Source organism: Chiloscyllium plagiosum, unplaced genomic scaffold (genome assembly GCF_037043375.1).
Source record: "Chiloscyllium plagiosum isolate Xiang-an unplaced genomic scaffold, Cpla_swu_hap1 HiC_scaffold_38, whole genome shotgun sequence".
In the NCBI taxonomy this organism is placed as follows: domain Eukaryota; kingdom Metazoa; phylum Chordata; class Chondrichthyes; order Orectolobiformes; family Hemiscylliidae; genus Chiloscyllium; species Chiloscyllium plagiosum.
In genome coordinates, this window is record NW_028270176.1 from 13,176,126 (window position 1) to 13,248,214 (window position 72,089).

Sequence of the window (72,089 nt, forward strand, 5' to 3'; positions counted from 1 at the left end):
CTGAGAGTTTAATATTCATGGATCAATGTGCTATATCTCCTCCTGCAGTTTATGATAAGGGATGGGATATCATTTTGATGTTCGTCTTTGTGAATGTCAACCTTGGTGTATTTGGTAAGGAAGTGCTTGCAATTGGAGATACTTCCCTCTCGGTGTCTTGTCACCGCTTTCGACTTTGTGAGCATCTGACTGTATGAAATGTCAAATATAGGTTTAAAAGGGAAGTTTTGGCACTGTGCTGAACTAAGGCCTTCAGAGAAGGAAAGTGATGTTTCGTTTGAATGAAGCTTCTACAAAGGCAGTATGTCCGTCGTATTGACCACAGATTTCTCTACTCGGATACAAAAGTTCAGCTCTTGCTTGAACACATAATGAGTCAGACCAAATGGTGAGAGATCACAACCGTCCAAGTATAAAGCCGCACTTCCCTAACAGTTCCGTGTTCGCTTCTACTCAACTTGCGCTCTGCCTATACACAAGAGGTATCGCTCCTCACACTGCAACTGCCGTCGAGGAAATGGAGAACACTGATCTCCCGAGGTAAGTTTTTAAACTGAACTCCTACCTTCCCTCGACCCTCTGGTGCTCGCTGTCGCTCCTCCCACTGCAACTGCTGCAGATAAAATGCGTTCCTTCTGTGTGACTTTCTTGTCATACTGCGTTTTGTTTTCACACGTGCCCATGTAGCGACGAACGTGCTACGGGCTGAAGATGACAAGCGTGCATCCACGAATAAATCTCTTGGTTTGTTTTCTTTTAGAGTCGCAGGAGAAAGAATCAGGTGAGTCCTCTATTGAATTATTGGAGAGGGAAGGTGGGACATGGAGGGTTGGGGGTGAGGGGAGTGGGGGAGCATGTTTAAAATTAGTCTTTCCCAGCGTCGTATGTTCCTTGGATGTGCCTGATATAACCGTGAATAGTTTCAAATTTATCTCTCGAAGGACCACATCCGTTATTGCAATGTTTGATGGAACAGTGGATGTAGATTGAATGTTATTCAATCCTGGGACTGCATTTCTTCTGAGAGTTTAATATTCAACGATCACAGTGCTGTATCTGCGCCTGCAGTTCCTGATACGTGGTAGGCTATTATTTTGATATTCGTCTTTTTGAATATCAACCTTGGTGTGTTTGGTAAGAAAACACTTGCAGTTGGAGAAACTTCCCTCTCGATGTCTCGTCTGTGTTTTGTCACCGCTGTAAGTGTTCGACTTTGAGCATCTGACTGTATGAAATGTCAAATGTATATTAAGAGGGAAGTTTTGGCACTGTGCTGAGCTAAGGCCTTCAGAGAAGGAAAATAATTTTCTTTTGAATGGATATTCTATTAAGGCAGTGTGTCCGTCGTAAAGACCCACAGAAATCTCTACTCGGATACGGAGGTTCAGCTCTTAGAGTCATAGGTCCTAGAGATGTACAGCATGGAAACAGACCCTTCGGTCCAACCTGTCCGTGCCGACCAGATATCCCAACCCAATCTAGTCCCACCTGCCAGCACCCGGCCCATATCCCTCCAAACCCTTCCTATTCATATACCTTGCTTGGGCACAAAATGATTCAGACCGAATGGTGAGAGATCACAACCGCCCAAATATAAAGCCTCACTTACCCGTGTACGCTCCTGCTCAGCGTGCTCTAGCCTTCCCGAGGTACCGCTCCTCCCACTGCAGCTGCTGCTGAGAAAATGAAGAACGCTAAACTCCCGAGGTAGGTTGTTAAACTCTTGTAATACCTTCCCGTCAGACCTCTGGTCATCGCTGTCTCTCCTCCCACTGCAACTGCCGCCGAGAAAATCTGTTCCTTCTCTGCGATTTTCCCGCCACATTGCATTTTTTCACACGTGTACACGTAGTGACGAACGTGCCACGGGCTGAAGATGACAAGCGAGCATCCATGAATAAGTCTCTTGATTTGTTTTCTTTTAGACTCGAAGGAGAAAGTTTCAGGTGAGCTAATGAAGAGGGAGGTGGGACACGGGCGCCATGTTTAAAATTAGTCTATCCAAGGGTCGTATGTTCCTTGGAACTGTTTGATATAACAGTGAAATATAGCTTCAAATTTATCTCTGAAAGGGCTACATCCACCATTGCAGTGTTTAATGGATGAGTGGAAGTAGTTTGAATGTTATTCTATCCAAGGGCTGCATGTGTTCTGAGGGTTTAATATTCATGGATCACAGTGCTATATCTGCCCCTGCAGTTTCTGATAAGGGATGGGATATCATTTTGATGTTCGTCTTTGTGAATGTCAACCTTGGTGTATTTGGTAAGGAAGTGCTTGCAATTGGAGATACTTCCCTCTCGGTGTCGTCTGTGTTTTGTCTTCGCTATGAGTGTTCGACTTTGTGAGCATCTGACTGTATGAAATGTCAAATGTATATTTAAGAGCGAAGTTTTGGCACTGTGCTGAACTAAGTCCTTCAGAGAAAAAAAAAATGACGTGTTTGAATGAATCTTCTAAAAACAGTGTGCCCGACGTATTGACCCACAGAATTCTCTACTCAGATACGAAAGTTCAGGTCTTGTTTGAACACATAATGATTCAGGTCGAATGGTGAGGCATCACAACCGCCCAAATATAACGCCTCACTTCCCCAGCAGTCCCGTGTTCGCTCCTGCTCAGGTTGCACTCTGCCTATACACGAGGTATCCCTCCTCCCAGTGGAACTGCCGTCGAGAAAATGAAAAATGCTGATCTCCCGGGGTAAATTTTTAAACTGTACTCCTACCTTCCCTCGATCCACTGGTGCTCGCTGTCGCTACTCCCATTCCAACTACTGCCGAGAAAATGCGTCCCTTCTCTGTGATTTTCCTGCCACACTGTGTTTTAATTTTCACACGTGCACATATAGTGACGTACCTGCCATGGACTGAAGATGACAAGCGTGGTTTATTTTCACTTAGACTCGAAGGAGAAAGAATCAGCTGAGTCCCCTGTTGAATGAATGAAAAGGGAAAATGGGACATGGGAGTTGGGGGACATGTTTAAAATTAATCTGCCCCAGCGTCGTCTGTTGCTTGGATGTGTCTGATATAACAGTGAAATATAGCTTCAAATTTATCTTTGGAAATCCGCCATTACAGTGTTTAATGGAACAACTTTGGTTGACTGAATGTTATTCTATCCCGGAACTGCATTTGTTCTGAGAGTTTAATATTCATGGTTCTCAGCGCGAAATCTGCCCCTGCAGTTTCTGATAAGGGATAGGATATCATTTTGACGTTCGTCTTCGTCAACGTCAACCTTGGTATACTGGTAAGAATATGTTTGGAATTTGAGAAGCGTTCCTCGCTATCTAGTCTGTTTTTTGTCACCTCTATGAGTGTTCGGCTTTGTGAGCATTTGAATGTATGAAATGTCAAATGTATATGAAGAGGGAAGTGTTGGCACTGCGCTGAACTAAGTCCTTCAGAGAAGGAAAATGATTTTTCATCTGTATGAATCTTCCGATAAGGCAGTGTGTCCGTCCTATTTCCTCACAGAATTCTCTACTCAGCTCAGCTCTCGCTTGAACACATCATGATTCAGATAAAATGAAACCACAGTGCTCAACAGGAGCAATTACTACAACTGAACTCTGATGGTCAATATTAAGCCGTACATTTATGCTTCACATCTGTTCTCTCTGCTTTCAAACAAGGCCATTCAGATTGGAGGGACGTGAAGAGAAATAAAGGTGAGAAATAAGATATTTGCCTGTCCCACAGTTTGAATGTATTGTTAACATCTCAGAGTAATATAACATACCAGTACTCATAAGTTAAAACAACACAATGTAAAGTAGATAACTGCTAATCAACTGAACGATCTGTTTTACAGAGGGAACTGAGTGACTCTGGAGCTGTTGATCATTTAAGAACATACTTCGTAGGGACAGGATTATGCCATTAAGCTGTTTGGATCTGCTGTGCCACTTAATGATTTTATGTTATATGTTTGACCTTGGGATCATTATTATGTAATGTCAACATCTTTCTTAAGATTTTTTTTATTTTTATACTGAGAAATATATTAGTCACTGAAGCATGCTAAATGATTGGCCCTTCTGGGATAGAGAATACCAACATTCGTCATCCTCTGAATGAAAAACTTCATCTCATTTCGTTCTTTTATGATCTGGTTCGTTATCAGAATCTGCATTCTTCTTCTCAATGCAACAGGCAGGGATAGAGCCCTGTAAGAATTGCACATGTTTTAGTTACTTCAACTCATATTCTTCTAAGTTCCAATGAGGTTTTGAAGAGAAAGCTGAAAATTCTCAAGACGGTTAAATCAATAGAGTGGAAAGAGTTTTACCGCTTGCAGTGGGAAATGAAAATATTCGTCTACCACATACTTAGTGTTGCATTTAAATGAGTTGACCTTTTACGTGTGCTATACATTATTTCGTAAGTCTGTACACCTCCATGAACCTCATTGCGGATATATTTCAGAATTGTGTTTCTTTTTGTTTTGCAGTGTCAGTTTTTCTCGATGGGGAAACATCGGATCCACGATTCACTCTATCTGAAGATCGGACCAGCCGCACGTGGGATGCAAACGCCCAACTTACACCAGAACAGAAGCAGCATAAATTAGACAGTTGGGCCATATGGGCGCGAGATGGACTCGAGTCAGGAAAACATTACTGGGAGGTATCAGCTGGCCCAGAGACGGCGTGGACTGTGGGAGTCTCTCAGCACACAATACCCATATCCAGATTTCACAGACCCTCGGTCAAGGTGGGGTTTTGGGTAATGATGTTGTGGAACATCAAGGGCACCCGTGTGCAAGTAAGGAAATTGGGCACAACCATGCTGTTGGCCCCATTGAACAAACTAGGAGTTTATGTGGACTTTATCGAAGGTCGAATCTCTTTCTACAACCCAGATGGTGGGGCTCATCTGCATACTTTCAACGCCGAGTTCACTGGTAAAGTTTACCCCGTCTTTCAGCTCTGGGCAAGCACCCGTCCTGATGGGACCATCTCTATTGTTTAGTTGGGAGACATGGAACCCAATGAATTTGGAAGACCTCATTAAACTCAAACTGTTCTAGTTGGTGTGAAAGCCATGTTCCTCCCTACACCTAATCACACCCGCCATTTTGTCGTCCTAGTCTTTGTCCTTTATCTCTGTCATGTCAAATTCCCTGCTGTAATGCTTCAATAACATTTGTCTCATGCACTCTCTGAACCAGAGAGATTTTTATGTTCCACGAATCTTACGGATGAAGAAGCATCTCCGCTTTTTCATACTGTACATCATCCTCTGTTACGTTACAAGAATTGATTCTCTCTATAGTCTTCTCAACAAGTTGAGCGGGCTTCTTTTCATGGGGAATGGTAGAGCAGTAATGTAGGCCACACCATGAGATGGCTGCTGCTGCCCTCAATAATTCTTGCATAAAAGTCTAGGTATTATCAATTTTATTCCTCCCACCCCACACACACACCACTCCCCCACCCCTCACTACCGTCCCTGTGGAAACCGTTTTTCTCATACTTCTTGCATTTATCTTTCTTTCTTGTTTGCAAATCTATATTCGTTCATCACCAAATAGACAATTTAGTTTATTAAAATAACTTACGCTAATGAAACCACCCAATTTATATCATAGCTGTTGTATCTCTCCTCACGCATCACTTGGATTCTTGGAAAGGAATTAAATAAAGAACTGATCTCTCAAATGGCCTTGAGTTCATACATAGAAAAGAAGTGACAATTATATTAGACAGAAGAGACATGAATGTTAAAGATTGGTTCGAGATTAAAACAAAAACAAGCCAAAGCTAAAGGCCGATTGCACTAGAGATTATTAGAGAAAATAAATTCTTCATTCCAGCTTATTTTAGTTAATGAATAGATTGCAGAAAGCATCTGGTCAACATCACATTGAAAACTTTGAAGAAAAATTACAACAGTCATGCTCATGTTGGCCCTAAACATGAGCTATTCTGTTAACCATTTCCAACTAAGCCCTTACATGTTAATGTTCAACTACTGTGCTAATGGGCAGTATTTGTTTTCCAAAAAATATGCTTTCTTGACAGAACTTGTTAGAATACATTGTGATATGTGTCAACTCTCAAATTACAGAAGATGCAATAAAATTCAACTTATCTCAATTTGGCAGTTTCTATTCAATGATATTGCCACAGATCTATGATATATTACAGAAAACCAATACAATAAAATATTTGTGTTTACAGAGATATTAAACGGTTCTTCCATTTGCAGGTGTCAGGTCAAAATAAGAGATTGGATTCAGTGTTGACTAATTATAATTGCACGATTAGTTTGGATAATTTAGGATTGCTCTCGTTAGAGGAATGAAGAATGAGATGCAGTTTGACGGAAATGTAATACATCATTTTAGGTTCAGATAAGTTACACAAAGAAAATGAGTCCAGATTGGCACAAAGACCAAGAGGCACATTTTGAAAATCTTCATTATATAATACAGGAGTTACGTGACCAAAAAACATATTACGCAGTAATTGCTGTCAACTTTATTTTTTTTCATTCATAATTACAGACATAATTCTAGTTTGCAATCATGAATCCTCTTTGATTCCACACTACAATAGAAACAATACACATCACACTCCACTCTGCCCAACGAAACTTTCAAGGCTGTGATGATATGGAAGGTAAATGAGGTTAGCGAGTTTTGAGAAGATTTGTAGCTCAGGTTGAGGTTCTGGATGTAGGTTGGTTCGCTGAGCTGAACGGTTCATTTTCAGACGTTTCATCACCATACTAGGTAATATCTTCAGTGACTGACTGGACGAAGCTTGGTCCGGCGGCTCACTGAAGATGTTACCTAGCATGGTGTCTGAAAATGAACCTTCCAACTCAGTGAGCAAATCTACATTCAGTAAATGAGGTTAAATGAATTGCTCTAGCCAGAAATAAGGTATGCTGAAGTGGCACAATGTGTTCTTTCTGTGCCTCATTGTCTCCAGAACTCAGCAACTGTCAGGTTCAAATGAAATTATCGAAATAATGTCAACATACAGGTTTTATTGTTAAATTCGAATTTACAACCTTAAATAAGCTTTAATGATACATTTCAATTTATAAATCTGTGGTTGGATGTGAATGGTTTGACAGAACGAGTTACACAGTTGAATGAAGAAAACACGGAATGATGATTACACTGGCAGATAAGCTGAGGGAGAGAGAACAGAAAGAACATTCAAAGGGTAAGAGTGATAATGAAATGCACAATGAGAAATAGAAATGGAGGAAAACGGGGGAATGGGTGGTGTGAAAGGAGCAGAGCATAAAGGGAGACAGACAGGGCAAGAGAAGGAAATATAAATAAAGAGCGTAACTCTTGCAGAAAACAGCAATGATGGATGAAGAAAGAGAAAAGAACCCACTACTGAAATAATAGGGAAGATTAGCTTCTCAAAGCTGTTTCATTGTCATGATAAAAATGAGACTCTTGGCTGAATAAGCGAGGCATATTGATCAAGGATTCAATGTGAGGTTGCATCTCACAGTATGGACCAAAACACAAAAAAGCAGCATGACGACAACCAAAAATTCAAAGTGCTGAATTGTATTTGATAGAACTCTGAGCGAGACCAGTAAAGATTTTAATGAGTGTCCAAGCTCTTTGCATGAAACACGTTGAAAACGTGCAAAAACACGTAAATAAATAACACGCAATATTTAGACATAAGAAAGTTCTGAGCAATGGTAAACGCTGTTGAAAATATGTTTTCAAAGGTTGACGGTGCATAAAAATCCTTGCTCTTACAATAATGATGATGTCGCTTTTATTCTAAAGATTGGTAACTAAGAAGATCAATCACGGCTACTTTTTTTTCAACAATCCCACTTCAACAACTTATTGACGACACAACATCAACGGCCGAAGAGCCTGTAGTGTGCTGTACTGTTCTACATTCTATGCTATATGCTGGTTAAGATTAATATAATATGCAACCACACAAACAGTAATACTTACACACATACATACAAACGGCTGAAGAAATTTGGTTCTCTGTTTTTATCGTATAAATGCCACTGCCACGAAAACAAGGGATTATGTTACAAGACTAATATGAATAATGTTTAAAATTTCTGAAAATTTTAATAGCACTCAATTATACAAAGATGTTACAACAACTACAGGAGCAATAGAGTAGTTGTCCAATGCCCTGAAGGAAACAAAAAAGCCTGTTACTGCTTGCAGTTGCTGTAAGCATATCTGTTGTCATGACAGGCTGCACTCGTCTGAATTAGAATGATAGCCATACAAAACGTTTCTTTCACAGAAAGCGGGGACCAATTCATGCATTGAATTGTTAAATAAATAATGGATCACCTGGCCTAATCCCAACCTGTAAGATTTGGTCCATATTACAGCAAGTTATATAAATTGAGTTGCGTATCCACACAGTTTCAATAAATGCATCATTTGCATTTCTAATATATTTTCAAGCAGTGAAGTCTAGATCCATTCACCGGGGGAAAATATATTTCCTCATCTGCACAATAAACTGCTCAGCAACTATTCTGTGCTGCGTAGTCGCTGTTCTCTGCTCAGTTATGTGGGACGTACATAATTTACATACTGTATGCAGGCTCCTCACATTGTCGGCAGCACAATCAAATCCGCCTTTTCTTTGGTCAGGAGAGAAATGTTCTTGTCTTTGAAATATTTCATCACAACTGCAGTTTGGCAGATAGTTTACATCCTTGAATTCTACGTGAAGTTCGGTACAAAGAGTGCATTACTGCTGCTATAATCCTGCAATCTTTCGCAGGTGGAGGAAAGGATAGCAAGGTGGATGCTGTGTCAACAAATTCAGTTATGTAACTAAACTCCTGTTGGATCAATTTAACATGAGGGTTCGTCTGGTTTTGCTGCAATCTTGCTTTTCAGTGCGCTCAGATACGTTCGAGCAACTTTAAGTGCAAGGTGGGGATCTTGAACAAAACGTGTCTTACTTCTGAAACACCCAGACATTTTAGCTCAAATGTTCATATTTCCCTTTTAAATAGAAAGCGTAATGATTCGTGGTATAGGTGAGTTTGTCAGGCGCAATTGATTCAATTGTTGAAAGGGCTTGGCATATTTCAGAGCTCAGGATCCTCGAAAAATCATGAACACCAAATTAGCATTCTGAACTCTCTTCCCTGGGAAGGGATGGCACTAGATTCAGCAAACATTTATAGTACAGAAGTTTGGCAGCATAGCCACAAATCCCAATGGGTGCATATCTGCATTAATAAGAGACAGTTATTGATGTATAGCTTCAGAAACAACTTTAACATGGTGTGTCGTGACGAGTTACCAACCTGTTAAGCTACATCAACTGCATTGGGATTAAACCTGTTTTTGGTTATATTGCGTGGCAAATTCCAAAATCTCGCCAACAAAACTAACTATAAGAACGAGGCAATTCTATTCTTCCGTGCAGAAACATGAAACTGATGACCAATTCCATTCACGAATGATCTTTATGCATGGAAGGCCAGACGTGAGTGTTTTACTGGTTGATACCTGGTACTACACAGTGTGGCCATTTGTTGCTTCACCATTCTTATAATATTTAACAAATTAAATAAGGGTGCGCAGAGGAGGAGAATGGTAACACAGCAAACGTCTAGGACACTTTCTGAGACAACAAGGTGAGGGTGAACCAATCTATGAAGCAGATTTGCCAACAGGCACATGACAAACTTGAGACTTGGTTGCACCAAAAAGAAATGGAGCACAGAAATGGTAATGAGAAGAAATTGATGCAAATGAAGATGGGGAAAGCAGACATTTGAAGATTCTTCAACTTTGCTAGAAAGGGGAAGGAATTGCCTGCGATACTGGTAGAAGTATATTGGATTAGTCATTATTTAAAACATTTCAAGACCATTAATGGCAGTTTCAGGAACTGATGATCTAAATTGAGGCTGAGACAGGCAATGGCCAGATGTAGAGAACATACTTTTGATGTTGGTGATGATTAGCCATACAAAAAAGTCCTCCAGGAAAGGACGAACCCAAATATGTCTCAACAGAGATTAAGACCTTGAGGAAGGGCAATGGTCTCTTCAGTTTGAGCTTTTTAATGGTACCTGAAATACTGTTGGCAAATTAAATGACTGTTTTTGGAGACCATCGTTGTCTGCAATACAGTTCTTCAACTGATGGATACGTTGAAAACTATCACTACGGAGAAAATGATTTTATCTGAGGGACAATCCAAAGCTAAGATTCATAAATACAGTTTAGCTAACTGAATCCAAGAACTACAATCAAGAAAGCATCATCTACTGATAAAATGTTTAGAACATCGAACCAAACACAGAGAATGCTACAAAAACCCAACAGGACTGGTAGCATACGCTAGGAGAAAAACAGAACTAATGATTCAAGTCATACACTTCTCTAAACCGGACGTGGAATGATAACTCTTTTTTGTCCATCAACGGATGTTGCCAGGAATGTTCAGCACTCGGTGCTTGTTTTAAATTTCCCGCGTCCTTGTATTTTGTCTTTGTTATAATACCAAACATGTCACAACTGAAAGTGAGTGAAGTTTTTTTATTGAATGTTGCCTTTCAAAGGGATTGGAAAAGAGTACATGATAACATGGAACAAAAATTGTTTTTGAGAATCTGCAGTAGATCAAATAAATGGGGCTGGCCATGTGCCCACAAGCACACCCAGAAACAAACTGTCAAATGATTTGAGTGGAAAGTGCAAAAATCAGTCTCCACTGGAAATCCAATGTAAACAATGCCTCACTGTTGCTTGCATTTTCGGATGAACATGCACTGTGGTTCGAATTCAGTTGAGAACAGTTTGCAAGTCAAGATAGTATTTAGGAACTACTGCAACTGGAACCATATTCCACATTGCCATCAATCGTTTTTAATGGAAATTCAATGAACAATTGAAACCACAGGATATTTTACAGCTCTCTTGAAATGTTCTCTGAACTTCACTGAGTCACTCCATAAATAAGGGCACTTGTAAAAGAATACAAACTCAGCAACATGCATCCAGTTATCTTGAAACATGCAAAGAATTGTTGTGATATTGACAATATGTTATTGTAATTCAAATATAAGAAATTGGTAAGATAGTTTGATCACAGATGATAAATGGGAGTAAAACAATGGACTTTCTTCTGTTCTCCATCTTAGGGCCACTATGATTCTCTTTCTTGTTCTGACGTCTTAATTCCTTACAGATGCGACTTGCCATGAAAATAGAATGTAGAACATCACAGCACATCGAGGCCCTTCAGCCGTCAATTGTTTTTAATGTTGCCGCCAACATGCAAAGGCCTCAAACTTACACTATTCCATTATCATCCATATGTTTATCCAATGCACATTTAAATGCCCATAAAGTTGGCGAATCTACTACTGTTGCATGCAGGGTGTGCCACACCTTTATTACTCTCTGAATAAAGAAATTACCTCTGACCTCTATCCTATATCTATCACCCCCTCAATTTAAAGTTATGTCCCCATGTGCTAGCCATCATCATCCAAGGAAAAAAGGCCCTCGCTGTCCACCCTATCTAACCCTCTGATCATTTTATATGTCTCAATTAAGTCACCTCTCGACCTTCTTCTCACTAAAAGAAAACAGCCTAATTTCTCTCAGCCTTTCCTCACAAGATCCTACCTCCATATCATGCAACATCCTGGTAAATCTGTGAAAATTCGGGAGGCCAGGAACTATTTAAAGCAAAAATTAACAACTTTATTTCTTAAATTATAGCAGAGAATAATTAACTAACAACTACTTACAATTCCTGTCTAACCTATCTTTTACCTTCCCTTTTATAATACTAGTCTGATATACTCCGATTACAACTTACAAAACAAAACTTCCTATTTCAAAACCAGCCAGCTTTCAGTTTTTTTTCTGTATCCCTGTCGTTGCTTCTTCTTCTTGGGGATTCTGTTTCACAGGTTACTGATAATGGTACCTTTTCAGAGAACTATTTCTCAGGCAGTCTTTACATGCTGGTAGCTTGGCAGTTCACCTCCCGTAGGTAAAACTTTCCCTGTTCTTATACCCCACAATTGTGTCATTGGTTTTTAAGATTTTCAATGCACCAAATTAAAACTGGATTGGAATTTGGTATTTTTCGGGGTATAATTTAAACTGATTGGTCTATTTGAATCTCTTTTGTCAGCTACCCTAGCTACCCTCGTAGCCGGAGCACATGTCACATTGTATATTTTTTAAAGAACACTTGGTGCTCTCAGGTTGTTTTTGTGAGCTTTTAACTGTCTTAAAGGCACAGTACACTCACCTCTTCATAACACATCCCCTTTCAGAAAAAAAATGAACCATCATAATTAAAAAGATGGCTTCAGTTTTTGTTCTTTTCTTCTATTTTTAAATACATTACCCTAACACACAGATAAATTTAAATTTATATATACATTAAATAAATACATATCTCATCTAAACTCCATCAGTTAAATCCACAATAATGTATCAGTGATTACATTCTTATGACCCGCAACATGTATGATTTTTAAATTAAAAGCCTGTAACATAAGACTCCAACAAAACAGTCTCATATTCTTGTCTTTAAAGCGTTCTAAAAATGTAAGCAGATTGTAATCCATGTACACAACCGTCTCCAACACGTTGTTTGTGACATACACATTAAAATGTTGTGAGTTTCCTTTTGAATGTGGAGTATTTCCTCTGGTAGATGTTGATCTTCTTTGAAAAGTAATCAACTGGCAGTTCAATCCCACCCTCACCTTTTTGGAGGAATACAGCTCCAACTTCAAAGTCAGTGGCATCAATGGCAACTTTAAAAGGTATTGAAACGTTTGGTATAACTAAATCTGGTTTGGTGGTTAATATTGATTTTCAATGATCGAATGCATCCTGGCATTGTTTCATCCACCAAAACGTTGTGATCTTCTTCAGCAAATCGGTTAATGGTGCCACTATGCTGCTGAAGTTTGGAACAAACTTCCAATAGAATGCACTGAGTCCTAAGAACCAAAGTGCCTCTTTCTTTGAGGTTGGCCATGGAATTTACTCAATGGCCTTTGCCTTTGCGTTCAATGGGGTCAACCTTCCATGACCAATGTTTTGTCGCAAGAACATCATCTCTGTTTTTGCAAATTCCGTTTTGTTTATCACCAGTTTTGCTTCTCGTAGTCATTCAAAGAGCTCTGCCAACTGTATCATGTGATCTTTCCAGGACTTACTAAAGATCATTACATCATCCAAATAGATTTCACAGTTTGTTAACCTAGCCGCAACTCTGTTCATGAGACTTTGGAATGTGGCAAGTTCATTCCAAAAGGTATCAATTTAAACTGATATAGCACAATTGGGATTACAAAAGCAGAAATGTTTTGGCCATTTCTGATAAAGGTACCTGTCAGTAACCATGCATTAAGTCCAACCAGGTGATAACTGGCTTGTTTGACTTTCTTGATATAGTCCTCCAATCTAGGAATTAGATATGAGTCCAATTTTGTAACAGCATTGACCTTTTGATTGTCCATAAAGAATTGTTGTGTCCTGTCCAGTTTGGTAATGAGGATGATCAGCAAACTCCACTTGCTCTGGCTTGGTTCGATGATGTCCTCGTCGAGCATGGCCTCCACCTCCATCTGGACCTGTCTGACTTTGAAAGGATTAAGTCGATAAGGGTACTGTTTTATTGGAACAGTATTCCCTACGTCTACTTCATGCACAATAGCATTAGTCCTCTCCATCTGATCTTTACATATGTCCTTATACTGCAGTAACAAATCTTTCAACTGCATTCTATGCTCCTGAGACAGATACCTTACAAACTTATCCCATTCCTCAAGGATTTCTTCATTTTTAAAATCTATTTTGAGGCACATCAAAATTCATATCATCTGGATTTGATTCCTTACTCTGTGGAGCAGTAACCTGTTTCTCCTGTTCTTTCTCTCTGGTATAATACGGTTTCAATATGTTCACATGACATACTTAATACCTTTCTTTTCTATCTCACATCTTTGTTAGATAGTTCACCTGACTCAACTTTTTCTCAATTTGATAGCGAGCACTAAACCTGGCTTTGAAGGGATCTCCTATCACTGTTAACAGTACTAATACATCGTCCATTAGGGAAAACATCTGATTCTCAGAGCTTTTATCTGCCACCTGTTTCATTCTACACTGGGCCCTCTTTTAGGTGCTATTTAGCAAACTCACCTACACTATTTAATCTCTCCTCAACTCTGATTTAAAATCTAAGTGTGAGATCTCTGACGTTAGTCTTACAAATTTTCTTTAAGTAATTTCAAAGGGTCTCTCACTTCATGGCATGGAACATAGAACATAGAACATTACACTGCAATACAGGTCCTTTGGCCCTCAATGTTGCGCCAACCTGTGAAAATAATCTGATGCGCATCTAATCTGCACCATTCCATTATTATCCATATGCACATCCAATGCCCATTTAAATGTAATGTCAACAACTCTCCTCCTATTGCAGGCAGTCCATTCCATGTCCCTATTATTCTCTGAGTGAAGAAACTACCCCAATATGTATCCTAAATCTATCAACCCTCAATTTAAAGCTATGTCCCCTCATGTTAGCCTTCATCATCCAAGGAAAAAGGCTCTCACTACCCACCCTACCCAACCCTCCAATTATATTATATGCCTCTATTAAGTCACCTCTCAATCTTCTTCTCTCCAACTAAAACAGCATCAGTTCCCTCAGCCTTTCATTGTTAGACCTTCATTTCATACCAGGCAACATCGTAGTAAATCTCGTCTGAACCCTTTCCAAAGTTTCCACATCCTTCCAATAATGTGGAGACCTGGACTGCATGCAATACTCCAAATGCAGCTGCACCAGTGTCTTGTATGGCTGAAGCATGACCCCTAGGCAGCAAAACACAATCCCCTACCAATAAATGCCAAAACACCGTATGCTTTCTTAATAACCCAATCAACCTGGGTGTCAACTGTCAGGGATTTATGCATCAGGACACCAAAATCTCACTGTTCATCTGCAATGCCAAGAATTTTATCATTAGCCCAGTACTCTCCATTTCTGTTACTTCTTCCAAAATGAATGACCTGAAAGTATTTTGCATTAAACTGCATTTGCCACTTCTCATCCCAGCTCCGCATCTTATCTGTGTCCCTCTGTAATCCACAACATGTTTTAGCACTATCCACAACTTTGCCTACTTTAGTGTCATCTACAGATTTACTAACCCATCCTTCTATGCCCACACACAGATCATTTATAAATAACAACAGCAATGGCCCCAAAACAAATCCTTGCGGAACATCACTAGTGACTGAGTTCCAGGATGAACATTTCCCATCAAGCACCACCTAGCCAATTTCTGATTCAAACTGCTAAATCACCTTCAATCCAAAAACTTAGTAATTTGTGCAATAGCCCACCGTGTGGAACCTTAACAAATGCTTTACTGAAGTCCATATGCACCACGTCAATCATGAAGGACATGGACAGGATAAATGGACAGTGTCTTTTCCCTGTGGAGGGGGAATCCAGAACTAGCGGGCATAGGTTTCAGGTGAGAGGGGAAAGATATAGAAGAGACCTATATCTTTCACACAGAGGCTGGTGCATGTATGGAATGGGCTGCCAGAGGAAGTGGTGGAGGCTGGTACAATAATAGCATTTAGAATTACCTGGATAGGTGTATGAATAAGAACTGTTGGGAGGGATATGGGCCAAGTGCTGGCAAATGGGATGAGATTAGGTTAGGATATCTGGTTGGCATGGATAAGTTGGACTGAAGGGTGTGTATTCATGTTATACATCTCTATGACACTTAATCTTGGATTGGATGCACCAGCATAAACATAACAATTCTAAGGGACAGTTTTATTGACCAGACCGAACGTTCTGAAAATATATTAAGAAGGTCAGCTAGACAGTAACAGTCATTTTTTATTTTAAAGGTAAATGCAAGGTGCTGAATTCCAGATGCAATTTTATTGATCAAACTACTCGATGTTAAGCAAAACACAATTTATTCATATATTAGTTAGAATGCAACAAAAAATGAATTGGCTCAGCTGTAACTCTATCAAAATGCTTAACAAAATAACTATTATGAATTGAATGATCCAAAAAAGTAATATCCCATTAGCATACCCTTGGCACAAGGCAAACTCAGAAAACAAATTCTTTCAAATGTAACTCCAGGAGCACAAGAGAAAAAAAAAGACTCAAAGAGAGTTCAGCAGAGAGAGGCACGCTACAGCAACAACTACTGAAAAACTAAGAAACTAAGAATCCTGGTTCTGTGAGAGTGTGAATACACCTATGCAATTTGTTTTTTAAATGCCAGGGCCTCATAACTTTTTACGAGTTTTCAGTAATCATCTGCGATTTCTGTCTTAAAACTGTTATTGAAAACAAAACAGGTCAAAATAACTTCTGAGTACCATAGTATTGTTGCAACAGTGATACGGAGGGGAGTGGGTAATGGGAAACTTTGAAAAAGGGGCCATAATGTGCTCAGAGACACAAGAGGATGACCCACTTTGCAAAAGTACAGGGAAATGAATGTTAGTTTAGTGGCAACAACTTTTTTGTGGCATTAGAAAAGATTTTAAAAATCCTTTCATGATGGGAGCTACTCCTCTACACATTGTCTTTTCATGTATTGCATCCATTCTTGGCTCTGAGCTAAATACTTTGGTTTCAAATCCAGAACTTGGTGTTCAGAATCAGAAAAATAAAAGTTGAGAATTAACTTATAAAGACTTCTGATACATTGTGATAATAGTCAGCACGGATGGAAGAACCTTTGTGTTAGTCACATGACGGAAGGATTAGGAAACTCTGTGAAAAAATAAAACCTCCACAGAGGCCGGTATCTCATCTCCAATCACCCTTTATTCACAAGTGGAAAATCTTTGAAATTGGTCGAGTTCCTTCTGAGCCAGTGCTCAGGGTGTCAGAATGATTAGATTACTTACAGTGTGGAAACAGGCCCTTCGGCCCAACAAGTCTACACCGACCCGCCGAAGCGCAACCCACCCAGACACTTTCCCCTACATTTAACCCTTCATTCAACACTATGGGCAATTTAGAATGGCCAATTCACATAACCTGCACGTTTTTGGATTGTGGGAGGAAACCGAAGCAGCCGGAGGAAACCCACGCAGACACGGGGAATATGTGCAAACTCCACACAGAGAGTCGCCTGAGGTGGGAATTGAACCCGGGTCTCTGGCGCTGGGAGGCAGCAGTGCTAACCACTGTGCCACCGTGCCGCCCACATGTATGACCCTCCTCTTTTATTTCTGTCAGCCAGGGCTCTCGGATTGGACCAGCTTAACAGCCCCAACCAATTATCTCATATCCTATGAGGTCCACCTGTCTGACCTCATTACATCCACTACATCCTTCCCCCGAGTCCAAAAACAAACACTGGACCTTTGTTTTGTAGGGCCTGTTTGACGTTTTAGCACCAGGTCAGATACCACCAGCCCTGCATCAAATATGGGTGACATATAATGGACAATAGCTCTCCAAATGTGCCTGTAGCACCTCAGGCAAAATATTCACTTCCTTCTTCTGGTGGCATAGACATCAATGCAGCCAGATCCACTGTGTCCATCTCAGACTCAGAGATATCTTCAGGTCAGAGAGAGCCCGTAAGTTCTGACAGCTTTTCTGATTTTCTGATCAGCAGGCATGTTTTGCTGCCTCACTGTTAGTGAGTTAACAGCTTTCAGAATTGCCATTCCTGCCTGAACTTTTAATGTTACTGGTTCTGGTCTTTTATCGACGATTTGTCTTACCCATGCAAAGTAATTTCCCTGATTCCTAAAGCAAATTTCATTCCATGTCAGAAGCTGTCTCTCTCGTTTGGCTGAGCCTGGCGTCCCCCACTAGCATTTTACCCTGCTCTCCACCCATCCTCCCCCCAACCCCCCAAAACTTGCTACCCTTCAATCCACTGGCAGATTCTCCATATATGTGGGGCATGTATGATTATTATAAGCTATTCTCATGTTAGCACTACTGCCTCACAGCACCAGGGTCCCAGGTTTGATTCCAGCCTCAGGCGACTGTCAGTGTGGAGTTTGCACATTCTCCCCATGTCTGCATAGGTTTAGGGTGAGAGGGGAAAGATATAGAAGGGACCTAAGCGGCAACATTTTCACACAGAGGGTAGTGCATGTATGGAATGAGCTGCCAGAGGAAGTGGTGGAGGCTGGTACAATAATAGCATTTAGAATTACCTGGATGAGTATGAATAAGAACTGTTTAGAGGGATTTGGGCCAAGTGCTGGCAAATGGATGAGGTTAGGTTAGGATATCTGGTTGGCATGGGCAAGTTGGACTGAAGGGTGTTCCGGTTTCCTCCCACACTCCAAAGATGTGCAGGTCAGGTGAATTGGCCATGATAAATTGCCCATAGTGTTAGGTGCATTAGTCAGAAGGAAATGGGTCTGGATGGGTTACTCTGCAGAGGGTCAGTGTGTACTGGTTGAGCCAAAGGGCCTGTTTCCACACTGTGGGGAATCTAATCTAATCTAAACCCATTCAGGAGTCCTTTTGGTCATCTGATTCTCCAAGATGCATCACACTCACCAAGCATGCACACATCAGTATGGCGTGTTATAGGAAAGTTGTTGCTGTACTCCTGCATTTTCTATCCATGACATTCTGGACAATGGATGTTAAAGATTTGTAAGATGTTGACAAAGGGTCATGTTGAATTGCTGCAGTGGATGTCGTGGATTGATCATTTGAATCAGAAATACTGAGCTTTGAGAAAAGTACGTTAGGAGGGGAAATGAGGAAACTGGTGAAATTCACATTGATACTGTGTAGTTGCAGGGTCCAAAAGTGGAAGATGAGGCATTATTCCTCTAGATGTCAGGTGGTTAGGGTTTGGCGATGGAGGAGGCCCAGGACCTGTGCGTCCTTGATGAAGTGGGAGGGGGAGTTAAAGTGTTTGACCACGGGACGGTGGGGTTGGTTGGTGCGGGTGTCCCAGAGCTAGATCAATGTGGATTTCACCAGTTTCCTCATTTCCCCTCCTCCCACTTTATCCCAATCCCAAGCGTCCATCTCATCACCGCACTCATTACCTGCCCATCTTCCTTCCCACCTATCTGCTCCACCCTCCTCTCTGATCTATCACCTTCCCCCTCAACCCCCCAACTTCATCTACCTATCTCCTTCTCAGTTACCTTCCCCCCAACCCAACTCCCCTCTCATTTATTTCTCAGCTCCCCTGGCCCACAACCTCATTCCTGATTAAGGGCTTATGCCCGAAACATCGATTCTCTTGCTCCTCGGATGCTGCCTGACTTGCTGTGCTATTCCAGCACCACATGTTCGACCGTGATCTCCAGCATCTGCAGTTCTCACTTTCTCCCTGTAGCAATTACTCTATATGCAATATTCACAGGGTGGTTACAACTAAACTTGAGTTAGTTAAAAAGAGCAGAAATGGTCACTGAGTGCAATACAGTTGGTATGGTGTATGCATGGACTTCCAGAAGATGTTCAGTGCAGTGCCAAACTTATGATACTTATCAGAAAATTTATAGTCCATTGAATAAAACAGAGATTAGCAACTTGGTTACAAATTTGCTGAGGGATAAGAAACAGATGGACCAATGATATTATTGGAACTCCAGAAAGCTTTGCAGTGGAGTTCCTAAGAAGTTGGTATTAAGCCCTTTTTGAACCTAATGTATACAAACGATATATAATTTAGCTGGCAAGCAGGGTACAATTTAAAAGATTGTGCATGATATGAAACTTTGAAGCATTGTAAACTGTAAGGACGGCAGTGTAGAATTTTAAAAGATCATAGACAATTTGGTGGAGTGGAAAGATAGTTGGCAGATGCAGTTCAATGCAGAGAACTTTGAGATTGTACAGTTGTTAGAAAAAAGAGTTATAGATTTCTGATAGAGACTTTTCATTTCTGTACTGGTCATAAAGCCCCTTTTTAATTCTAAGTCAATTTTCCAGCAGTTGGCCTGTAGCCTTCCATGTTCTGCCAAGTGCTCACCGAAATACATGATAAATGTTTTAATGTATTCCTGTCTCTATCAACCTTTTATACAGTGAATCCCACATACCAAATCGTCTCGTTAAAACAGAAGCGCATCTGATGCCACCCTTGAGCATGTGCAGGAGCAACTTAAATGCCGAAGCAATTTTTAATAATGTTATAAAACGTAAAAATGAAATTAATGAAACATAATATACCTGAACAGAAAAACGAAAGTACTTCTTAAAAATGTATCGGTTTTATATTGCTCATGTGAAGCAGCGTTAATGAAAGAAAAAATGGAGATGAGTCCATTCAGTGCAAATTTATCATTACACTATTCATGTCAGGAGATATGGAAGTGCCGTTGTGGGACTGGCGTGGACCAAGTTAAAAATTACAGTATCATGCAATTGAAACGATTTATTGAACAATTGACACTGTCATATTTTGCTTTACATTTTGTGTCCTATGATCCTGCTCCACAGTTACCAGATGAAGGAGAAGCTCTCCGAAAGCTACTTCCAAATAAACCTGTTGGAGCATAACCTGGTGTTGTGTGATTTTTAACTGTGTCAGGAGATACTTTAATTCTTTTTTACCTCAATCCCCTAAACATCCTACTCCTGAGCAGAGAACTGCAGTCTCTGGTTTCTGGGGCCTGATGTCTGATTGGATCGTCACTCCTGTCGGCCCCGCATGCAAATTCCAACTTTCGCTTCTGATTGGTCAGTGGCCCCATGGAGCACTTTTGACGGACGTTTCATGTCGAAATACGATTGGACCGGGTTTCAAAAGGGGCTGAAGGACCGCTTTTCGTATTGATCTGACGGAGACCCACGTGGTCCATTGACAGACGGCCTGTTTGCCAATTCGATTAGTTTGCAGTTTGACAGACGGGCCATCCTTGGATTCTATTGGTCAAGATCTCACGTGAGCCGCTTGAGGGACAGTCCGTTTCACACTGGGCAGTTTGACGGACGTGTTTATCCGACAGGTAATTGGTCAGTGTCCCACGTGGTTGAGGGGTTGGACATTTGGTGGTGCTGTCTCGGGGTCCGGTGGCTGGAACTGGGTAGAGTGGCCACGATGAGGGAAGGCCGGACCCCCCGTTTCAGTGACGGCGCCGTGGAGGTACTGCTGGAGCGGGTGAGGGCCCACAGGGAGATCCTGTTTCCCTGGGAGGGCAGGAGTGTGCCCCGGGAGTTGGTGCACCAGGCCTGGATGGACGTCGCTGTGTGTGTGAACGCCAGGAGCGAGGTGCCCAAGACCTGGCTGCAGTGCAGGAAGAAGTTCAACGGCCTGACCTGGACGGCCAAGGTAAACAGAAACCCCCGGGTTCTCCTACATGCCGGTGTTATCAAGTATCTCTGTGATTCCGGACAGTGCCAGTTTCCTCTGTGGTACCAAACTACTCTGATTCCCGGTTGTGACGCCTTGTTGTAGGTGTTCCCTGTGGTGTCCCGCTGTGCCAGCTCCTTCTGCACTACCAGTCTCCTGTACTGAACCAATATTCTCTCTGGTACCAGTCCTGTCTTGTGCCTTTTTCCTCTGCAGTACCAGTTCCCTGTGCTATATCCCTACTGTACCAGTTCCCTCTGTGGTACCAGTCCTGTGTGGTGCCACTCACCTGTGCATTGTGCCAGACCTCAGTGGTGCCCTGCTGTGCCAGTCCCTTTCCCGATGTATTGGGCTGTCTGCGTGGTCCCCTGTTGTGTCAGTTCACTCCATGTGCTGGTTCCCTATGCCGTGTCCTTACTTTACCTTAGAACCATAAAACCACAAAGTGATACAGCACAAAAGGGGCCATTTGGTCCCTGTTGTTCATGCCATCCTAGACACTCAAATGCCCATTTTAATCACAACTTGCACGCAGTCTGTAGCCCTGCAGCTTACAGTATGTATAGTGCAGATCCAGGTACGTTTAAAATGACTTAAGGGGCTCTGCCTCCACCACCTTACGGGGCAGTGAATTCCAGTCACTCACAACTCTTTGCATAAAAATGTTTGTCCTCGTGCCCCCTCAAATCATTCTGCCAGTTAGGTTCAATCTCTGATCCCTGGTTTTTGAATTCTGTGCCATGGGAAACTGGTTCCTGTAATCTATCTTTACCCCTCTCCATTTTGTATACCTCAGTTATGTAACCTTCTCTGTTGCAAAGAACACAACCCCAACCCCTCCAATTTCTCCTTAGTCACAGTTCTGACAACATTCTAGTGTATCTTCTCTGCACACACTGCAGAGAAATGTGACTAGAATTGTACATAAACTGCAGTTGTGGTCTCATATATCATAAGCATTTCATCGATATTCCCTAATTATGTATTCTATTACTCTGTTCGTGATGGAGATCATTCTGTCTGCCTTTTTTTGAAGCCTTACCTACCTGTAGAGCCACATTTAGAGACCTGTGCACTTGCACACCAAGATCTCTCACTTTGTCCTCATCTCTTTAAGATATTCCTGCTTTTTGTGCATTCTGTTTTAAAAGTTTAACGTGGTTAAGTGCATCACCTCACGCTTGTCCAAGTTGCTGCTTTCCTGCGGCAGGTTTTTCTCAAACCTGTCCACATCATTTTCGAGCTTCCAGCTATCCTCTACAAGTATCCACTATGCAACCAATTTTTGTGTCATCTGCAAATTTCCCAGTTGTGCCCCCACACTCAAGTCCAAGTTGTCATTGTATAAAACAAATAACCGGGGACCCAACACTAAGACTTGTGGTACAACATTTGAGGCACCTTTCCATTTGGAAAGGAGCCATTGACGATTGTTTGTTTCTTTGTTTACCATTTGTTTCCTGTCACTAAACCAACTTTGATCCAATTCAGCATAATGCCTTGTATCCCGTGAACTTTTACTTTTTTGTCCAGTTTTTTCCATTTAGGACCTTGTCAAATGCTGCACTGTATATAGAGAACATCCACTGCACCACCCTCATTGATTCTTGTGCTTTCTTAGAGTCATAGAGATATAGAGCATGGAAACAGCCCCTTCGGTCCAACTCGTCCATGCCGCACAGATGTCTGTACCTAATCTAGTCCCATTTGCCAGCATTTTAAACCATATCCCTCTAAGCCCTTCCTATTTAAAAACCCATCCAGATGCCTCTTATATGCTGTAATTGTACCAGTCTCCACCACTTCCTGTCACAGGTCATTCCATACATAAACCACCCGATGTGTAAAAAAGTTGCCTCTTAGGTCCGTTATATGTCTTTCCCCTCTCACCCTGAAACTATGCCCTCTAGTTCTTGATTCTCCCATCCCAGGGGAAATACCTTGTCTGTTTATTCTATCCATGCCCTCTTGATTTTATAAACCTCTATCAGGTCACGTCTCAGCCTCCGACGCTCCAGGGAAAACAGCGCCAGCCTATTCAGCCGCTCCCTATGCTGAAATCATCCAACTCTAGCAACATGCTTGTAAATATTTTCTGAATCCTTTCAGGTTTCACAACATCCTTCCGATAAGAAGGAGAGCAGAATTGCACGCTATGTTCCAAAAGCGGCCTAACCAACGTCCTGTACAACTGCAACATTACCTCCTAAAACCTATACTCAATGCTCTGACCAATAAAGGAAAGCATACGAAATGCCACCGCCTTCACTATTCTATCTGCCTGCAACTCTACCTCGATGAGCTCTGAGCCTGCACTCCAAGGTCTGTCTTCAGCAGCACTCCCCAGGACCTTATCATTAAGTATATAAGTCCTGCTATGATTTGCTTTTCCAAAATTCGGCACCTCAAATTTATCTAAATTAAGCTTCATCTGCCGCTCCTCGGCCCATTGGCCCATTTGATCAAGATCCCATTGTAATCTGAGGCAACCTTCTTCGCTGTCCACAACATCTCCAATTTTGGTGTCTTCTGCAAACTTAGTGACTATACTTTATATTCACATCCAAATCCTTTGTATAAATGACAAAAAGCAGTGGACCGAGTACTGATACTTTTGGTATACCTCTGGTCACAGGCCTCCAGTCTGAAAAACAACCCTCCACTACCTTTGAGCCAGTTTTGTATCCATATTCATAGTTCTCCCTGTATTCCTTGAGATCTTATCTTGCTAACCAGTCTCCCATGCAGAACCTTTTGAACGCCTTACTGAGATCCATATAGATTACATCTACTGCTTTGCCCTCATCAATCCTATTTGCTACTTCAAAAAACTCAATCAAGTTCATGAGACATGAACTCTCTCGCACAAAGCCATGCTGACTATCCTTAATCAGTCCTTGCCTTTCCAAATACATGTGAATCCCCCTAACCCTAACCCTATCCCTCCAGCAACTTGCCCACCACCAATATGAGGCTCGCCGGTCTATAGTTCCTTGGCTTTTCCTTACCAATCTTAAATAGTGGCTCCATGTTTGTCACCCTCCAGGCTTCCAGCACCTTATCTCTAACTATTGATGATACAAATATCTCAGCAAGAGGTCCAGCAGTCACTTCCCAATCTCCCACAGAGTTCTCGGGTACACCTGATCAGGTCCTGAGGATTTATACTTGGAGTGCAAGTTCATAGCTCCTTGAAAGTGGAGTTGCAAGTAGATAGGATAGTGAAGAAAGCGTTTGGTATGCTTTCCTTTATTGGTCAGAGTATTGAGTACAGGAGTTGGGAGGTCAAGTTGCAGCTTTACAGGACATTGGTTAGGCCACTGTTGGAATATTGCGTTCAGTTCTGGTCTCCTTCCTATCAGAAAGATGTTGTGAAACTTGAAAGGGTTCAGAAAAGATTTACAAGGATGTTGCCAGGGTTGGAGGATTTGAGCTATAGGGAGAGGTTGAACAGGCTAGGGCTGTTTTCCCTAGCGTGTCAGAGGCTGAGGAGTGACCTTATAAAATTATGAGGGGTATGGATAGGATAAATAGACAAAGTCTTTTCCCTGGGGTCGGGGAGTCCAGAACTAGAGGGCATAGGCTGAGGGTTAGAGGGGAAAGATATAAAAGAGACCTAAGGGACAGCGTTTTCACGCAGAGGGTGGTACGTGTATGGAATGAGCTGCCAGAGGAAGTGGTGGAGGCTGGTATAGTTGCAACATTTAAGAGGCATTTGGATGGGTATATGAATAGGAAGGGTTTGGAGGGATACGGGCCGGGTGCTGGCAGGTGGGACTAGATTTGGTTGGGATATCTGGTCGACATGGACAGGTTGAACTAAAGGGTCTGTTCCATGCTGTACATCTCTATGACTCTGTAATATGGACATTTTTCAAGATGTCACCATCTATTTATCCACATTTTATCCCTTCCATGTCTTTCTGCACAGCAAATACTGATGCAAAATACTTGTTTAGTATCTCCCCCATCTCCTGCGGCTTTATACATAGGCTGCTTTGCTGATCTTTGAGGGGCCCTATTCTCTCCCTTTTGTCTTCATGTGGTTTCGCATTAACCCTATTTGCCAAAGCTATCTCATCTTCCCTTTTTGCTCTCCTGATTTCTTCCTTAAGTATACTCCTACTGCCTTTATACTGTTCTAAGGATTCACTCAATCTCTTGTCTATTCCTATCATGTGCTTCCTTCTTTTTCTGAACTGAAACCTCAATTTCTCTAGTCATGCAGCATTCCTACATCTATCAGCCTTTCCTTTCACCCTAACAGGAATACGCTGTCTGTGTATTCTCATTATCTCACTTTTGAAGACTTCCCATTTTCCAGTTGTCCCTTTACCTGCGAACATCTGCCCCGAAACAGCTTTTAAAAAATCTTGCCTAATACCATCAAAATTATCCAGCCTTCAATTTAGAACGTCAGCTTTTTGATCCAGTCTATAATTTTCCATCAATATTTTAAAGCTAATGGTCACAAAAGCATTCTAGTCGCTGGCCCCAAAGTGCTCGCCCACTGACACCCCAGTCACCTGCCCTGCCTCATTTCCCAAGACTCAGTCACATTTTGCACCTTCTCTAGTTGGTACATCCACATTCTGAATCAGAAAATGTTCTTGCACACACAACAAATTCCTCAATCTAAACCCTTAATACTAAGGCAGTCACAGTCTATATTTGGAAAGTTAAAATCCCCTAATATAACCACCCTATTGTTCTTACAGATATCTAAAATCTCCTTATAAATTTCTTTCTCAATTTCCTGCTGACTTTTAGGGGGTCTATAATACAATCCCAATAAGGTGATCATCCCTTTCTTATTTCTCAGTTCCCCCCCAAATAACGTCCCTGTATGTATTCCCAGAATTATCCTCCCAAAGTACAACATTGTCCCTTATCAAAAACGTTATCATTTATATTTTTAAAATTTAGTTAGGAGACAGATCTTATGGTTATTTGGGAGTGCAAGCTTTCGGAGCGCTGCTCCTTTGTCAGGTAACGTTGAATGTTTTGAGGTGATTGAAGGTAGAGCAGTGGATATTGTCTACATGGATTTTTGTAAGGCTTTTGACAAGGTCCCTTATGGAATGCTCATCCAGAAGATTAAGATGCATGGGATACATGATGATGTGGCTGTTTTTATTCAGAATTGGTTTGCCCATAGAAGGCAGAGGGTTTTGGTGGTAGGGTGTTTTTCTGGCTGGAGGACTGTTACTTGTGGTATTCTGCTGGGATCCATTGCTAGGACCTCTGGTGTTGGTGATTTATATAAATGATTTGGATGAAACTGTAGATGGCTGGCTGAGTAAGTTTGCAGACAACACTAAGATTGGTAGAGTTGTGAATAATGCCAAACATTGTCAGGGGGTACAGCAGGAGATAGAGCAGTTGCAGATATGGGTGGGGAAATGGTAGATGGAGTTTACTTCAGCAAATTGTGAAGTGCTGCACTTTGTGCGATCAAATGTTAAGGAAATGTATACATTTAATAGCAGGACCTTAAACCGCATTGATGTACAGAGGGATCTGGGCTTCAAGTCTGTAGTTCCCTGAAAGTGATCACACGAGTAGACAGGGTCGTGAAGAAAGCATATGGCATGCTCACCTTTATTGGTTGGGGAATTGAATACAGGAGTCAGTATATCATATTGCAATTTTATAAGACTTTGATTAGGCCACACTTAGAGTATTGTGTTCAATTCTAGTTGCTACATTGCAGGAAAGATATGGAGGCCTTTGAGACAATGCTGAAAGTGTTAATGAGGATGCTGCCTGGATTTGAGGTTATGAGCTATAAGGAGAGGCTGGAAGAACTTGGCCTGTTTTCTCTGGAGTGGCAGAGACTGTGGGGAGACTTGATAGAAGTCTATAAATTTCTGAGATATGCAGATAGGATTGATGGTCAGAATCATTTTTTCCAGAATTGAAATGTCTCGTACTCGGAGGCATGCATTTAAGATGATAGCGAGAAAGTTCAAAGGAGATGTGAGAGGCAAGTTTTTCTCAGAGTGATAGAGGTCTGGAGTGTGCTGCGGTGGTGAGACAGATAATCTGCGTGTTAAAGCGACTTTTAGCTAAGCACGAGAATATGGAAAAAGTAGCGGGATCTGAACCAAGGGCAGGTAAAAGAGATTGTTTAATTTGGCATCATGTTCGACACATCTTGTGCTGTACTGTTCTATGTACTTGATCCCTATACTTTCTATTTTCCTCCAGGCTATCTGCAATATTGAGTTTTTTTGTGACTATCATAGCTTTCTTTTTGTGTTTAATCCTCCTCAGTAGTTTTGTAGACAAGCATGGATGTGTAGATTTGGTGATGTCATTCTTATATTTGAAGGTCACGTTTCTACTTGTAACCAAAGTATCTCACTTTTTGGAGCCCCCCACTAATTTACCACTGATTTATCCTTCAGCACTCCTGCTCAGTCCACCTCAGCCCAAATCTCAGCAGTTTTGTAAAAGTTGCTTCCTTTAGTTACAAATCTTTTTCAACTGATTTATTTCTGTCCTTTTCCATAATAATAATATTAAATCTAACTGAATTGTGGTTATTATCCCCAGTATAGAGCCATAGAGATGTACAGAACGGAAACAGACACTTTGGTCTAACTCGTCCATGCTGACCAGATACCCTCAGTGATTCTAGACCCATTTGTCAGCATTTGGCCCATATCCTTCCAAACGCTTCCTTTTTACATTCCCATCCAGATGCCTTTTAAATGTTGTAATTGTACCAGCCCCCACCACTTCCTCTGGCATTTCATTCCTTACACGCACTACTCTCTGCAGGAAAAGGTTGCCCCTTAGGTCACCAATAAATCTTTCCCCTCTCACCTTAAACCTATGTCCTCTAAGTTTGGACTTCCCTACCCTGTGAGAAAGACCGTGACTGTTCACCCTATCTATACCCCTCAGGTTACTCTTCAGCTTCTGATGCTTCAGAGAAAATAGCCCCAGGCTATTCAGCTTCTTGCTATAGCTCAAACCCTCTAACCCTGGCAATATCTTTGTAAATATTTGCTGAAGCTTTTTAAGTTGGACAACATCTTTCCGATAACAGGGAGACCAGAATTGAATGTAGTATTTCAATAGTGGCCTAACCAATGTCCTATACAGCCACAACATGACCTCCCAACGTCTTTACTCAATGCACTGACAAATAAAGGAACGCATTCCAAAAACCACCTTCACTATCCTACCTACCTGCGACTCCACTTTCAAAGAACTATGAACCTGCACTCCAAGATACCCTTGTTTGGCAACTCTCCCCAGGACCTTAACATTAAGTGTATAAGTCCTCCCCTGATTTAGCATTCCAAAATGTACCACCTCACATTTATCTGGATTAAGCTCCATATGCCGCTCCTTGGCCTATTGAGCCATCAGATTAATGTTCGACTGTACTGTGAGGTAATCTTCTTCGCTGTCCGTTGCACCACCAATTTTGGGGTCATCTGTAAATTTACTAACCATACCTCCAAATTTGCATCAAAATCATTGATATAAATTACAAAAAGCAGTGGATGGAACATTGATTGCTGTGGCACACCGCTGGTGACAGGCCTCCAGTCCGAAAAGCGACCATCCTCACCCATCCACTGTTTCCAACCTTGCCATCAATCTTGTATCCATTGGCTAGTTCTGCCTGTATTCTGTGTGATCTAATGTTGCTAGCCAGTCTACTATGCGGAACCTTATTGAATGCCTTACTGAAGCCCATGTAGGTAATGTCCACCGCCCTGCCCTCATCAATCCCTCTTCGCCACTTCTTCAAAAAAAAACAATCAGGTTAATGAGACAAGATTTCTCATGCACAAAACCATGCTGACTATCCCTAGTCAGTCTTTGCCTTTCCAAATACATGTAAATCCTGTCCCTCAGAATCCCTCCAACCATGTGCCTACCACTGATGTCAGGCTCACTGGTTTATAGTTCCATGGCTTTTCTTTACCACTTTACTTAAATAGTGGCGCCAAGTTAGCCAACCTCAAGTCTTCCGGAACCTCACCCGTGGCTATTACTGATAAAAAATATCTCAGCGAAAGGGCCAAGCAATCTCTTCACTGGTTTCCCGCAAACTGCTAGGATACACCTGTTCTGGGGATTTATCCATCTTTATGGGTTTTAAATCATTTAGCAATACTTCTTCTGTAATATTGACACTTCTCAAGGTAACACTATTTATTTCCCCAAGTTCAGTAGCTTCCGTCTCCTGTTTCACAGTAAACACTGATTAAAAATACTTGTTTAGTGTCTCCCCCAGCTCCTGTGGTTCCCCACGTTGGCATCCTTAAGGGGCCGTATTCCCCCTCAGCTATTCCTTTGTCCTCAGTGTATTGTAGAAACTGTTTGGATTCCCCTTTACTCTGTTTTTCAAAGCTATGTCATGTCTCTTTTTTTTATGTCCTCCTGATCCTCCTGTTAAGCACACTTCTATGATACTTATAGTCCTTGGGCTTCAAAGGATCCTTACTGCCTATACCCGACATATTCTTCCTTTTTCTTGACCAGAACCTCAATTTCTCCAGCCATCCAGTATTCCCGACATCTACCAGTGTTGCCTTTCACCATAATGGAGCCATATCCAGCAATTTATGAAGGCAAAGTTTGACAGTATTTGGCAAGATCTTTCAAAAGTTTGATGTCGATATTTGCCGTTAAGGAGATGGCTAGAAAATGTGAAGCCTTCAAAAACGAGGTACTGAGTGTCCAGGGACAGTATGTCCCAATTAAGATGATGGGCAACGCTGGTAGATGGAGAGAATGCTGGATGATTGGAGAAATGGTCCCTCACTGTCACTTTACCCACTCACTCCTCATCTTTTTCTAAAACTAAATCTGGAATTGCTTATCCTCTCATTGTACTTGTTGTTTAAAATAAAATTCCTGTGCACATTTCATCAATTTTTCACCCAGTTGATGTTAGGATAGTTAAAGTCTCAGACTATTATTGTCCTCATATTTTGATAGGTGCAAATTTGCTGACATACATGTTCGCCTATGTCCTTCTCACTATTTGAGGATTTGTAGTGTATTCTGAGCAGTGTAACTGCCCTTATTTTTATTCCTAAACTCAATCCATAAAGCCTCATTTGTTTACCTGTTTAATATATTATCATGTCTTGCAAGCATAATTGATTCCAATACTGCTGCTCTCCACCCTGCGCCACCCTTTTTTGTCAGCCACTCTCTCCTATCTAAAAGCAATACATCCAGGTTTATTGAACTGCCACTTCTAAGCCTTTACTTTGGTTCTGATCCCCCTGCCCATAATAGTTTAAAATCTTCCCAACAGAACTGGCAAAAGTCCTTGAGGTTATTTGTCCAGCTCTGTCCAGGTGCAATTAGACTTATAGGTCGCACCTTCCCCAGAAATGGTCCCAATGTCTGAAGAATCTAAACCCCTCCCTGGTACACCATTTCTGAGGCCATGCAATCATCTGATCTGTCCTCTTATTCCTGGTTTTGCTGGCCCTTGGTGCTGGGAGTAATTTTAGGTGCTGCATTTTAATTTATTTCCTAACTTCCTATATTCAGCTTTCAGGCCCTCATCTCTGGTTTGTCTATGTCTTTCGTATCACAACCACTAGCTGTTCACCATCCTGCTCCTGCAACCACTCTGTGACATCTCTGATCCTGGCATCAAGGAGGCAACATACCACTCTGGATTAACATTTGCGGCAACGGAAGTGCTCCTTACTATCGAGTCACTGATCACTACAGCCCTACTGATAGTTTTCCTCCCCTGTGGTGCCATGAACTTGACTGATGCTCCTTTCCACTGAGAGGCCATTTCTCCCAACATTATCTGAAATGGTATATCTGCTTCAGAGCAGAATGACAACAAAGAACTCCTGTAGTTCCTTCCTGAAGCTTTTCCTTTTTCTGATAGCCGCCTGTTCCTTTTCTGCCCGTGTAATCCTTGCCTGCGATGTGATTGTGTTGCTAAACGTGCTCTAAACGATTATTCTCAGCATTGCGGATGCTCCACAGTGAGTCCACTCACAGCTTCAGCTTCAAAAAGTGCCAGTAGCTGCATCTGGTCTCTGGAAACACCATGTCTAAGGTCTCCTGTCATGACTTCTCTCCAGATTAAGTTAGTTCGAGACATCCAGCACTTCCTCCTCTGTAATTTGGACATTTTGCAAGGAGTCACCATCTATTTCCCCACAGTCTATATCTTCCATATCCTTTTCCACAGTAAATACTGATGCAAAATACTCCCCCATTTTCTGTGGCTCCACACAAAGGCCACCTTGCTGATCTTTGAGGGGCCCTATTTTCTCCCTGGTTACCCTTTTGTCCTTAACGTGTTTGTAAAAACCTTTTGGATTCTCCTTAATTCTATTTGCCAAAGCTATCTCATGTCCCCTTTTTGCCCTCCTGATTTCCCTCTTAAGTATACTCCTATTGCCTTTATACTCTTCTAAGGATTCACTCGATCTATCCTGTCTGTACCTTAAATATACTTCCTTCTTTTTCTTAACCAAACCCTAAATTTCTTTATCCTCCAGCATTCCCTATACCTACCAGCCTTTCCTTTCACCCTAACAGGAATGTACTTTCTCTGGATTCTCGTTATCTAATTTCTGAAGGCTTCCCATTTTCTAGCCGTACCTTTACCTGTGAACATCTGCCCCCAATCAGCTTTTGGAAGTTCTTGCCTAATTCTGTCAAAATTAGCCTTTATCCAATTTAGAACTTCCACTTTTAGATCTGGTCTATCCTTTTCCATCACTATTTTAAATCTAATGGAATTATGGTCGCTGGCCTCAAAGAGCTCCCCCACTGACACCTCAGTCACCTGCCCTACCTTATTTCCCAAGAGTAGGTCAAGTTTTGCACTTTCTCACATAGGTACATCCACATACTGAATCAGAAAATTTTCTTTGTACACACTTAACAAATTCCTCTTCATCTAAACGCTTAACACTATGGCATCCCCAGTCTATGTTTGGAAAGTTAAAATCCCCTCCCATAATCACCCTATTATTCGTACAGATAGTTGAGATCTCCTTACAAATTTGTTTCTCAATTTCCCTCTGACTATTAGGAGGTCTATAATACAATCCCAATAAGATGATCATCCTTTTCTTATTTCTCAGTTCCACCCAAATAACTTCTCTGGATATATTTCCAGGAATATCCTTCCTCAGCACAGCTGTAATGCTATCCCTAATCAAAAACGCCACTCCCCCTCCTCTCTTGCCTCCCTTTCTCTCGTTCCTGTAGCATTTGTTTCCTGGAACACTAAGCTGCCAGTCCTGCCCATCTCTGAGCCATGTTTCTATAATTGCTATCATATCCCAGTCCCATATTCCTAACCATGCCCTGAGTTCATCTGCCTTCCCTGTTAGGCCCCTTGCATTGAAATAAATGCAATTTAATGTATTAGTCCTACCTTGTCCCTGCCTGCCCTGACTACTTGACTCGATTCTGTTCTCAACTGTATCAGTCTCAGATTGACCTCTTTCCTCACTATCTCCTTGGGTCCCACCCCCCACTCTTACTAGTTTAAATCCTCCTGAGCAGCTCCAGCAAATTTCCCTGCCAGTATATTAGTCCCCTTCCAATTTAGGTGCAATATGTCCTTCTTGTACAGGTCACTTCTACCCTAAAAGAGATTCCAATGATCCAAAAATGTGAGAGCTTCTCCCATACACCAGCTCCTCAGTCATACATTCATCTGCTTTATCCTCCTATTCCTGCCCTCACTAGCTCGTAGCGCCCGGAGTAATCCAGATATTACTACTCGTGAAGACCTGCTTTTTAAATTTCTGCCTAACTGTCTAATCTCCCTTCAGACTCTCAACCTTTTCCCTTCCTATGTCATTGATTCCAATGTGGACAATGATTTCTTGCTGGCCTTCGCCCCTGTGAGAACATTCTGCATCCTCTTTGAGACTTCCTTGATCCTGGCACCAGGGAAGCAACACACCATTCTGATTTTTCACTACTGCCCACAGAGACGGCTCTCTATACCTCAGACTGGAGAATCCCCCAACACAATTGATCTCTTGGAACCCGATGTACCCCTTGTGTTAGAGCCAGTCTCAATACCAGAAACTTGGCTGTTCGTGCTACGCTTCCCGGAGAATCCATCCTCCCCCTACATTTTCCAAAACAACATACATTTTTGGAATGGGTATAGCCTCAAAAGACTCCTCCACTAGCTGCCTACCTCTCTTAGCTTTCCTGGAGTTAACCCATCTATGTGACTGTATCTGAGACTTTCCCCCCTTCCTATAACTGCCATGCATCACATACTGTTTTTGTTGCAAATTCCTCATTGCTTCTAATTGTCTCTCCAACTGATCCATTCGATCTGATAAGATTCGCAATCAACAGCATTTATGGCAGATATAATCCGCTGTAATCCTTAAACTCTCTTTAAACTCCCACATCTGACAAGAAGCATATATCGCTCTACTAAAGGCCATTTTTGCTTCTTCACCATTGACAGACCCCGAAAATAACACTGACTTATTCCTCTACAAACACTGCCCCAGGTTAAATTAATAGTTATGGCTTATATTTTAAGTTTAATCAAGAGACATATCTCCAAAAACACATTATCAAGAAAGAACCCACTCTACTAACTACTGCAGACTTTCTGTAGATCACGCTTAAAACAACAAAACACTTATCTGCTTCTGTGCTGTGAACTTCACCCAATAGTTCCTCCAAGATCAGTCGTGAATTACACTGTTTGTTAATTTTCCCAGACACACTCTGATGTCCCCAGTACCTGATCAGGTATACCCTATAACTCTGTGCGAAGCTAGAGAAGTGATTGCTGGGCCTCTTGCTGAAATATATGTATCATCGATAGTCAAAGGTGAGGTGCCGGAAGACTGGAGGTTGGCTAATGTAGTGCCACTGTTTAAGAAGGGTAGTAAGGACAAGCCAGGGAACTATAGACCATTGAGCCTGACGTCGGTGGTGGGCAAGTTGTTGGAGGGAATCTTGAGTGACAGGATGTACATGTATTTGGATAGGCAAGGACTGATTAGGGATAGTCAAAATGGCTTTGTGCATGGGAAATCATGTCTCACAAACTTGATTGAGTTTTTAGAGATAAACAAAGAGGATTGATCTATGTGGACTTCAGTAAGGCGTTCAACAAGGTTCCCCATGGGAGACTGATTAGCAAGGTTAGATCTCACAGAATACAGGGAAAACTAGCCATTTGGATACACAACTGGCTCAAAGGTAGAAGACAGAGGGTGGTGGTGGAGGGTTGTTTTTCAGACTGGAGGCCTGTGACCAGTGGAGTGCCACAAGGATCGGTGCTGGGTTCTCTACCTCTTGTCACTTACATATTTGACTTGGATGCGAGCATAAGAGGTACAGTTAATAAGTTTGCAGATGACACCAAAATTGGGGGTGTAGTGAACAGCGAAGAGGGTTACCTCAGATTACAACAGGATCTGGACCAGAAGGGCCAGTGGGCTGAGAAGTGGCAGATGGAGTTTAATTGAGATAAATACGAGGTGCTGGATGTTGGGAAAGGAAATCTTAGCAGGACTTACATACTTAAGGTGTAAGGTCCTCGGGAGTATTGCTGAACAAAGAGACCTTGGAGTGCAGGTTCATAGCCCCATGAAAGTGGAGTCGCAGACAGATAGGATAGCGAAGAAGGCATTTGCTATGCTTTCCTTTATTGGTCAGAGTATTGAGTACAGGAGTTGGGAGTTCATGTTGCGGCTGTACAGGACATTGGTTAGGTCATTTGGAATATTGCGTGCAATTCTGGTCTCCTTCCTATCATAAAGATGTTGTGAAATTTGAAAGGGTTCAGAAAAGATTTACAAGGATGTTGCCAGGGTTGGAGGATTTCAGCTATAGGGAGAGGCCGAACTGGCTGGGGCTATTTTCCCTGGAGCATTGGAGGCTGAGTGGTGACAAAATTGAAGGGCATGGATTGGTTAAATAGAAAAAGTCTTTTCCCTGGGGTCGGGGAGTCCAAAACTGGAGGGCATAAGTTAGAGTGAAAGGGGAAAAATATAAAAGAGATCTATGAGGCAACTTTTTCACACACACAATGTATATAGAATGAGCTGCCAGAGGAAGTGGTGGAGGCTGGTATAATTGTAACATATAAAAGGCATTTGGATGGATATGTGAATAGGTAAGATTTGGAGGAATATGGGCCAGGTGCTGGCAGGTGGGACTAGATTAGATTGGGATATCTGGTCGGCATGGATGGGTTGGACCGAAGGGTCTGTTTCCATGCTGTACATCTCTATGACTCTGCTCACTCTAAGAGAACCTCATTAAGCTCTGGACCTTCCTTCATTTCAACCACTTCAATTTTGATCAAAAGTGCCTACCTTTTATTTAAGCTAATGTTATCATTACAAACTGTGAGAAAATACTCTGCAGTTATCACTTTGCAGTTGTCTGTTTCCCTTGGGAACATGCCACTTTCTGAACTGCCCCGCCTGAGACTGAGTCCTGAATTCAGTCTTTCAGCTGAACCTACTCGCCGTTTTCACCCAAGCCCAAAGCATTCTTAATTATCTACGCAGCACTTCTTCTGCTGGCCCACTGTGCCACTTCCCTTCCTGCTATGCCTGTTCTGTATTGCCCACCTTTGTCAGTCCCTCCCTGATGCTCCTTTCTGGCAGTCCCTCCATAGTGCCTCTCTCTGCCAGTCCAGTCTGTGGTTCCCTGCTGTCTCACCCCACCACCATACTCCTCCATGTTAGTTACCTTGATGGCCACCAATGTCAGTCCCCCCTGAGGTGCCTGGCCATGCCAGACCCTTCCCATTGTTCCAGTCTACTCTGTGGCATTTTTCATCACTTCAACTTCCCCTGTTAATTCTTTTTCCTGATATTCTTATACATTTGATGTAACTGCAATACGCCAACTTCTGTGAACAGCCAACATTTTATTAAGCAAATACAGCACAAGCTTTATCATGGTTGCAAAGTATGTTGGGAGGTCTCCGAATAAAGGAATAGCTCTTCCTTTTAGACAAAATCTTTACATCCCGGTCAGTAATGCCCACAAGACAATCCCCATAGTCACATGCCCCTCAAGACACAATGCAGTGACCTTATCATTTCCTGGAACAATATAATTTAAATCATCCGTTAATGGCCGTTCGTGTTGTGTATCTTTTTTTTCACTGCAGGGAATAGTCAAAATTCCAACTGTAATTGATTTTTGAATAGGATGATGTTGCAAATTATCTTTGAATAATAGGAGATGGCCATGTAAATGGCTCTGAATGAAAGGAATTTACATTGTTATCCCTTGCCAATCTACCTGTAAGTCAGAGGCATCCCATCCTAGCTTTGGGGCATACAATTTCCTGCAGGTCACCAGAGCAAATTAACTCTTTAATATCTCACCCCTCCCACTCTGCCAATGTCATATCAGTCCTGGGCCACCTCCTCCGCCAAATCCAAGCCGCTCGACGACTGGAGGAAGAAGACCTCATCTTCCACCTTGGGACCCTCCAACCAGATGGCATCAATGTTGATTTTACCAGTTTCCTCATCTCCCCTACCCCGCCTTATCCCAGACCCACCCTCCAACTCAGTACTGACCTCTTGAATTCTCCTACCTGTCCATCTTCCTTCCCACCTATTTGCTCCACCCTTTACTCCGACATATCACCATCATCCCGACCTTCATCCAACGATCATATTCCTAGCTACCTGCCCCATCCCCAGCCCCAACCACCTCCCATTTATCTCTCGGTCCCTTTGTGCCCCCCACCCCCAACACATTTCTGATAAACTTGTACTCAAAACATTGACTTTCCTGCTCCTCTGATGCTGTGCTTTTCAAGCGCTACACTTCTTGACACCATCCTTTGTGGTGTCACTAGGTTTCTCAGTATGCCAGCCCTCTTCTGCTGTCAGCTGCCCCCACAATAGAGCATCCTACATAATATTATTGACTCATTTCCACACTTGGTAGTTAGAAATGGGCATTACAAACTGACTTAGCTTGTAATGCCAATGGCCCTGAATGGATTTTGAAAAACATTCTCGTATCGATTACATTTCGAAAAGAGTAATGACCTGCGATGCTGTGTATTGTGGTTTGAGGTCATGAATGGCGCTATGCTTGGTTTCAGGTGTCACCCAGTACATGACTGTTATATCCCACTCAGGCCTACTTTGTAAATTTGCCTCATGCTTTCACAATTAGACCTGCAATGAAAAAACAGTCATCCACTGCAGTCCCATTTCAAGGTAAATTGGACCTTTTTTGCTGATCATGTCACTGCTGCCTCTCAGAATGTGCCTCAGGACTGTACGCTATTTTCCTATAATTCCCTGTAATCTTGCGCATTGTCTCTTTTGAATAATCATCGAACTCCCTCTTGAATGTCTGCAGTGATCCTGCCTTCACCACTTGTGCGGGTATTGTATTCTGTACTGGGATTACTGATTGTGCAAAATGGTATTGCTTCACATGTTACATTTGTGTCTTTTTCAATTTACCTTAAAGCTGTACCCCCTCATTCTTAATATTTTTATAAATGCCAGTGTAGTTTATCCCCATCTACACTTCCAGATCTTTGCTGATTTAGAAAGCTTCTTTGGAATCTCCTCTTCAGCTCTTCCTCTCCAAGGGAAGCCATCCCAACTACTCCAATCCATACCCATAACTGAAGTTTCTCATCCATGGACCCATTGTTGTAAGTCTCGTCTGCAGTTTTCCAGTGCTTTCACATCCTGTCTATAGTGTGTAGATTTGTACTCATTACTTCACATGAGATTTAACAAGTATCTTATGCAAGTTCAGCAAAGCTTGTTTGCTCTTGTACTTTGTGCCCACATTAATCGAGCCTCCGTGAAGATCAAAAGTGTACTCTATTAGCTTCTGCCACTTTAATGGTTTATGCATATATACATCTGCCATCCTGTTATCCAACGCCCCCTTTAGAATAATACCTTTTTTTTAAACTATATCTTCATGTTCTTTCTATTAAACTATATCACCTCACCCTTCTCCTTTTGAAATTCTACACAATCTTCCTCACAGCTTATAATGCTTCAGATATTTTTGTTGCCTGCAAAGTCCAGAGTTACTCCATTGCACTAAGATTTTGAAAATCTTAGTGCAAGGGACCTGGGTTCGATTCCCGCCTCGGGCTACTGTCTGTGTGGAGTCTTCCCGTGTCTGCGTGGGTTTCCTCCCAGGTGGTCCAGTTTCCTTCCACGATCCAAAGATATATTTGGAATAGCAAAGAGTGATTATGGATAGTCAACCTGGCTTTGAGCGTTGGAAATCGTGTCTCATGAGCTTGATTGTTTCTTAAAAAAAACTCTGGATTCATGAGGACAGAGCGGTAGACGTAATCTATGTGAAGTACAGTAAGGCATTCAATAATGTTCTCTGTGGGAGACTGGTTAGCAAGGTTAGATCTCATGAAATACAGGGAGAACCCTGTATTTCATGAGATTGGATACAGAACTGGCTTGAAGGTAGAAGACAGAGGGTGGTGGTGGAGGGTTGTTTTTCAGACTGGAGGCCTGTGATCAGGGGAATGCCACAAGGATCGGTGTTGGGTCCACAACTTTTCATCTATGTGAATGATTTGGATGTGAGCATAAGAGGTATAGTTAGTAAGTTTGCAGATGACACCAAAATTAGACAGCGAAGAAAATTACCTCTGATTACAACAGGATCTTGATCATATGGGCCAATGGGCTGAGGAGTGGCAGATGGAGTAATTTCGATAAATGCGAGGTGCTACATTTTGGGAAAGCAAATCTTAGCAGGACTTATACACTTGAATGGTAAGGTCCTGAAGAGTGTCACTGTAAAAAGAGACCTTGGAGTGCAGGTTCATAGCTCATTGAAAGTAGATAGGATAGTGAAGAAGGCATTTGTATGCTTTCCTTAATTGGTTACAGTATTGGTTGCAGGGTTTGGGAGTTCATGTTACGGCTGCACAGGACATTGGTTAGGCCACGCTTAGAATATTATGTGCAGTTCTGGTCTCCTTCCTATCGGAAGGATGTTGGTGAAACTTGAAAGGGTTCAGAAAAGATTTCCAAGGATATGCCAAGGTAGGAAGATTTGAGATTTAGGGAGAGGTTGAATAGGCTGGGCTGTTTTCCCTGGAGCGTCAGAGGCTGAGGGGTGGCCTTAGAGATATTTATAAAATCATGACAAAAATAGACAAATCTTTTCCCTGGAGTGGGGGAGTCCAGAACTGGAGGGCATAGGTTTAGGGTGAGAAGGGAAAGATATGAGACCTTGGGTCTCTTCACACAGCGAGTGGTATGTCTATGGAATTAGCTGGCAGAGGAAGTGGTGGAGGCTAGTACAATTGCAACTTTTAAAACCCATCTGTATGGGTATTTGAATGGGAAGGGTTTGGAGGAATATGGGCTGGGTGCTGGCAAGTGGGACTAGTTTAGGTTGGGATATTTGGTCGGCACGGGCGAGTTGGACCGAAGGGTCTGTTTCTGGGTTGCACATCTCTGTGACTCTCTGACTCTGTGCAGGTTAGGTGAATTGGCCGTGCTAAATTGCAAATGCTGTTCAGGGATGTGTAGGTCAGGTTCATTAGTCAGGGGTAATTGTAGAGTAATCGGGTAGGGGATTGGGTCTAGGTGGGTTACTCTTCAGAGAGTTGGTGTGGTCTTGTTGGGCCAAATTGCCTGTCTCCAGGGATTCTGTGATTCTTGATTTTATGAAATAAGGCTCCTAATGCCAAATTACTTGCCAGTGGAGGCTAGAGGTGCTGAATCGCCTATTCCAGCTCCTCGTATTATGTGGTGTGTTCCTTTGTTACCCCAGGAAATCACCTCTACCAAACTTACTCCAACCTGAAAAGAAATCCGTCAAAAATTATTCTTTTTTTTGTCACTTAGTCAATTCTGTGTTCATGTTACTCTTGTGTGTTTAAATTAATGAGCTCTAAGTTTGCTCACAAGTCTCTTGTCTCTCCCTCCACCTGCAGGAGAAGCTGGCACGTCGAGCGAGAAAGAGAACCAGTACTGGGGAGCGGCCACCCTCCATTCTAGATCTCACCCACATGGAGCAGGAAGCTCTGGACATCATTGGGCCCAACAGCCGGAGGAGCATCGAGAATGGCGAGGCTGGAGGCCAAGTTTCACAGGGTGTCCTCCGCATTCCCATAGCTGCTTGCGTTTCACCAAGGCGTCGCACCAGGAGCGCGGTCAACAAGGGGAGGGCTGCTCCATGCTTCCCCCACCTCCCTAGTGCTCGCTGACCCTTCTCCCCTCTCCCTTTTCCTCCAGGTCTCTCGCATTACTTGGGCTTTGCTGGGCATGAAATCGAGGAGCACCACCTGATGGAAGAGGCTCCGTCCTTTCAGTACCACAGCACAGAAATTGGCGTGTCTGACGGGAGCGAGGGCGAACTCCATGAGTCCTCACGAGGTGAATTATTCAGCAGTAGTGAGCAGGAGCTGAACATACTGGAAAGGACAGTGCAGGAGACGGGCGGCCACAGGGCCAACCCAATTCCCAGCTATGCTGAAGAGGACAAAGATGCTGATTTCAGCGGCCCGGCCTTTAAAAGAAAGATCTTCCATGAGCACCACCAATTGCTCGAGGCTTTAGACAGCTTGCCCAGGAGCTGCCTCACCCTGTCTGAGAGTATGGAGGAGTCTGCTTCTATACTGTGTGGTGTTGTGGCACAAGGGATCACCAGCCTGCAGTCCACCATGGAGCACATGGTTAGCTCAGTGGAAGCAGCAGTGAGGCCCCCCATCCCAGAGCCCGTGCCGCCAGCCTTGGCCTCATTGATCGAAGCTCAGACCAGTGCCATCCAGGCCCTGGCCTGCACCATCTCCTCAGGCTTGGAAAGGTTGGGGGCGCGCATCGACCAGGGCTTCGGTCGCCTCACCGGCCTCCTGGAGTCTGCCTTGCCGTCGGCCAGCGGGGGCACCGATGAGGCCCAGGACGAGGGCAGTGTGACGTGTACGGCACGATGCCACACTGCTCAGGATGCCAACGCATCCACACCCTCGCTGCATCCCCGACCACCCACTGCCCTGGAGGCAGCGGCGGTAGCTCCACCCGAAGTCAGGTCCCCTCGCGCAAGAGCTCTTCGAGATCGCCGACCATAAGCACCTCGCGGGACGGGATTAACACATTGAAGCAGGAGTGGGAGGCCTTGTAGGAGCACAAGTGTAGGAAAGAGAACACTGCGGATAGGCGGGGTAGGCTTGGGAGCAATAAAGTCTGCGTTATTGTGTTATTTCATATGATTTGTATAAAATCAATAAAATATGACCCGTTTTGCAATTTTGACTTTATTTTACTGGTGCTGGGTGGGTTATTGCTTGCAAAGTTAAAATGGCATTTTTCCCAGTGAGTGCCTTGATGGGTCTTTAGCATTGTGAGGTGTGCCCTATGTTGCAGTTTTGCGGCATCAACTTTGTACCAATTACCCCCAATAACTTCGATGAGGGGCGCAAAAGGAAATGGCTAAAGTGGCCAGCAACAGGAGGACAGGAGATTTGTCTCTTCGCCCCCCTCCCCAAAAAAAAAGCCCACAATTTAAACAAAGACAGAAGTACACTGGAGGCAGATCCAAACTGTTTACAAATTTGCACCTAGACTGGATTGTCTCTTGAAGATTGTTCGGGCAGACTGGGTTTTTTTCAAATGTAGTTTTAGAAAGCAATACTGATTCAATTGATGTTTGTAAAACCCTTGAGTGGCCTCAACAAGGCTGATGAGAAAAGGTGATTTCTTTTATGGATCAGTCCAGAGATGAGGGGCATTGTTCTAAATTTCGGGGTCATCCTGTCAGGAGACATAGTAGAATTCTTGTTTCCTTTCAGAGGGTAATTTTACTTAGAATTCTCTGCCTGAACACACTGAAAACAGCATCATTGAATATTTTTAAGACCATTGAAGATTGATTTGCGATTGGCAGGAAAATCAAAGGTGAATAGACGGCAGTGGGAAATTCAAAACCTAAACAGATCAGGCATGATGGAGCAAAGTTGAGTGGTTGAGTGATCATTTCAGTGCTTATAGTTGTTTATTGTTATGTTAAATTCATGGGGTATGGCTATTGCCAGTTAGGCTAACATTTATTGCCAATTGCTAACTTTCCTTCAGAAAGTGGTGGTGCTCTGTCTCATTGCTGCAGTCGGTATGAAATAGGTACACCAACAGTGATGTAAGGAAGAGAGTTTGAGGATTTTATACATCAGTGTTCAAGGTATCTATTATTTTCTCACACTATTCAGAGCATGATGTACCTCTGGTTGCTAGTGGGAAGAAATTAGAACTTCAGATCATAGAGTCATAGAGATGTATAGTATGGAACAAACCCTTCATTCCAACCCATCCATGCCGACCAGATATCCCAACCCAATCTAGTCCCACCTGCCAGCACCCGGCTCATATCCCTTCAAACCCTTCCTATTCATATACCCATTCAAATGCCTTTTAAGTGTTGTAATTGTACTTACAACACTTCCTCCATCACTTCCTCTGGCAGCTCATTCCATACATGTACCACCCTCTGCGTGAAAAAGTTGCCCCTTAGGTCCCTTTTATATCTTTTCCCTCTCACCCTAAACCTATGCCCTCTAGTTCTGGAATCCCTGAAACCAGAGAAGATTTAGTAGGACATTGCCCAAACCGAATAACATTAGGTCTCTGATAAGTTAAGCCTGCTCTCTCACAGAAAGCTGAGCGGATTGTATGCATTATACAAAACCAAGGGAGGTTGAGATATAGTTAATAGGAAAGTCCTTTTCCCCTTGGTTGAGAGCTCCTTTACGAGCGATGTAGGTTTACTGGGGATATGAAGGGAATTATTGCCACCCAGGAGTTGGCGCATTACCAGAGGGGCTCATTTCCTGGAAGTGTGCTGAAGCCAGCATGGAATCAAACAGCAAGGAAACAAACCCAACGGTCCAAGTGTTCCATGACAAACCAAATTTTCCAGATTATTCCCACTTTTCTGCATTTGGCCCATATTACTACAAAGCCTTTTGTGATTTGGATCAGTACTTGAATACTTGTAACTGTTCTATCTACCCATATGTTATGGACCAGACCAGACACCCTCAAAATTCTTTCAGAAGATAGCTTAGATCTTAACCTTTTCTTACTTTAAAGGTAGATGTGAAGTAGGTGTTCCAGTTGTGATGCAACAGGCCAAACCACTCAATGGTAAACAAAACATTATTTATTTAAGTACTATAGTTAAAATACAAAAGAAAGAGGAATTTAGATTAACAACTATTGGAGCTCTTAACTGAAAAATAGATACAGTACCTCTTAGGAATTAACTGTTCCTATATACTAACAATATAGTAAACACACCCCTTGGAAAAATGTAAATTCAGACGCATTATTTCATGTCGTTCATCATCCAGAGAGCTTTCAGAAAAAGTCAGTTATTAATCATTTACTGAAGCCTGTAAGCCTTTCAAACAACTTGCAACTACTACAGCTTAAAAAAAAGGTAGAAAGCCTGGTCTGGGAGAATTGGCCGCTCCCCTTCCATTGTTCCAAACACTTTTTTAAAAAAAAACCTAAAGGCTCTTAACCTATTGACCTAGGCTGGCCCCTGGCGCCATTTCAACGCTTCTGCCTTTACAACCTCTCTTCAAAAAAAAAGCCCAGGTCAAAACTTTTTTAAAGTCACCACATCATCACACCTCCTCTCTCTTTTAAAAAAAGAACCATCAAAATGCAAAGATGGCTTCATTTTAAAACCCTTTGTCTTATTCTGTTAGTGCACTGCAATACATATATGTTACATTGACTCTATGCTTGCAAGCATTCATTACGTTCTGTTGCAGTCTGTTCATTCCTGTCACGAAAAGCCTTTTGTCTGTCTTAATCCAAGTTGCGACAATGTGTCGGCAATTGTGTTTTCTCATTGTCCCACTTGTATCATTTTCAAATTGAATGACGGCAATAATAAGCTCCATCTAAGCAATCTGGAATTTTTGTCCTACAATTTCTTTGAAAACTTTATTGGGTTATGATCAGTATATACAGTTTTCTCCAACACGTTACTGGCAATATCAATGTTGAAATATTGTAACGCCAACATCCAGCTCAGGGTCTCCTCAACCAAGGCATGTTTCAGTCCAACTCATCCATACCAACCAGATATCCCAACCCAATCTCGTCCGACCAGCAAGTACCTGGCCCATATTCCTCCTATTCGTATACCCATCCAGATGCCTTTTGAATGTTGTAATTGTACTAGCCTCCACCACTTCCTCTGGCAGATTATTCCATACATGTACCATCCTCTGTGAAAATGTTGCCCCTTAGGTCCCTTTTATGTATCTTTTCCCTCTCACTCTAAACCTATACCCTTTAGTTTTGGACTCCCATATCCGAGGGAAAAGACTTTGTCTATTTATCCTATCCATGCCTGTCATGATTTTATAAATCTCTATAAGGTCATCCCACAGTCTCCGACGCTCCAGGGAAAACAGCCCAGCCTATTCAACCTCTCCCTTTAGCTCAAATCCTCCAACCCTAGCAACATCCTCGCAAATCTTTTCTGAACCCTTTCAAGTTTTGCAGCATCCTTCCAGTAGGAAGGAGACCAGAATTGCACATGGTATTCCAAAGGTGGCCTAACCAACGTCCTACAACGTGAACTCCCAACACCTGTACCCAATACTCTGACCAATAAAAGAAAGCATACCAAATGTCGTCTTCACTATCGTACTTACCTGTGACTCTACTTTCGAGGAGCTATGAACCTGTACTCCAAAGTCTCTTTGTTCAGCAACACTCCCTAGAACCTTACCATTAAGTGAAGAAGTCCCGCTAAGATGTGTGTTCCCAAAATGCAGAAACTTGCAGTTATCTAAATTGAACTCCCTCTGCCACTCCTCAGCCCATTGGCCCATCTGATCAAGATCCCTTTGGCGGCACGGTGGCTCAGTGGTTAGCACTGCTGCCTCACATCGCCAGAGACCAGGGTTCAATTCCCGCCTCAGGCGACTGACTGTGTGGAGTTTGCATGTTCTCCCCGTGTCTGCGTGGGTTTCCTCCGGGTGCTCCAGTTTCCTCCCACAGTCCAAAGATGTTCAGGTCAGGTGAATTGGCCATGCTAAATTGCCCGTAGTGTTAGGTAAGGGGTAAATGTAGGGGTATGGGTGGGTTTCGCTTCGGCGGGTCGGTGTGGACTTGTTGGGCCGAAGGGCCTGTTTCCACACTGTAATGTAATCTAATCTAATCTAATCTGAAGTAACCTCCTTCACTGTCCACTGGACCTTCAAGTTTGGTGTCATCTGCAAACTTTCTAACTACACCTTTTATGCTCTCATCCCAATCACTTGTATAAATCACGAAAAGTAGTGGACCCAGCACCAATCCTTGCGGAACTCCACTGGTCACAAGCCTCCAGTCTGAAACACAACACTCCACCATCACCCTCTGTCTTCAACCTTTTGAGCCAGTTCTGTATCCAAATGCCTAGTTCTCCCTGTATTCCATGAGATCAAGTCTTGCTAACCAGCCTCCCATGGGGAATCTTGTCGAATGCCTTACTGAAGTCCATATAGATCACATCTACTGCTCTGCCCTCATCAATCCTCTTTGTTACATCTTCAAAAAACTCAATCAAGTTTGTGAGACCTGATTTTCCACGCACAAAGTCATGTTGACTATCCCGAATCAGTCTTTGCCTTTCCAATCTTCTTGTAACAGTACAGCACTGTACCCACATTACTCAGATAAGTAGCCACCCTGAATGGCTTTGCATTGTTAGGTGTAGCTAACACTGGGACATTGGTTAACATGGCATTCAGACTGTCAAATGCATTCTGACAGTCTGTCATCAACTGAAATTTTCTGCACTTCAAAAAGTATTCAATGGACCAACCACCCTACTAAAATCAGGTATGAATGTCTAACAATGCCCACTCAATCCCAGAAATGATAGAACTGTTTGCTTTGTTGATTGGAAAAATATGGCGCTGAAAAAGCACAGCAGATCAGGCACTGTCCGAGGAGCAGGACAATCGATGTTTCGGGCATAAGACTTTTTTTAGGAATGATGAGTGGAGAGAAAGGGGCTAAGAGGTAAATAGGAGGGTTGGAGTGAGGTAGTTGGGAAGGCAATAGATAGATGCAGGTGGGGGGTGATGGTGATTAATCGGAGGAGAGGGTGGTGAGGATAGGTGGGAAGGAAGATGGACAGTTCAAGAAGGTGGTGCTGAGTTGGAGAGTTCAATCTGGGATGAGGTTGGGGAAGGGAAGATCCCCCCTCCCCCCACCTTCATTTACCTCTCACTTCTCGGCTGTCTCACCCCACCTTCAACCTCCTATTTATGTCTCACTCCTTCCCTCTTCCCCCCCCCCCCACCCCCCCTCCACCGCCACCCCTCTCCTCCATACTCCTGATGGAGGGGGTATGGCTGAAATGTTGATTCTGCTGCTCCTCAGATGCTGTCTGACCTGCTTTGCTTTTCCAGCACCACACTTTTTGACTTTGATCTCCAGCATCTGCTGTCCTCACCGTCTCTGTGTTGAATGTATGGGAAACTCCCCAGTAACCTTTGTTTTCATATTTTGAGGGTCATCTGTACATGTCTGATAATGTGGCCCAGGACTGTGACTTGGGCTTTTGAAAATTCACCCTTAGCCAGGATTATCACCAAGCCTGCCTCCCAAAGGCAATTGAATAATTTTGATAAGTGCTGCCAGTTTTCCTTCCGTTTGTGACTAAAAATCACCAGGTTGTCGATGTATGCCCCACAACTGGGTCATCCAGAAATAACTTCATTGGTTAGTCTTTGAAATGTGGTTGAGGCACTTTTTATATCAATTGGCATGACTCTAAGTTGGTATAGTCCATTCGTTGTCATGAAAGCTGAAATTGTCTTTGCTGTTTCAGATAAAGGTACTTGCCAGTTTCCCCTGAGTAAGAGTCAAAAAATGTGGCATTGGAAAAGAACAGCAGATTAGGCAGCATCTCAATCCTGATGAAGGGCTTATGCCCGAAATGTTGACTGTTCTGCTTCTCTCATGCTACCTGACATGCTGTGCTTTTCCAGTGCCATGTTTCAACTCTGATCTCTAACATTTACAGTCCTCACTTTCTCCTCTGAGTAAATCCAACTGAGAAAGGTATGTTACTTGTCCCACCTCCTCAATACAGTTTTCCAAATGTGGAATAGGATATGATTCAGACTTTGTAACTGCAATTATGTTTTGATAGTCCACACACAACCATTGGGTAACGTCCAGTTTTGGCACCATTGCTATGGGTGAGATCCAGTCACTGCAATTCACTTCAATTATATCGTCTTGGAGCATGTGTTCAATCTCTTTTTGAACCTGTGCCCAATTTGGAGGGTTTTGTCTATAAGGATGTTGCTGAACTGGAACATCATTTACAAACCTACATCATGCGTCATTACTTCAGAACTTGCTAAATAATTTGCACATCTCACAATGCAATAGTAACAACTCTCTTGGTCATTTTGAGTTTCCTCTGGAAGGTAGCTAAATAATTTATCCCAATTTTTAGGAACTTCCACATTGTCCAATATAATTTGAGGAATGTCCAATTCAGAGTCCGCTGAATTTGGTTCTTCACTCTGTAGCCAGTAAACCATTCTTGCTTTGGTTTCCTTCCATTCAATTTACCTTTTGAGCATATTCCCATGAAACGCTGTGAGATTTCTTTCTATCTGGAATTCATTTCAAATAATTCACCTCACTCGATCTCCATTTTATTTGATACTGTCCACTAACCTTGGCTTTTAAAGGTTTACCTATCACTGGAAGTCATACTAACATTTTGAGAGTGTGCAGAGGAGATTTACCAGGATGCTGCGTGGATTGCAGGGCTTGTCTTATGAAGAGAGGTTGAGTGAGCTAAGGATTTTCACTCTCGACAGGAGAAGGAAGCGATGTGACTTGAGAGGTGTACAAAGTAATGAGAGACATAGATTGAGTAGATAGCCAGAGACTTTTCCCTATGACAGAAATGGCTGTAACAAGGGGTTATAATTTAAACATGTTTGGAGGAAGGTATAAGGACAACGTCACAGGTAGGGCCTTTAAGCAGAGACTGGTGTGTGCATGGTAGTAGTAGAGTCAGGAACATTTAAGCAACTGCTGGTCAAGCGTATGGATGGCAGTAAATTGAGGGTTGTGTCAGTTAGATTGATCTTACATTAAGATAAATGCTCGGCACAACATCGTGGGCAAATGGACCTGTACTGCGCTGCACTGTCTATGTTCTATTACCAAAATTGTGAATTTCTAATTTCTTGTCTGCTGCCTGTTTCATCATATGCTGTGCTGCTTTTAAATGCTGTCTAACCAACTCTCCTGCTCTATTTAATTGTTCCCTCAGGTTTGAAAAATAGTCCAAATATATGATCTTTGAACTCTGACTAACCAATTTCTCCTCAATTAATTTTAGTGGTGATCTTACCTCATGCCCAAAACTAATTCAAATGAGCTAATTCAAATTCATTTAGTGCATTGCTAATTGCAAATAGTACAATCAGAATTCCTTTATCTCAATTGGTTAGATTGTTTTGACTATCAGCCCTCAACATGGTCTTTGAAATTTGATGCCAATTTTCTAATGCTCCCTGCGATTCTGGATGGTACACAGTGGATTGAAAGTGTTTTATTCCTAAGTGATAAATAACTTCACTAAATACTTTTGCCATAAAAGTTGACCCTTTATCTAACTGTATCTCTGTGGGTAGTACATATCTTGTGAAAAATCTGTGTAACTCTTCCATAATCCCTTTTGCTGTGATATTGCTCAATAGAATGGTCTTTAGAAATCTCATGGATGCATCCATTATTGTCAACAAATACTGATTCCTACTTTTTGTTTTAGGTGGGGGTACGATGCAATCAATTGTAAAAGGTTCATCAAATGCAGAGTGAGTTGTAAGGGTGCTAGTTTTATCATTGCCTGCGGTTTTCCAATTACCTGACAGATGTGACACGACTGGCAAAATTCCACGACATCCTTTAGTAGTCCAGGGCAGTAAAAAATAATTTTGTATTTTGGTTTGAGATTTTCTTCTCCCTAAATGACCAATTGGTAATTCATGTGCTTCCTGTAACACCTCTTTTCTATAACCCACTGGTAGTACAACTTGATGAACTTCAACCCATTTGTATAACCCACTGATAATACAACTCAATGAACTTCTGCCCATTTCTCACCTACCTGAATGTATGATAGTCTCCATTTCCTTATCAAGTCATTTTTTTAAAGATAGTAACATTCAAGAATGCACTCAGGTTCTTCTGTGTGTGATTTTAGATATAATTGCTTTAGTTAAGCATCTTTCTGTTGTAACTGAGTTAATTTCTCTGCACTAAAAATATCCAGTTTGCCCTCAATCTGTTCTTGTTTTGTCTTAGCTATGCAGTCAAACATGGTCTCTGATAATTCTACTTCAACTCCCTTATCTCTACCATTTGGTTTCTCCTCCTGCTTCAACCTGTGTGAGAACATAGAACAGTGCAGCACAGAAGAGGCCATTTGGCCCATGATGTTGTGCCAAGGTTTAATCCTAATGTAAAATATAGCAACTTAATCTATGCACCCCTCAACTCACTGCTATCCATGTGCATGTCCAGCAGTCGCTTAAATGTCCCCAATCACTCTGCTTCCACCAGTGGGCGGCACGGTGGCACAGTGGTTAGCACTGTTGCCTCACAGCGCCAGAGACCCGGGTTCAATTCCCACCTCAGGCGACTGACTGTGTGGCGTTTGCACGTTCTCCCCGTGTCTGCGTGGGTTTCCTCCGGGTGCTCCGGTTTCCTCCCACCATCCAAAGATGTGCAGGGTCAGGTGAATTGGCCATACTAAATTGCCCGTAGTGTTAGGTAAGGGGTAAATGTAGGGGTATGGGTGGGTTTCGCTTCGGCGGGTCGGTGTGGACTTGTTGGGCCGAAGGGCCTGTTTCCACACTGTAAGTAATCTAAGTAATCTAATCTAATCTAAAAAAAACCCACCACAGCTGGCAATGCATTCACAACTCTCTGCAGAAAGAACCTATCTCTGACGTCTCCTTTATACCTTCCTCCTGATATATTCAAACTATGACTCCTCGTACCAGTCAATCCTGCCCTGGTGAAAAGTCTCTGGCTATTCACTCTATCTATTCCACTCATGATTTTGTATACCTCGATCAGGTCTCCTCTCTTCCTTCTTCTCTCCAGAGAGAAAAGTCCAAGCTTATTCAACTTTTCTTCATAAGGCAAGCCCTCCAGTCCAGGCAGCACCCTGGTAAATCTTATTTGCACCCTCTCCAAAGCCTCTGTATCTTTTCTATAGTAGGGCGACCAGAACTGGACACAATATTCCAAGTGTGATCTCACCAGGGACTTGCAGCAAAACATGGCAGCTCTTAAACTCAATACCCCCCATTTTTGAAAGCCAAAACACCATATGCTTTCTTAACAACCCTATCCACTTGGGTGGCAACTTTGAGGGATCATGTACTTGCACACCCACATCCCCCTGTTCCTCCACACTGCCAAGAATCCTGTCTTTTCTCCTAATTCAGTGTTCGAGTTCAACCTTCCAAAATGCATCACTTCATATTTAACCAGGTTGAACTCCATCTGCCATTTCTCAGCCCAGTTCTGCATCCTGTCTATGTCCTGTTGCAGCCTGCAGTAGCCCTCTATACTATCAACGACACCTCCAACCTTTGTGTCTTCTGCAAATTTACTAAACCACCCCTCAACCTCCTCATCCAAGTCATTTATAAAAACGACAAAGAGCAGAGGCCCAAGAACAGAGCCCTGCAGGACCCCACTCAACACTGATTTCCAGGCAGAATACTTTCCATCTACAACCACTCTCTGCCTTCTGTCAGCCAACCATTTCTGAATCCAGATAGCCAAATCTCTCTGTGTCCCATACTTCCTGACTTTATGAATGAGCCTACCATGGAGAACCTTATCAAATGCCTTGCTGGAGTCCATATAGACCACATCCACTGCTCGACCTTCATCAACCTGTTTTGATACCTCCTCAAAGAACTCAATAAGATTTGTGAGGCATGACCTGCCCCTCACAAAGCCATGCTGACTGCCTTTGCCATGTTGTGACCTTGTTATCACATAGTCAGGAAAAATCCTAGGATATATTTCCTGTAATACCTCAGATACCTAATTTTCTAGTGGATTTTCAAAAACAGTAGTCATCATTCTTGTCTGTGACCCAACTGTATCATCACCAAAAACAAACTGTACTTCTGACGCCAGTTCTCCACTTTTCACCAAGCACTCCAACTTCACTTTATATAATGGAGCACTTTTCATCTCACTAGGAATTCCACATAGGAACACCATTTTTTTGCAATAGTCCTTCTGAATGGCATATCTCCTCATCCCTCAACAATTAGTTTGCCATGATCCCTTATCTCTTAAAACAGTACTTTCTTTACCACCTCCTTTTGGCATCTGTAAATAAACCTTACCCTCACAAGCAAATGTATTAAGAAGATCTGGCACTTTTTTCTCAACTAACCTTTGACTAGGTAGTACATTCTGGTGCAGCTCTTTTGCCACGACTGTGTAGTCCTTTACTGGTTCCACAAAAGTCACTGGCTTATCATGTTTTCCTACATCCATCTTCCCAGTGCTTTTTCTAAACCACTGCAACTTTCTATGGCTTACTTTATTGCACTGAAAACACCTCAGCCTTTTAATTTCTCTTTGTGTGCATGGGTTTCCTTTTTTAGTTTGTGGTAAGCTGTCTTTCCTATCTTAAATGAGATCTACTTTTCCCTGAGGATTTCTCTTTTCCCTAATTTCTATTACTCACAGATTGAAATTGATGCGAGAAGCCAAAATTCATCTATGAACCAACTCATAATCCTCAGGCATTTCAGTTGCTAATCTTGCTGTTTAACTCTCTGCTGTTCCACCTGACTTCTCATTATTTCAGAAAGTGAATTTTTGGCATCATCCAAAATAATCGTCTCTTCCAAGACGATTGTTGGATCTATTTTTAATGCCTTTTTCAACCAATCAAAATTACTTGATTATTTCAAACTGAATGTATGTCTGACCAGGGTCCCTCCTTAGATTCCTGAAATGTTGTCTGTAGGCTTCTCACACAAGCTCACATGCACTTAAGGTGGCTTTCTTCACCTCCTGATTTACCCCAGATGCCTTCTCAGATAGTGATGCTAATTACTCACGAGCTCTTTCCATCAACATTGTTTGGATCATCATAGCCACAGATGGTCACCTGCTACTTCATTTGTTTAGCCCCTTTCTTAATTAAAATGAAAGAGGTTTCTGCATCCTTCCCATCAAATTTGGGCAATACTTGGGCATATTTAAACACATTCAAGAGTGCAGTGCTGGAAAAGAACAGCATCCAACGAACAGGAGAATTAATGTTTCAGGCATAAGCCTTTCATTTAAACCGATCCTGACTAGCTACAATGGGTTTGCTCATCATCACTATCCTCCTCACTAACATTACCTTGTACCTTCACATCCATCAACTTTCCTGTCTAATTACCAACTTCTGAAGTTCAAACTTTCTCTCTTTCAGGTTTTCTTCTTGCTCTTTCTCTCTTTCTTCTGCAAGGGTCTTCTCTTTTGTTCTGACAGAGTTATTCTTTCCTTTTAGAGTGAAAGATTACTACACCATGCAGACAGAACCATTGGCCCAAACTGGTCCATACTGACCAAAATGTCTGTCCACGCTAACACTATTTCCCTTCACTTGACCCAAACCCTTCAAAACCACTCCTATGCATGTATTTGTCCATATCCCTTTTAAATATTGTTAGTATACCTGCATCAACCACTTCTGCTGGCAGCTCTTTCCATATGTGCACGATTCTCTGCATAAAAATGTTTCCCCTCAGGTTCTTATTCATTCTTTCCCCATTAACCTTAAACTGGTGCCCTCTGGTCCTTGATTTCTCAACCCTAGAAAACAAAAGACTGAGTGCATTCACACTATCCATGTTTTTCATGATTTCACACTTCAATAAGATTATACCACATTCTCCTACATTCAAAAGAAGAAAGACTCAGCTCGTCTAATTTCTCCCTACAATTGCAGACCATTGAGTCCAAGCAACATCGTTGGAAATTTCTTCTGAACTTTTTCCTGTTTAATAACATCATCCACATAGCAATGTGACTAAAACTGAACACAATACTCCAAGTATGGCCTCACCAACTTCCTGTGTGACTGCATCATAACTTCCCAACTTCAATACTCAATGCCCTGAATGACGAAGGCCAGTATGCCAATTGCGTTATTCTGCCAAAAAACTTTCCAAAATGCAAGACCTGATACTTATTTATATTAAATTCCATTTGTCGTTTCTCACCCCGCTTCCTCAGCTGATCAAGGTCCTGTTGCAATTTCTGTTAAACCTTCTTCAATGTGTATGATACCTCCTATTTTTGTGTCATCTGCAATCTTACAAATCATGCCTTTTGCATTCTCATCCAAATCATTGGTATAGATAACAAACAGCAATAGGATCATCGCTGACCCCTGAGTCACAGGCCTCCAGTTTAACAAGCATCATTCCACTATTACCCGCCCACCCTAATCAACCTTCCTGGCCACTTCATCAAAGAATTCTATCAAATCTGTGAGGCATTATCTCCCAAACACAAAACCACGCTGATTATTCATATTCAAGCTCTGTCTTTCCAAATGCATGTATGCCATATCTCTCATAATCTTGTCAAGTAACATATCTATCACAGGTGTTAGCCTTACTGGTCTATAGTTTCCAGGTTTGTTTTTTCAGTCCTTCTTGAATAAGGGCTCAACATTAGCTAAACTCCTGTCTTCCAGGATCTCACCCATGGCTAACAATGATGCAAAAATATCAGCCACAGCCCCCACAATTTCTTCTCTCATCTCTTGCAGTGTTCTAAGATACATCTGGTCATGACCAGGACATTTATCCACCTTCATATATTCTAATACATTCAATATCTCCTCTAATGTGATATTGACTGTCCCCAAGATATGATCACTAACTTGCCCAAGTTCCCAAGTCTTCATGTCTTTTTTCCCACGGTAAATACAGAGAAGAAATATTCATTGAGGACTTTACCCATCTCCCGTGGTTCTAAACACACATCACCACTTTGGTCCTTGAGAGGTTCCAATTTCTCTCTGGTTATTCTTTTGTTTTCCTTTAATATACTTAAAGAACTTTTTTTTTCTTTTTGTTCTAACAGGGCAATTGTTTCTTTTTCATTTTCTCCTACTTTTAATCATAATTCAAACTGTTCCAGTTCCTTTTCATGTTCAAGCTGCTTCATCTGCAATTGGATTCTCCCCATTTCCAAAGATTCTGTTGACACTTCTGGAAAAATTAAATGTTGAGTTTTGCTGCAATTACCTCCCCTATTCTCACAGATGAAGGCTACTCCAAGCTTGTCTGTCAATTCCAACAGCTTTGCCTTGCTCACTTTTTGTAAAACTCCCAAAGTTACTTTTTCCACCACCAGAATACTGTCAATGATTGAAAGAGGTATAACTACATAACACATGCCCCGTTTAAACCAATTGAAATCTGCAATTGAAACAAAAAATGCTTACACCTACCACTCGCCACCATTGGATCCAACCACCATAAACCCAAACTGGAATAATAGACCTATATTTCGGATGAGCCCCCAGTTCATTGTGGGCCAGATCAGACACCCTCAAAATACTTTAAGAATGTAGCCCAGTACATTTTAGAATGCATACAGTGTGGAAACAGGCCCTTCATCCCAACAAGTCCACACCTACCCTCCATAGAGTAATTCACCAAGACCTGTTCCCTTACATTTACCCCCTGACTAATGCACCAATCCCTGAACACTGTGGACAATTTAGTATGGCCAATTTACCTAAACGGCACATCTTTGGATTGTGGAAGAAAGCTGGTGAACCTGGTGGAAACCTACATAGACACAGGGAGAATGTGTAAACTCCACACAGACTGAGGTCTGAGGCTGGAATTGAACCCAGATCTCTAGTGCTGTGAAGCAATCGTCCGATCCACTGAGCCACTGTGCCTCACTTTGTTTTCTGATTTTAGAGGTAGATGTGAAGTGTGTGTTCCAGATGTGATGCAAGTTGTCAATCCACTCAACGTTAAGCAAAACACAATTTATTTAAATGCAATAATTCAAACACAAACAAAAGAAATGCTATTATAAAAACTTAACCAAATAATAGATACAGTAACCATAGCTAATTCCCAGTTTGAATATAGTAGTATTCTATAAACACGTCCCTTGGCAAATGGTGAATTCAGACATAGATTGTTGCATGGAGTTCAACATCGAGAGAGATTTCAGGGAATATCACAGTTAGGAATCATTTACTGAATTTTGCAACCATTCTGAGATCCAAACACTTTGCAACGATGCAGCTAAAAAAACAGAACCTGATCTGAGAGAACTGGTCACTCTTTTTCCGTTGTTAAAACTGCTTTAAAAAATGAAATAAATAATAATCTGTTGATTTCGGCTGGCTCCATAGCCGCTTCAGCAACTCTGTCTTGCTAACTCTTCTGTAAAAATAAAATCACTGGACAAAATAGTGATTTTGAAGTGACAGCTGCATCACATATTCTTCCACTCGTTCATTCCACATACAAACCACGCTTATGCAAAGAAAAAATGTCGAGGTAAAAACAATGACTGCAGATGCTGGAAACCAGATTCTGGATTAGTGGTGCTGGAAGAGCACAGCAGTTCAAGCAGCCCTTTTTTTGCCCGAAACGTCAATTTCGCTGCTCCTTGGATGCTGCCTGAACTGCTGTGCTCTTCCAGCACCACTAATCCAGAAAGAAAAAATGTCCCCATGGCCTATTTAAAACTTTCTCCTCTCAGCTTAAAACTACGTTCCCCCAGTTTTATACTGCCAGTTTTGACCTCCTCCACCCTTTACTCTTGTTGAAAAATTGGATAGAGTAATTGTAGATTGGGAGATTATACATTAAAAATTGGTATTTGAAAAACTGGAGAAGTATAAAATGGAGAAAGCATTGCTTGGTCCCTTTAAAATATGGTGTTTTTCCCTATGTTTGCACATTTAAAGAAAATGTCTGTGCACAGCAGCTTGATGGTTTAGCAGTAGAAAAAGTATATGAATTGATTTGGAGATGCCAGTGTTTGGACTAGGGTGTACCAGGTTATAGTCCAACAGGTTGTTTTCTCTGAATTGAAACACATAATTGAAAGGCCAAGACAACAGTTTTGAATTTTAGCCCTTCAATTGAACCAGGCCCTTTGCTACCACAAAGTTGCTCAATTTAAATCTCGTGGTTTTGACAACATTGAATGAATCCTATAACAGAAATATTGTTATGTCCGCATGGATATTAAGAAGGTGCCAACTGGATAGAAGCCCCATAGCAAAGTGCCATCTGCTAAGAGATAGCAGCTTTCACAGATATCTATGTATTAGAGAAAGAACCATCTAAATATTCAAGATACCAATAATGAAGAAATAATGGAAAAAGTGGTCCTGATAGAAGAATCAGAGGAGGTGTTCCTGCAGAAGGGTGCTGTGAATGGAAGAAGACATAGAAGTTTCTGGAAGGTATAACCTGGCTATAAATTCGAAAGACTGAATGCTATTTGTTGTTGTATAATACGGGACTTATATTTATAGGAATAACGTACCATAAGAATCTTGTTGTATTCGGAAAAATTGGTAGTTCGAAGGCATTTATTCAGATTGTTAATAATTTAGTTAATTTGTTCACTTTAAGCGTTAGGTAAATAAATAGTTATGATTTTTTAAAAGTTAGTGTCAGGGAATTATTTTTTATTGAACAACTAAAAGTTCCTGAAAAGAAAAAGGCTTGCACCCCTTCTCACACTCCTTTTAACAGATTACAAGATGAGACGATCATCTTTTGGTGATTTGGTTTTAGTTTTCAGAGGGAGGCAGGTCAACCTCCACTTGATAACAATATTCATCTCATCCACACCATTCATGAACTTCATTCGCTCCAGTGAAAGCAGTCCCAAACTATCCAGCCTCTCCTTATAACTCGAACCCTGAAGTTCTGGCAATACTCTGTTTGATCTTTTCCAAAACTCTTGGTTCCAAAACCATAACATTTAAATAGCACTTGGGTGTATAGAACATAGAACAGCACAGCGCAGAACAGGCCCTTAGGCCCTCAGTGTTGCACCAACTATTGTCAGTTCGTCCCATTACACTATGCCATCATCATCCATGTGGCTTATCCAAGGATCGTTTAAATCTCCTTAATGTGGCTGAGTTAACTACATTGGCAGGTAGGGCATTCCACGCCCTTACCACTCTCTGCCTCAGACATCTGTCTTAAATCTATCACGCCTCAATTTGTAGTTATGCCCCCTCATACAAGCTGATGACATCATCCTAGAAAAAAGATTTTCACTGTGTACCCTATCTAATCCTCTGATCATCTTGTATGTCTCTATCAAATCCCCTATTATCCTTCTTTCCAATGAGAACAGACCCAAGTCTCTCAGCCTTTCCTCATAAGACCTTCCCTCCAGACCAGGCAACATCCTGGTAAATCTCCTCTGCACCTTTTCCAATGTTTCCACATCCTTCCCAAAATACAGCAACCAGAACTGCACACAATATTCCAAGTGCAGCCGCACTAGCATTTTGTATAGTTCCAGCATGATATTGCGGCTCTGGAACTCAATCCCTTTACCAATGAAACCTAACACACCGTATGCCTTCTTAACAGCACTATCAACCTGGGTGGCAACTTTCAGGGATCTGTGTACACAGACTCCAAGATACCTCTGCACATCCACACTACCAAGAATCTTTCCATTGACCCAGTACTCTGACTTCCTGTTATTCTTCCCTACGTGCACCACCTCACATTTAGTTGCATTGAACTCAATTTGCCACCTGTCGGTCCAATTCTGCAGTTTATCTAAATCCCCCGCAACTTGTAACATTCTTCCAAACTGTCCACTATTCCACCGACTTTAGTGTCATCTGCAAATTTACTAATCCATCCACCTATTGCCTGCATCTAAGTCATTTATAAAAATGACAAACAGCAGTGGTCCCAAAACAGATCCTTGTGGCACACCACTCGTAACCGGACTCCAGGCTGAATATTTTCCATCAACCACCACTCGCTGCCTTCTTTCAGAAAGCCAGTTTCTCATCCAAACTGCTAAATCACCCTCAATCCCATGCCTCTACATTTTCTCCAATAACCTATCATATGGAACCTTGTCAAAGGTTTTACTGAAGTCCACATATACCATGTCAACTACCGCACCCACATCTACATGCTTGGTCACCTTCTCAAAAAACTCAAAGAGGTTTGTGAGACATGAACTGCCCTTGACAAAATCATGTTGACTACCCAAAATCAAATTGTTACTTGCTAGATGATTATAAATCTTATCTCTTATAATCCTTTACAAAACCTTTCGTACAACAGAAGTGAGGCTCACTGGTCTATAATTACCTTGGTCATCTCTACTGCCATTCTTGAATAAGGGCACATTTGCAATCCTTCAGTCCTCTTGTACTAAACATGTAGACAACGATGACTCAAATACCAAAGCCAAAGGCTCTGCTATCTCCTCCCTAGCTTCCCAGAGAATCTTCGGATAAATCCCATCCAGCCCAGGGGCCTGTCTACTGTCATTCTTTCTAGAATTAAAAAAACACCTCTTCGTAATGAACCTCGATCCTTTCTTGTCTAACATCTTGGATCTCATTCTTCTCCTCTACAATATTCTCCTTTTCCTGAGTGAAAACCGATGAGAAATGATAGGCCTTCTCTCTGATCTCTATAGGGTCCACACTCAACTGCCCACTTCTGTCTTTGACTGGCCCTATTCCTAGCCTAGTCATTCTTCTATTCCTCACAGACCTAGAGAAAGCTTTAGGATTCTCCTTTATTCTATTTGCTAATGACTGCTCATGTCCTCTCTTTGCTCTTCCTAACTCGCTCTTTAAATCTTTCCAAGTTGATCTGTAAGTCTCCATCACCTCATCTGAACCATCTTGTCCCATCAACATATAAGCCTCCTTCTTCCATTTAACAAGAGATGCAATTTCTGTAGTAAACCAAGACTCCCTTACCTTATCACTTCCTCCCTGCCTGACAGGGAAATACCTATCAAGGACTCACAGTATGTTCCTTAAATCAGCTCCATATTTTCATTACCTGCATCCCCTGCATTTTGCTACCCCATTCTATACATCCTAATTCTTGCCTAATTGTGTTATACGTGCCCTTGCCCCATCGATAACTCTTGACTTGTGGCATGTACCTATCCCTTTCCATCGCTAAACTAAATTTAACTGAATTATGGACACTCTATTCGAAGTGCTCACCTACAACTAAACCAAACACCTGGCCTGGTTCATTACCAAGCACCAGATCGATTGTGGCCTCCCCTCTTGTTGGCCCTTTGACACACTGTGTCAGGAAACCCTCCTGTGCACGTTGGACAAAAACCAATCCATCGGATGTACTAGAGTTATAGTATTTCCAGTCAATGTTGGGGATGTTAAAGTCCCCCATAATGAACACTCTGTTCCTTTCATTCCTACCCAGAATAATTTTGCAAATCCTGTTTTCCACCTCCCTGGAACTCTGCGGAGGCCTATAAAAACACTTCAAGTGGTGTGACCTCTCCTCTCCTGTTTCTAACCTCAGTCCACACTACCTCAGTAGATGAGTCCTCATCAAAAGTTCTTTCAGCCACCGTTATATTATCCTTGACTAACAAGACCATACCCCCCCCCCCCCCCCCCCCCCCCCCTCTTTTAATGCCTTGCCTGTTCTTAATGAAAGATCTTAACCCTGGAACCTGCAACATCCATTCCTCACCCAATTCTATCCATGTCTCCAAAATAGCCACAACATTGATGTCCCAGGTACCTACCTGCAAGCTTATTTTGGATACCTCTGGTGTTAAGTAGATACACTTCAAACCCCCTTGCTGTCTGCCAGTACATTCCTGTGACCGTGAAATTCCGTCCCTGTCCTCCCTACTCTCATCCTCCTGTGCACCACACCTACTACTCGTGTTCCCATCCCCCTGCTAAGCTCGTTTAAACTTATTCAAATAGCACCAGCAAATTTCCCACGCAGGATATTAGTACCCATCTGGTTCAAGTGAAGGCTGTCCTGTTTATACAGGTCCCATCTTCCCCAGAATGAGCCCCAATTGTCCAAGTACATGAAACCCTCCCTCCTGCAGCATTCTTGCAGCCATGTGTTCAGCTGATATCTGTCCCTATTCCTTGTCTTGCTATAATGTGGCACGGGTGACAAACCAAAGATAGCAACTCTGTATGTTCTAGCTCTCAGCTTCCACCCTAGCTCCCTGAAATTCTTCCTTACATTCCTATCCCTCTTTCTACCTATGTTGTTGGTACCTACATGGACCACGACTTGGGGCTGGTCACCCTCTCTCTTCAGGACGCCAAAGATATGATCCGAGACATCATGGACCATACATGGAAAAAGGTCACAAAGACAACTGTAAAGTGTGATTGGGCTGGAAGGTGACTTGTTTCAGCACAGCACCAGAGATGTCAAGTTCTGCTGTGCCATAAATGTCTGCTAATCTGAACGGTGGAATCATTAGCTAATTTCTTTGTGCTGCTGCTTCAGTATGAATTGCCTTGATAACAGGCAATAGCCTGCTGAAATGGCGCTCATCATCTACTCCCTTTATAAAGCAGACCCAGAGTGCTATTGCGGGCTCAGTGGTAGTGTTCCCTACTCCTGGACCAAGAGACCTGGATTTAAGACACACCTGCTCCAGAAGTGTGTAATTACATCTCCGAACAGATAATTCCAAAAATAGATTAAACCAAAAAAAAAAACACCCAGCACCTCCCCCTTTCTGTCCTCTTACCTGACCAGACCTGCCCTCACTTTTGCTAGTTTGTGTTGCCCACAAAATACTTTATCTGGTACATGTCTAGTTGCCAGCATGCATCTTTTTTTTATTGTCGCAGTTAATAGTTTAAACAAAGAAAAAAGTCACCTTGATTTGGTGTTGAGGAAGTCATTTGGTTTTATGCAGCAACACATTGGGATATAATAACAGTTAAAAAAAATACAGACCAAGCTCCTCTCCCGAAGTGTTGACCATTTTCATTGCCTTTAATGGGTTTTGATGTAATTATTTAATTGACTACATGGGCAATTTATTGATGGCAGTTAGTACATAAGGAACGAAAAAAAAGGTGGTTGCTGTGATTTGATGATTTAAAAAAAGAAGTTTTCAGTTGTGTGTAAGAGGACTTCTGGATATAAAGAAAATAAATCGGACCCAGGATAGTTCTACTGGTTTAATTTTGGTGTTCAACAATAAATGATGCTCCTTCTGAGTCAGGCTTTCTGAGGTATTAGAGTGGGTTTCTTCATTATGTGAACAGAATTTCCACAAAAACGTAAGAAATGAGGTGCAAATCTAGATGTTTGGGAGTGATTTCTTATAAAGGATTCGTCTAGTTGAGGTGTGCTTGAACTCATTTGTATTGGACATGTTTTGTATTATTTCCAGAAGTGTTGTCACACACAATCAAATGACATTCGCATGACCAAATCACAATGATCATTTTTGGACTGAAAATGATGGATCAGGATTAATTTCAAATAGTGCAAAGGTGAGAAGTAGAGAGGTTCAAAATGAGGTAGAAGTCCATTGATATGGACTGGTAGCTTGCTGTGCACAGATACAAAAAATAAACAGAAAGGCAAAGGGAGAATTTAAGACTCAAGGGCGGAATTGTGGCTCCGTGGTTAGCACTGCAGCCTCAAAGCGCAAGGGACCTGGGTTTGATCCCGGGCTCAGTTGACTTTCTCCGTGGAGTTGATACGTTTTCCTCGTGTCTGCGTGGATTTCTTCTGGGTGATCCGGTTTCCTCCCTCAATCCAAAGATGTGCAGTTTGGCTGTGCTAAATTGCCCATAGTGTCCAGCTGCATTAGTTAGGGGAATGTGTCTGACTGGGTTACTCTTCGAGGGGGCGGGTGGACTTGTTGGGCCAAATGGCCTGCTTACACACTGTAGGGATTCTGTGAAGTTCCAAGGGAGAATGCCCATCATGACATTTGCTCCAAACCTGTGTAGCTTAACGTAAACTAAAACAATCGCCTAGAGTACTATAAGCACTTCTGGGTACAACGAGAAATATGTTATAAAAAAATTGATTTTGGAGGGAGTGTAATCTAGGTTTATCGAAATGGCACTTGGATGGTGTTTAAATCAGAAGGTTCAGAAAGATTTTATTTTAAAAAAAGAATGTATCACATATAAGCACCCTTTCCATTCTTGTGGCTGGAAACTTCTACATCCCAAATTGGATCCATCATTCCAAGTATTCCATGTTTGACTACAATGTCTGATTACATTTCTGCGCAGTGACAGTTCCAGACTAACACCTAGGAATGTCACAAGTCACAACCTACGTGTCTGTGACAAAACAAAAATGTCGCTTCTCATATTTTCAATTGCCGTTGGCGCAGTTAACCAGACCAACCTCCTCTCACACCTCCCCAGTGATTGAGCAACTAGCCGGCACTGCTTAACCCAATTTCATTTTTATGTTATTGTAGCTCGAATATTTCTATGCAATGACTTCCAATCCTATACCTGAAAACTTACTTTTTGGAATTGCCAAGTGTCCTTGGATTGTAATGAAACAGATAATCTTAAAGGATCAGCATTCCTAACTAGTGATATGTGGAAATGAACTCTAATCCTTGCCCCCAAATATTAGAATTCAAATGCAGTTAATATGGAACTTTCAACAAAACTATCCCACTAATATTGAACACGAGACAGAGGCGCACTGTCGTTTAAAATAAAATATTTAGGAAGGAAAACTACTGTCCTTACTCATTTCCCCTTGGCCCACTTTACCCCAGTTCCAAACTTCCAACTCAGCACCATCCTCATGACCTGTCCGACCCGCCAATCTTCCTTCCCACCTATTCGCTCCACCCTCCTCTCTGACCTGTCACCTTCATCCCCACATCCATCCACCTATTGTACTCTTGGCTACCTTCTCCTCAGTCCAATCCCCCTCCCATTTATCTCTCCACCTCGGAGGCTCCCTGCCTTCATTCCTGATGAAGGCTTTTGCCCGAAACGTCGATTTTCCTGCTCCTTGGATGCTGTATGACATGCTGTGCTTTTCCAGCACCACTCTAATATAGACTTCATATAAGTGTACCTCAGTGACGAAGGAACATGTGAAATGATTGAAAAAAAAACCCATGTCGTCTATCAATCCGAACAGTACGTGATTTGAATTGTTCCGGAGTATAATGCCACGTGATTAAATCACATAAATAAACATCACCAACACAGGAAATGACATCACGAAAACGCGGAAACCCAAACACATAAATAGAAAATGTCGGAGGCTCACTGATGATTTTACCTCGGATGGTAACAAACAAATCTTCCAGCTCAGCGCATAAACTTATATACAAATAAACTTACATCAGAACTGGAGAGAGATAGAAATGGGGAGAGACAGAAATGTTACTGCATTTACGAGAGTTAAAGAGATGTTTGAGGATGGGATTGAACTCTAGAGAACTCCAGATTTTTGGTAATAGCGGAAATGCTGGAGAATGTTGGTGGTAATTTCGTCTAGAATGCCGTACCAATGGAAATGAAAATGGCACAAGAATAAGTGTGCTGCTTTGAGGAGATATGAATGGGAGACCAATGGTGAATTGTCACCCAAAAGCAAAAATAAATCACAAAGGCCGAGGAAATGAGACAAAATCTGAGAAATAGTTAAAAATAATGACTGCAGATGCTGGAAACCAGATTCTGGATTAGTGGTGCTGGAAAAGCACAGCAGTTCAGGCAGCATCCGAGGAGCAGTGGGTGGATGGGGAGTGGGATGAAGGTGATAGGTCAGAGAGGATGGTGGAGTAGATAGGTGGAAAAGAAGGTAGGCAGGAAGGACAAGTCATGGGGGGACAGTGCCGAGCTGCAAGTTTGGAACTGGGGTGAGGTGGGGCAAGGGGAAATGAGGAAACTATTGAAGTCCACATTGATGCCCTGGTGTTGAAGTGTTCTGAGGTGGAAGATGAGGCATTCTTCCTCCAGGCGTCGGGTCGTGAGGGAGCAGCGGTGGAGGAGGCCCAGGACCACCATTTCCTTGGCAGAGTGGGAGGGGGAGTTGAAATTTTGGGCCACAGGGCAGTGTGGTTGATTGATGCGCACCACTCCACCCTCCCCTCTGACCTATCACCTTCATCCCCACCCCACTCACCTATTGTACTCTATGCTACTCTCTCCCCACCCCCACTCTCTTATTTATCTCTCCAACATTCAGGCACTCTGCTTGTATTCCTGATGAAGGGTTTTTGCCCGAAACGTCGATTTTACTGCTCCTCGGATGCTGCCTGAACTGCTGAGCTTTTCCAGCACCACTAATCAAAAATCTGAGAAATAGTTGGTGCAGATTTATATGCCCAGAACATCTTGAAGTCAACAGTTGCTATCAAAAACCATGTCGGCTTTCGAGTGTATATTTGAAAGATGATGTGCTCATCTTGCAGATTCTCATGACTTTGTTTTCCTTTTATCCTTTCACAGAATGTGAATGTCACTTGCAAAGTCGCAATCATCTTCCCTCCTTATTGTTTTTTCTTTATTCATGCATGGGATGAGAGCATCACTGGCTAGGCCAGTATTTATTGTCCATCTCTAATTATCCAGAGGGCAGTTAAGAGTCAACCACATTGCTGTGGGTCTGGAGTCACAAATAGGCCAAATCAGCTGAGAGTGGCAGTTTCCTTCCCTGAAGGACATTGGTAAAGCAGATGGATTTCCCAACAATCAATAATGGATTCATGGTCATCATTAGATTCACGTCCAGACTTTTGCTAAATTCAAACTCCACCATCTGCCACAGCAGGAATCGAACAAATGTTCCCAGGACATGGTCTGAGTCTTAGGACATCATTTCCCCTTGAACTGGGCGAGGTGCAGGTTGATTCAGAGATACCTTAAGAAATATTCACATTACTGTGGGGCTGTAGGCATGCATAGGCCAGATGTAAGAATGGCAGATCTTCTACCCTAAAGAACAATGGTGATGCATATCAGTTTTATGACAATCAATGATTTCCATAAATTTTCAGTGAGTCAGCATGGTGGAAGATGATGTAAAAACATAGAGGGAGCTAGTCTGGTATTTGGAAAGAACAGAACCATGAGCATGTTTCTTAAAGGTAAATAGCCGACCAAGGCTATTTCAGCAGAATATTTGATACTTATTATTTCTACCACGTAAAAGGACACTAGTTGCAGATGAAAAGATATGCCAAGAACTGCAAGCTGTCATCCAAGCCATACACTCTTCTGACTTAGAAATACATTGCCATTCTACCACTATCCCGAGACAAAAAAAATCAGGATTTCCCTTTTTCACCAGGATAATGACAACTGCCTGCATTCCTAGGACAGCAGAATTTCAAGAATACAACCCGCCACCACCTTCATTGGGATAAGTAGGGATTGGCAAAAATGTTGCTCTGATCAGCAATACACGCAGTCTGTGAAAGAAATTTAAAATTTGCTTGATATGTGATGCCAGTTTGAACTGTGTATGTAGTTTCAAGCAGACTGACGAAATTGGATTTGTTTTGAATAGGGTATTCGATCAATAACATTATTGTTTGAATTTTGACTCAAATACTACTTTGATTTAGATGCATAATTGTTGTTGGTCATGTTTTGCGATATTGCTTTCAATAACCACAACAAAGTCCAAGCCATCACAATGTTGACATAAGATGTATAGATGAACACTTTAGCATTTGAATATAAATACACACATGCCAAGACAATGCTCCTTCTTTTGTTTTAAATTTTACTTAGAAAATACTATCAACGCTGTTTCACTTGGTCTCTTCAATCTTGGCATTGTCATTTACATATATTTCAACACAAAACTGGTTGCAAGTAGTTGTCATTACCTGCTTATTCAAAGACCTAAAAATAATTTGAATCATGTTCCAAGCTGGCAGTCCCAATGGAGATTGCAGAGTGTATAAATTAATGCCTCCTAAAATGTAGAATCATAGCACTTAATTCAGACAGATTACCTTTGGGACTATATAATCCCAGTGCTTGCAAAAATGATTGATATATTTCGCAGCTTCAGAAAAATATATTACCTGGTTCTTGCTCTCATTGGTATTCCTGGTAAGAATTGATTATCTATTCTATTAGCTAGTTCTACACCTGAGCGGGTGAACTGTTTTTTTCCCAGTAAAGGCATTATTTATTAATATTCCAACTGAGATCATTGCAAACAGTTGCATATGTTATATGAATACTATATGTGGACTCTTCTAAATTCACCATATACATTGTACAGTAAGTATTATTCAGTTTCAAAACGCTAATAAGGCTAAGCCATATGGCTGTGTTTTAGCTAAAGATGTTTTTGGAAGTACTAAACACCTGTAACCAAAATATCTGTGAATGCAGAGAAATTAGTTGTTGTCAGGTCACTCTGGCTCTGTGTTTGTTTCATTTTATCTGTCTAACAACACCATACCAATTGTTCTGAATATGGGTCACAATTCTTATATTTGTTTGGAGAAAAATTGTGATAGGTACATACTGCTGCATTTTCTCAGTGGACTTTAACACTCCAAACACTGCATTTGACATAAACAATTGTTCATCCCAAGCATTACTGTGAGAATTTATCATTGTGTAATTGTGCAAGGAGTAGGTTAAGGAAATTGGAATGCTTTGAATATCCACAGTTTCTTTTTGTGTTCAGTGGCTTAACATAAGGTAACGTCCTTAAACATTTAATTACATCTATCATATGCACAGTCAGCCATAGATAACTTAGATATTGCACTTAAATTGAACAGAGATAAACTACAGCATGGTTAAAATTACCTGTGACTACTTGGACATTTCAAACTCGCATATAACTTGTTTGCATTCAATTATGGAAGCTATTTTGTCAATGATGATTAATTTCCAGAGCATTTTGTCTTCTTTCAGTTAATTTGTTGGCGATTATAATCCTATCCCAAGGAAAGTGTGGTCTTTCAGCCTGTATCACTCGCTATCTGGTGGCCATGGCAGTTGCTGATCAACTCGTCATTATCACAGAGGTTATACTAAAGCGGATTACTTCTTATTATTTCCCTGGTTCTTTCCTTCAAATAACAGTTGTGTGCAGTATTATTAAAGTCCTGCGTCGGTCATCAATAGATAACTCTGTCTGGTTAACCGTTGCTTTCTCTTTTGATCGTTTTATTGCCATTTGTTACCAGAAGCTGAAAGCAAAGTACTGTACAAATAAGAATGCAGCAGTGGTAATTGCTGCAATCTGCAGTCTGCTTTGTTTAAAAAACGTTCCCTTTTATTTCACATACAAACCAAAGGAGATAATAAACAACGTACAATGGTTCTGTGATATAAAGTCAAGCTTTTACACTGATGCTGCTTGGTTCGTATTTGACTGGCTTGACACGATATTAACACCGCTGCTTCCATTTGCTATCATTATGTTGCTCAATGCTCTGACAGTCAGGCATATTCTGGTGGCAAATCAAATCCGGAAGGGACTGAGAGGGCAAAGCAAGGGTTGTAATCACAATGATCCAGAAATGGAGAGCCGAAAAAAGTCTATAATTTTGCTCTTCGCTGTATCAGGGAGTTTCATACTTTTGTGGCTTTTATATGTCCTGCAATTCTTCTACTATATCATTGCTAAAACCAGTGGCCCCAAGGATAATGACTCTTTATACGTCTTTGAGCAAGTTGGATATATATTTCGCAGTTTAAGTTGCTGTACAAATACCTTTATTTATGGAGTGACTCAGACAAAGTTCAGAGAGCAGTTCAAGAACGTGATGAAACGCCCATTCACGCTTCTTTTTGAAGTGATGAATAATAAAATACGTCTGAAATGAGCTCAGTAATGAATCCTGGTGCTTTCACTTTATTTACCCAACATCAATCCATTGAATTATCTCTCCAAAAGCTGCCAAACGTGAAGATTTTCTTTGGATAAGAAAACTTTAATAAGAGCAATTGTCATAGAGTCACAGAGTTGTACAGCACAGAAATAGACCCTTCACTCCAACCTGTCCATGCCGCTCAGATATCCCAACCCAATCTAGTACCACCTGCCAGCACCCGACCCATATCTTTCCAAACCCTTCCTATTCATATACGCATCCAAATGTATTTTAAATGTTGCAATTATACCACCACTTCCTCTGGTAGCTCATTCCATGCACTTATCACCCTCTGCGTGAAAACGTTCCCCCCCTTAGGTCTCTTTTATATCTTTCTCCTCTCACCCTAAACCTATGACCTCAGGATGTGGGTCCAATGGCAAAATAGATGGAGACCACCATTTTGGCTATGTTCCTGATTTGCCCTGATACAGCCATGATGTATAGCATACTAGTATGCTGGTTTGCCCCAGTGGATGAAATAATCAGTAAAGACATTAGCATTTCATATATCTGTATCTTCTGATAACCATAAGGATGGCAAACTAAGGTGGCGTTCCTAACTGCTCCAAATCACACATCGCATCACATTGCACCGTTGTAAACTGCACTGCAGAAGGCAGCAAACTCCACTGATACACCACGCAGTGTCACGTTATATGACTTGCACCAGAATAAATCACAACACAGTTTTCAACACCACGCATAATGAGATACCATAAGTAACTTCACCACACTCCATCCGAATAACTCACATTATACTTGAACACCTCACATAATGCTGCATTACCCAATGCTGCAGTGCATTTCACCACGGCATAACACTCTGCAGATTCATAATGTGCCGTGCTTAATGCCCCTCACCACACTTCACCACGACTGACTCCACTGCAACAACATACGCAAATCAAGATCCTGTAGAAGCACAGAGGTTAACCATAGCAGAATACATGCAATGACACCACAGCATGTGTCTCAGCTCCTTTATATCTCTGTAATCATGCAGTTCTCTCTTTCTCCTATACCTCTGTAATAGCATACACTACAATGCAACATGTAATACTATATTACACAGTAGAACATCGCACTAACAAAGGTTTGGATTCCTAGGATATTGACGCAGTTCTGGGAGTAGATAGTTCCTGTCAAAATCATACTAATAGAGCCATGAAACAAGTAAAAATCTTTTTCAGGTGCATTGCTAATGATATTGGGCCGATTTAACTTGCCAGAAGTGTGAAACCAGGAGATAAGAATGAAGAAAACAGATCGGGTTCGATGGAACTAGATTAGGGAATGTTAAAAAAACCTGAGGTCTAAATAAAAGGGAGAATGTGAGATCTAAATTCTGTTTACTTAGAATGCAAGTTAATCACCCAGAATGGCAAATAAGATTTGGTAACTGCAGGCGTGTACAACCATATACATTGCATGACAGTGGTCCAGACAACTGAACTGGCATCTGGCTTGCATGCAGAGTAATGCCAACAGCTAGCGTCCAATTTCCACATTCAGTTAGGTTACCATGAAGTGTTCTCCTTGCTCAGCTTCTCCATTCACCTAAGATGTGTTGATACGTATGACAACCCCATCAGCAGGAGTTTGTTTCTTATTTGACAGCAGCCCAATGATCTGATGAGGCTACTTCGACCTGATATTTACTTCTTCCTGTATCCAAAATATAGTATTGTAGCAATGAGGAAACTAGGCTCACAAAAAAGGAAGGACCTAGCTCAAACATTTCCCAGAATGCAAAGTGTTATGAAAGAGAAGGAATTAAATAAACTTAATTCATGATAATGGAATTGCAATGTTGATTAAGGAGAACTCTGCATTTCTGAAAGTAAATGATTCCCTGGAGATATCAAGGATATAATCGAGCACATAGATCACAAAAAAAGACAAAATCAATCTATCATTTCATTGGCTGCATGCCTTTTCTTTGTCAGTGGCATGAATTTGTAAGAAAGTTCCAGATGCCAAATAAACAAAGGAGGTTGAAAAAATAATGGGCTTTTTTTTTTTACATATTCCGGTTTTGTTGTGGATCAGTAAATTACACACAAGACAGCCACGATATAAATGACAGAGAAATACTTCGATTTATCAAGTGGCTGGAACAATATATTTCCACTTCTTGACGAATGAGCCATTACTGGATGCACTCCTGGGAATTTAACTGGATTCGGTGAATCAGCTGTGATTTGCGGGGCATTTTTTCACAGTGCCTGCAGTATCACAATGTTTCGTTTATTTGTGGCAATGGCTATAATTATACGAGGGTCTGACCAATTAACTAGGAAGGAATGGGGACCAATCCATTTAGGTGGGACACATCTGGCTGGGGTGAATTGCAGGTAAATGCATAATGGTGCAACACGCATAATTTAAAATAAGAGACAGTTTAGGATCCACCAAAGTACATTTCCATGATTGAAAGTGATCCACTTTTTAAACAATTTCCTCAGTTGGGGAAGATTGACCACAAAGACACTCTTTTAAATTTTTTGTTTCCGTCTTGATATTATCAAACTCAGAACTGGGTATAGGACGAATCAGACATTAGAAGACACCGACAGCAACAATACCAAAGAATTCAATGCTGTTATTGGATTTTCTTTTGAATGTTGAAAACATTTTCTTTATACTTGTGACCAAGTGTGGTAAAGCTAATACTTTGTAGGCCATTTGGCCTATCGAGTTTACACCAAATGCCAAACAGCATGTTTCCCCAGGCCTAAAACCCTACCCTATCTCTTTAATCCTTCATTCCTCATGGTTAAGGCTGCATATTCCTAGATAGTATGCGCAATTTAGCATGGCCAATCCACCTGCTTTTGCACATTTTTGGACTGTGAAAGGAAACTGGAGTGCCCAGAAGAAATCCAGACGCACAGTCCCCCAAGTCTGGAATTAAACCCAGGTCCTTGGAACTGTGAGGCAGCACTGCTAACCACTGTGCCCCCATGCTGCCCACCTGATCAAAGTGTATTTGTTTCTTTTTCAACTGGAAGTGAAAGTTATTTTACAACTCCAAATGTGAGCTATCAATTCCTAATAGCACTTAAGCTGAGAAGCTTCCTTTACAATTTCAGAAAGTAGTTCAGGTCAAGTAATTGCTGTGAATCTGTTTTCGTTTGTTGTTCAAACATGAAAGCACAAACCATGCAGCAGTGAAAGAAATGTGGTTATAGATCATGTGTTTCTCTGACAAATGGTTTGTCAAAATGTGGCTGGGCTCATGCTCTAAAGAACATTGGATGAAGTATTTTTTTTTCCCATTGTTCATTCATGGATTGAAGGCGATGCTGGCTAAACAACATTTATTGTTTATTTTAAATGCTCAGACGGTATTTAAGATACAACCACATTGCTGCGAGTGTGGAGTCGTATGTAGGCCAGTCACATGACAGTTTCCTTTCCTAGAAGGCACTAGTGTACAGGATGGTGCTTTCCAATAATCGACAGGGTTTCATTGTCATCACTTTATGACACGGGTTAAACCCGTTTGCTAATTTAAACGAGCAACACAGAAAAGATTCACCCTGTGCTGCAATCTGTTAAACTTTAAGAGGCAAAGAACAATCCCAGAAGTCACTATTTAAGGAAAAAATTAACTGTTTTATTCTTTAAGTCCAACAGATACCATTAAAACCAACAACTATTAACAACTCTTTTCTCTGAAACCCAGCTGTTACCTCCAAATCCAAAATACAGAGGAACCTCAACTATCCAAACGAGATGGGCGGGCACTATTTCGTTCAGATAATTGATTATTTGGTTAATTGATTTTCTTTCCTCT

The 72,089-nt window shown here is 41.8% G+C and overlaps 2 protein-coding genes across 2 annotated transcripts; both read left to right on the forward strand.

Moving 5' to 3' along the window:
• Positions 1-20,990: 20,990 nt before the first annotated feature.
• LOC122544156 (uncharacterized) lies at positions 20,991-41,581 on the forward strand. Its single transcript, XM_043683186.2, has 3 exons — positions 20,991-21,311; positions 40,270-40,429; positions 40,571-41,581. Exons 1-3 carry the CDS (start codon positions 21,081-21,083, stop codon positions 41,401-41,403), a joined length of 1,224 nt encoding a protein of 407 aa, XP_043539121.2. The 5' UTR covers positions 20,991-21,080; the 3' UTR covers positions 41,404-41,581.
• A 25,818-nt stretch (positions 41,582-67,399) lies between these two features.
• Positions 67,400-68,239, forward strand: LOC122544228 (putative G protein-coupled receptor 139). The gene has a single exon (XM_043683306.2). It carries the CDS (start codon positions 67,400-67,402, stop codon positions 68,237-68,239), a length of 840 nt encoding a protein of 279 aa, XP_043539241.2.
• Positions 68,240-72,089: the final 3,850 nt, after the last annotated feature.

Coding starts and splice junctions, on each gene's coding strand:
- LOC122544156 (XM_043683186.2), top strand. CDS start 21,081: ATGAGGGAAGGCCGGACCCCCCGTTTCAGTGACGGCGCCGTGGAGGTA. Junction 21,312..40,269: donor GCCTGACCTGGACGGCCAAG/GTAAACAGAAAC, acceptor CTCCACCTGCAG/GAGAAGCTGGCACGTCGAGC. Junction 40,430..40,570: donor TGGAGGCCAAGTTTCACAGG/GTGTCCTCCGCA, acceptor CTTTTCCTCCAG/GTCTCTCGCATTACTTGGGC.
- LOC122544228 (XM_043683306.2), top strand. CDS start 67,400: ATGGCAGTTGCTGATCAACTCGTCATTATCACAGAGGTTATACTAAAG.